The 72,089-nt window shown below is 37.8% G+C and overlaps 1 non-coding gene across 1 annotated transcript; it reads left to right on the forward strand.

Annotated features, from left to right (window-relative positions):
* Positions 1 to 12,774: 12,774 nt before the first annotated feature.
* LOC142443795 (U1 spliceosomal RNA) lies at positions 12,775 to 12,938 on the forward strand. The gene has a single exon (XR_012783546.1). It is a non-coding gene; the product is annotated as a U1 spliceosomal RNA (small nuclear RNA).
* Positions 12,939 to 72,089: the final 59,151 nt, after the last annotated feature.

Here is a 72,089-nt window from a genome sequence, read left to right on the forward strand (position 1 = left end):
CCTGTTGGCGTTTTCTTTCATAGCATAGCTGAGAAGACTCCCTTTGCTGCTATTCCTTGTTGTTCTTGTGGGTCCCATTTGTGACATTGACACTGTAGAAGTTTTCTTTACACATATTTTAGAAGTCACTCCTCTTTCAGTTTCTTTACTACTTCATGTCTTTCACCCTGTAATATACAACTTTCCTTTCTTTACAATCCTGTGCATTTTTTTTGCACATCCTAGCTGTCTACACCAACCGCTCTTTTTAATAGAGGGTCCTCAGTCCTGTCCTTGTCTGAGTGCAAAGCACGAAGGATTTACATGACAGTGCGTCAGTCATTGCAGCTGCATCTTGTCCCATGTGTAACTAACTCGGGTGGAGGTTTTTGTAGCTGGATCGGCTCTCTGTAGTAACAGCCATTCCGGAGGAGCAGTAGCCTTTTCCATGCTGGAGAAATTTAAAGCCATTCCAATTCTATCAATCCACACAAAGAGCTGAACTTACAGGCCATCAATATGTGCAATGTTGCATAATTATATGGACAAAATAGGATCTTAAAGAAGTAATTGGCTACAGAAATAAGCCAAAAGAGGCCAATACTTTATCAGTTTATTTCTGGAAATGTGGTTCAGCTTTTCCTTGCTTATTAAATACAAGGAAGGCGCTGGGGCAGCGACAGGCTCTGGTAGCAGGTGGTAGCTCATGCAAATCTTCCTCTTTAGCTGCCCTTCTAGTTGACAGGAGTCCTGAGAGCGCAGTGGCTAGGAGTTCAGCTGACAGTTGCCAGGCGGTGTTTGAAACCAGCTGTGCTCCCCAGGAGACAGGCGGGGCTTTCCATCACCGTGTACAGTCAATGGTCTCAGAAACTCCTCGGGGCTCTTCTCCCCTGTCCTGAGTGGTCACTCGGAGTCAGTATCGACTCTAATGCAGTGTGGGTTTTTTGTTTGTTTGGTTTGGTTTGGTTTTCAACTTTGCCAAGCATGATGTCTTTTTTCAGGGACTCTTTTCTCCTGAAAACATGTTGAAAGTATGCGAGACAAATGAATACCCACAAGTAACTATACAGGCAGCAAGGAATGGATGGGGCTGTTTGCCTGTTTCCAACTATACAACAAAAGATGGAGAATCCAACTCCTGAATTGCCCTGGGAGGCTTCCTAAGAAGCCGAGTTCAGACTTACCTTCAGCTTCCAGCCTTCCTTCACTGATTGTGAGCCCAGCCAGTCGCCTGGCTCTCCATCTGGATTTGATAATTCATCGCAACGGTCCTAAACAATTCATAAGCAATACTCATGAGTCTGAGTATTGCTGATCTGCTCATTTGTTGTTTTCTTCTAGTGTACATATGCTCAATACAGCTTGGGACCAACTGTAAGGCACATGACAACAAGAAGAAGTCTTGATAGTGATAATTGTCAGGAGAGGCCAGTCCTGGGGAAAGAAATCCTATTTGGTAAAATAGAGGATGGGGAAAAGAGGAAGACCCTATACCTGATGGATCGGCACAGTGGCAGCTACAATGGGCTCACTTGTGAGGAACAATTGTGAGTGTGCAGTGTTTCCCTCTGTTGTGCAGTGAAGCACTGTGGGTCAGTCGACTCGATGGCACCTCACAATGGCAACAACACTGCCAGAAACAGAGGAGGTCTCTGGGGAGATGATAATTGGCAAAGGGGAACTTCTGGAGTGCTGAAATAGTCTTTATGGGGGTTTAATTGGTGGTTACATGAAATCTACACATATAAAATTAATGTCACTGTTAATACAAATCTATCAATGGACTTGGGTACATGTCAGCATTGTTGTTAGCTGTTGTTGAATGGATCGAGCTAAGGGAAACCTTCACGAACACAACCAGGTATCGGCCAGCCTGGAATGATCGTCACAACTTTGGTCATGTGTGAAGACATGATGGCAGATAAAGAGCCGTCTCTGACATGGCGGCTTTACCTCTGTATAGTTGACTCTCCCAAGCATGGGGTCCTTCTCTAGTCATTGACTGTGTATCTACACTCCAAAAAGTAAAAACAGATTTATTTGAAGTGTCACTTCCTCATTTAAAAGTTTAAATTCCTGGAAATATTTTATTAGAAATCAAAATCGTGTGATATAATTAGCTAATCACTACAAAAAGGAATTTAGCAATATCTGTTATGCTTATTATGTACTCTAATCTATCATTATATAATTCAATGTGTTCCCATACGAAACAAAAAAAGTAAATGAATAAAAGCTAATGCAAACAAATGAATAGATAACTCCTAAATATGCAAAATGTGCAACCTCCCCCACATATGCAAATGCAAGCAAATAAATAAACAGAACCACCCAAAATGTGCAAAATGTCCAGTTAAATACCAGTTAATGAATTTTTGGGGGGGGGTTTTGACAGCTGAAAATGAATTTCAAGACAGATATGTGAATCATTGGTTTATTAAACTGCACACAGTTGGGAACATTGCCAAGCATAGAAGAAAAACTGTAGAAAAATGGAGCTAAAGGAAAACAAAGGCAGATTAAAAAGATAATAATAGCACACAATTATCAAGATTAGTAAATATCATTTGAATTATATCAAATTCTTGATTGGACCTACTTCTATTTTTTCTAGTAACTATATTAATAACCTTCCAAATTTTAAAAGCCAAGTTTTAATGCTAACATTAAACCAATATTTGACACTATAACCCCATATCTATGCTTGTTCACACTTATTTTCTTCAGAAATTCTGGATATGTACCATATGGTCCTGGTGATTTATTGGACTTGAATTATTCTCACTGCTATGTAAATTTCTTGTAGATGTCAATCGTTAGACCATCTGATGCTCCATAAAAACTGACTTAGGAATAAAAAAATTCCCCAAGCTCTCTAAATTATTTTGATATAGAAAGTATTCTCTTTCTTCTTCTTTTTACAAACTTTATAATTTATCCTGAAGGACAGAGATACATCATTACAGGTTTTATTTTCGTAATGTATATACTTTCCAGATATTGAGGGACTACTTAATTTTGTTTCCAATTGCAATTCACTCTAGTGGGTAACTGCCTGAACTTTTAATATATTTTTAAAAATCTGTACAATATTACAAGTAATTGTTTTCAAGTACCATCATGGCGGAGCTTGCTGGTTCCGGCTCAGAGTGACCCTGCGCCACAGATGGACATAGTTCCCAGTCCAGTGCCTGCTTCACAATCCTTCTAAGGCTTGAGTCCATTGCTGCAGCCAATGTGTTCATCCATCAAGTTGAGAACCTTTCTTATTTTACTGACCCTCTAATCCGCTAAACATGGTGACTTTCCCCAGAATGCATTCCTCTTGATAGCAGGTGCAAAACATGAGATGCAATCTCGTTAGCCTCGTTTCTAAGAAGCATATGGCTGCATTTCTTCCAAGACGGGTCTATTACTTTTATTGCTATTCTACAAGGCCTCGGTAGAGCCAGTATTCTAAACCAACACCAGAATTAAAGTCAATCAGCGATTGGTTTTCTGTATTTTACTTCCTATGACTATAAGGCAAATGAAAATAATAATTCTTGGGGGAGGAGTACCTTGGTACAGGAGACATTTTTGTTTTTTAACAATCTAAAGAGATCTTCTGCTGTAGCCTTGCCCAATGGGACATGGTGTTTGATTTCTTGACAGCTTCTTTCATGGACATGATTGTGCAAAATGAAACCCTTAAGGACTTTAATCTCACCTCCTCTCATAATGTTTCTTACTGGGCCCCTTGTGAACATTTTTTGTTTTATTTATTGAAGTATAATCCAGCCTTGTATCTCCACACATAATTGATTAAGGGTCTATTCACCTTCAGCAAGCAAGCTACTATCATCTGCTTTTTGGAAGTTGGTAATGCATCTTCCTCCAATTAAGAAATATTTAGGAAATGTTAAATATATTTCAAATGATCAATTCAGTAATTTTAAAATAAAACTAGGAAGTTGAAATCTTTAGTGAATATTTGCTAAGTTCTTAAATAATGTTATTTTCATGTTATTCACTGCAATGTTAAGATAATATCCTACGTACCAGAGCATATAAGCCAATGGAATAAAAATTAAAATGTGGCCCACTTACTTATTTTTATTTCAATAAGTATTTATACATCTTGTACATATGGACATTTGTACATATATTGAAATGTCTTCCATTTCTTTATAATAAAACATAATTTTGATTTATTCATTATCCATATGTTTACACGTGTCTTAGGTTCTTAATACTGCTATAGCATTAAAACTACAAGTAAATGGATTAGAAGAATTATATATAATATATATATAATTTTAATAATTTGAGAAACTGAAGATCCACATCAGATTCAACCTACTTCTAGATAGTCCCAGACATTAAATAATTTCTTGAAAATTCTTCATATGCCATGTATGGTATATTTTCCCTGCATGAAAGCCTATGTATCTAATTTGCTTTTATTGAAAGAACTTGTAAACAATTAGGTTTAATTTTTTCCTTATACTATATTAATATCAAACAATTGGTTGATTATATTATGTTATATTATATTCCATAATATAGAAAAATCTACTCTAAACATGGACGGTTTATTGAAACACATGACTAAAGTCTAAAGGCAAATGTCTAGGATTACAATACATATTTTGAGGGGACACAATTCAATCCATAACACGGGTATGATTTATTCATGCAGTTCACAGTTAAAATTATCCATTTAAAATTATTCATCATTGGCAAGGTTAGACTCCACCTCATCTCAAATTAGTTGCACATATTTCTTGTATCTTACAAAACTGAAAAAAAAATCACAATGTTGTTTTACTTTTCCCTAAGGGTGACTGTCAATTGTAAGTGGCATGGACCTGGTAAAAGGTATCACGGTTTGACTCCCATTTCATTCTGATGGCCTACTAAATTATTTCTTCTTAGCTCTTGTTCTCGTCTGGCTTCCGCCCACCTTCCCCACAATACTTGTACATCTTTAACATGGGCTACTAACCACAGGGCAAGCAGTTGGAACCCACCAGCTGTGCTGCAGGGGACAACTGGGACTTTCTGCTCCTGTGAACAGTGACAGCTTCTGAAACCCACAAGGGAAGGTCCGTCATGCCCTCCAACAGGATGCCTATGGAAGTGAGTTTTGCCAGGGAATTCTCAATATCCCCCGCCCTTTTTTTAGGCATCATCCTGAGAAGTAAACTAGGTTGTTAATGATGTTGCTTTTGAGAACCATTTTCAGCAATATATTGTTGACAGTAAAGAGCAATGTTTCCTTCTCAAAAAATTAATGAAACTTTTAAGCCATCTCCACTAGTTCAACTACTGTTTTTGCTTTAGTTTGTCTGACTTAGGTTCTGAGTGCCAGTCTTTAAGGAAGCACCGATGTGTGGCGATTGCGCTGTATTACCATTCCTTTCTTCCTAAGTTCAGGTGTGATGCCTTTGTAACAGAGACAGAGGTGGAATGAGCAGTACAAAGAGAATGAACATCTTTCTTCTCTTATGAACCATAAGTGAGTAATATCCATGGAAACACTGTATGTGGAATGTGTTATAAAGTCTGTTTCAACTATAGCAACCAATGCATAACAGAATTGATATTACCCAGACGGGTATCTACTTTGTGATGGATGGAAGTGAAGTGAGTCAAGTTACTTTTATGCCGACGGTCACTGGATTGAAAACAAGGACTGTGAGTGGAAACATCACCGGTCTTTGTTACTGGGAGCACAGTGATATTGACAATGAAAACATATATGTTTTACTATTATCATCAGAAAAGTAATTGCTTATTTACTTAGAACATTTCCTAAACTGTGAGATACAGGCACACCAAAAGCCTTTGGTATCCTTGTCAAGAATATGGCCTGTATAATCATTCTACCTAGTTTTAAATTCTGATTTATTTACTTGCTTTGCAATTTTGAGATAACTACCATATACAATCGAATATAAGCTGACCCAAATATCAGCCAAGGCACGCAATTTTACCACAGACAGTGAATTAAAAATGTGCTGACAGGGAATGGATAGGCTATCAGAAAGAGGGCAGGATACAAATACAGAGGAATCACAAATTGACAAGTGGGGTATACTGAAGATAAATCACCATGTACATCGAAATAATTCACCAAGAGAGTAATAAAGTTCACAGACTGGGAAAACATCTTTAGCAATTACACATCAGCCAAAGGTCTTGTTACTAAACTCTATAACACTTTGCAAGCTTCCAATAAGAGAAAAACTAACTGACCTCTAAGGAGGTTGGCAAAGGACCTTAACAGAAGTGTTACAGAGGCATAAATCCAAATGGCCAATAAACATATGAGAAATGTTCCTGAGCATTAGCCATGAAAGAAATGCAAATTAAAACAACTATGAGATGCCATTTAACAACCTCAAAGATAGCCCAATCAAAAAAATCAAAAAGTAACAAGTGTTGGCGGGGTGGTGGGGAGATAGATATGCTTGTCACTGCTGGTGGACCTGTAGGGATGTACAGCCATTATGGAAATCAATTTGGTGATATATAAAACAGATGGAAATTGAGCTACCATAAGACCAAGTAATCCCCTACTGGGCATATACACAGAAGAGGCAAGAAACAGACCACGGTCAGACATCTGTGCTCCGTTGTTCATCGTGGTACAGTTCACAATTGCAAGGAGTTGGAAACAACCCAAATTTCCATCAACAGATGAATGGATCAAAAACCTCTTATGTACGTATGTACAATGGAGTACTACACACCCCTAAAATGGAGCAATGAACACATAAAGCACAATGCCACATGAGAAGAACTGGAGGAATCATGCTAAGTGAAGTTATTCAAGCACAAAAGGACAAATAGAACATGAGTCCACTGAGGTAAGCTTAAAAATTATGGGGCATATGGGAAAAGATACTATGTACATACATCCCTGGGGTGAGGTCCAGCAACTATGGCAGTATGGCAGGGGCCAAAACCAATCCAGGGATACACATCTAGCAGCCAACTAAATAAGAGGGGGAAAGAAAGAGGAAGTAAAAAAAGAGAAAATGCATGGGTAGGCGGGGAGCAAAGCACTAATCCACCCAAGGGGAGCATATTGTTTATATCTCTACAGGAGAAAGAGAGAGACCAGGCTTCCACCTCATGCACCAAAACATGAATACAACACACTGGCATGTACCAGGGAACCAATAGAGAGGTCTCTGGGGCCCGTCCCAATCCTGCCTATGTGAACACCTCCACCCACTCACCCCTAAAAAGAATGTACTTCAGAGCACAGCACTGGAGCTACAGCTTGGGGGAGTGACGCATCAAAATAGAGCACATGGAAGAAACATAAAGGGATGGAGATGGAGGAGAAGACATCCTGGCCCACCAAGCCCCTAGGATGATGTTTCTGCTCAGAGCAGACAACACATGGAGAGGGCCATAGGGCTGGCCCCACCATGGGACGCTGCTTCCCTCACTTAACCATGGCACCGTGAGAGACAGCACTGGAGACACAGTGTGGGAATAGTGCACAGTCTGGCCCCATCACGCTGGGCTGAGGCACTGAGGGCATGCAGCACAGCAGCCAGAGAAGCAGACTGATAAAATCCCCAAGGAATACCAAAAATAGACTTGGGATAGAGAGTGTGGCGCCCCATCAGATTCTACTGGAAAACACTCCTAAAGGCCAACAAACAGACCTTGAACTATTTATAGGCTTTTCCATTTTTGTCAGTGGCTTTCTTTGTGTTATTTTGTGTTTGTTTTGTGCCGTTATTGTTTTGTTGGTTTTGAATTCCTTTGTTGCTTTAATTGACTTTGCTGTTTTTTTCACTTATAAATGTATCTGCATATCTATCTAGATAAGATAGGTGGGATAAATAATTCGGAGATGAAAAGAAAGGGACCAGTGGTTCTGTGGGGATATGGGAGAAGGGGAGGTGGGAAAAAGGAAGGGGAGTGGGGACCAACCCAGGGAGAAGGGAACAACAAGTGAATGAAAATCAATGGAAAGAAGGTCTTAGTCTGCCTAGTGAGGCTCAATCAAGGGCAATGATGCAGCGATGAATTACTAAAGCTGAATGAAGGCTGAAAATGATGGTGGGACAAGAGGGAAGTAAAAAGTAAATAGAGGAAAGAACCAGGAGGCAGAGAGCATTTATAGAGTTCTAAATACAGGCATGGATATATGTAAAAAATATATACCATATATACTCATGTTCGGCTTATCCACAGGTCAATGGTACCCCAGCAAGGTGTAACATCTTGCTGGGCCCCCCTACCCCCCAACCCACCGAGGTAACAGGACGAGGGCCAATTATCTCACAGTTGATTGACATTTCTCCGCTGTTCATTCAAAGCCCCACTGACACTGCAGTGCTTTGAATGTTTGTTTACTCACATCTAACCAATCAGAGCTGTCTATGACGTATACTTTTGAATAAGCCTTTAAAGACCATGTGCGAAGAATGTGGTATGAATGGATGTCATCTGGTCAAGCCTGACTAACAAAAAGAGGAAATCTCATGAAGCCTGACATAGAGTTAATAGCAAAGTGGGTTCAAGGTGCATGGGAAGACATTCCAGAAGACATGGTGTGACGTGACTTCCAGAAATGTAGTATTAGTAATGCTATGGATGGCAGTGAAGACTGAGCTTTGTATGAAAATGACAGCAGTGATGGTGATGACGGCAATCTCAGTGAGTACAGCATCTATGATGACCTGACACCAGCTGAAGCTCTGCATTGGGATACGGATGATGATGAGGAATCCAGTTTTGAAGGATTTAACTCTTTACATTTTATCTTGGTTGCTGATTAAGCGCAGGGAATAGTACTCTTGAGGTATCATTGTTGATAACTTATTATTTTTGTTGAACCTATTTTCCACTTACTGTGCTGGTTTACTAATGTTAAATGACTTGTCCTTTTTCTTATATTTTTTATTTAAAATAAATATTTAAATACATTACCCCACTGATGTCTCAATTTTTAGTAATTTTATTTTCATTTGTTTTGATTATTGAAACTCACCAATAGCTTCTGCATTTCCACCCTAGGCTTATACTCGCGAGTCAATCAGTTTTTCTGGTTTCCCAGGTAATAATTAGGTACCTTTGCTTATACTCGTGTTGGCTTATATTCGAGTATATATGGTATATATAATGAGAGGGAACTAGAACTATGTACTCATATCTCTATGTTCAGAATTAAGGTTATAGATGGACATTGGGCCTCAACTCAAGTACTCCCTTAACATAAAGGATCACAGGGAAGAGATGAGCCAGTCAGGGTGCAATATAGTACTGACGAAACACACAACTTTCCTCTAGCTCTTTGGTGCTTCCTTCACCCCACTATCATGGCCTCAATTCTACCTCAATATTTAATTACAGATCAGATTAGACCAGAACATGCACACTGCTACAGATAACCCAAAACACAGTGTATCCAGGATAGATAAACCCCTCAGGGCCAACAAGGAGAGTAGAGATACCAGGAGGATTAGGGCAGGGTGGGGAGTGAGAGAGGGGGAACCCTTCACACGAATCAACTAGAACCCTCTCCCAGGGGGACGAATAACACAAAAGTAGGTAAGGGGCAGTGGAGGACGATGTAAGATATGGAAAAAATATCTGTAACTTATCAAGTGTTCCTGAGGGAAGGTGGGCGAGGGAGGGAGGGGGAAGAAATGGGAAGCAGATATCAGGGGCTCAAGTGGAAAAAGAATGCTTTGAAATTGATGATGACAGCATATGTGAAAATGTGCTTGACACACTGGAGGAATGTATAGATTGTGATAAGAGATGTAAGAGCCTCAATAAAAATATATTTTTAAATGTGCTGAAAAACTCGGCTTATATACGAGTATATACTGTACTTAAATTCTGTGTATCTCAATTTCCTCATCTCTAAAATGGAAATAACTACAAAAACAGTTATAGTAATTTAAGTGAAGGGGTTGGAATATTGCTAATATTAAGTTATAGAATCCAATCAATACTATGATTATTGTTATTTAATACTGCTCTATTGAGTGTAATTAGTCAAACCTTGTATAATGGGTTCCTTGCTTGTGATTCTACCCACATTTTGTACATTGTGTTTTCTCTTTCCACTCAGATTTTCATGTATTTTCCAACCCACTCACTGTCTACTCTCCCAGTATCGCCCCTCACACCCCTGGTCCTGAAGGTATCATCCTCTCACAGGAAAAATAATACCACTGAACTTTTGTTTGGAAAATAAATGAAGTTCTGGCTATAAGTGACCATTCAGGGTCCTGTCACTTGGTTAGAAAGTGATTATTTTAACTATTAGAATTATAGCAAATATCAAATCAACTCCTAATAATGAAACAGTTCTGCTTTCTCACCAAACAAATAAATTAGAAAAATTAAGGAAGCTCAGTTTTAATAGTGGTAGAAATAATGATTTTTCCAGGAGAGGCAAAAAGAAAAGTCAAGAAATAATAATAGATTAAAAACAAGCAAACAAACAAAAAAACATAGATCCAGGAATGGGTTTTGAGCTGGCATTAAATCCTATCTCTAACTTAAGAACAATTGGTTCTTACATCATGGCTCTGCTCAATACTCACCCTCAAGAGGGAACACAGAAGAGGTGCTAGAACAAGAGGTGGTAGGCGCTACAGAAAAATGTGGCAAAGAAAGTAGATGGTGCCTGGCTATCAGATACTATAGCATCTGGGGCCCTCCAGGCTTGTCTCCAAACAAGCAGCCCTCTAAATGAGCTGTCAACTAAGTGAGATAAATCCCCAGGGAAAAAGTCCACATCATCAGCTGTCACGAAGGATTCTAAATGATATAATCCAAAGTCAAAGGAGATATAAGTATCAGAACCTTAATTATGAGAACATAGTTTGCAGAAGGCTAGAGATGACATAGCCCTGGGCTATGGGAGCCCAAGATTCATTGTGGGAACAAAGGAATTCCGCCTCCACAGAAATCCCTCTATCCACAATTGAGGGAGAGGTGGTTATTAAACACAGTGTATTGGATCAACTTTTGACAACGATTTCAGACTACACAAAGCCTATACAAGTTTAAGAAATGAATAAACAGATTAATTTTCACTGTTAGAAATATTTGGGTCTATGTGAATTATTTTAGGTAGCAGAAAACAAGTTAGTCTCTGATTTAAATAGTGAAGAGAAATTCAGATGTCTTCATCAGCAATTGTTTTAAATAAAAATTCAATTGTTTCATATTTAGAATTCCATTTATAAATAGATATTGTTGTGTTTTTTAAAAAATATATTATTAATTGGGAGGTTTTATATATATATATATATCATATCATTCCAAAGTTCAATTAAATCAGCAGTGTTATGCAATTGCTACCACAATCAGTTTTCAAACATTATTTTCCTTCCTGGACTCCTTGACATCATCTCCCTATAACCACCCCCCTCACTGTACCCCCCCCCTCCAAACCCTTATTCTACTTGCTGTCCCTATAGGTTCATAAATCCTGGATTTCATATACAAAAAATAAAAGCAAACATGTAACACAACTTCAAGATGATGTCTTACTAACATAACACCCACGAGATAAACCCTGATATGAACAACCAATGGGAAAGCTCTGGGTTGGGTCCAAGGAAAGCAGGTATATCTTCACATTATCTTTAAGGAAAATGAATATATATATATATATATATATATATATATATATATATAATGATACTCAGTGCTTTAATTATAAAACCATTCTTTATATTCTCTGGCAGATTTTATGTCAACTTGAGCTTGTGTGAACCTGTATAGGTGCAGTCCAGCCTGTCAATCAGGTCACAGCCTGATGATGCCTTGCTGGGGATGTGATTTCCTTAGAGGAAAAAACCTAGGAACTTCTTTCTCTTTTACACTTCACCTTCCTCTTCTCTGAGACTTCACTGGGACTCTTTGCCATTCTACAGATATGGTTCCATGGGGCCTCAGAGCTAGAGAGCTGTGGGCGACTTTGCCTGTTCCCACCAACCTTGGATTCACTGGACTCTGTTCACTGGCTTCAGTTTTCTGAGTCATTAGCCTGCAACTACATGAGTCTGAAGAAGACACAGGGACTTGAGTTAGATTGGACGGGTGTGCCTGCTTGAAATAAAAGTATTTCTTGGTATAAAGTCCCTTTTTACACATGAGGCAGTACCCCCCTCCCAAAAAAACAGAATTTTTTTTCAAAGCTATGCATTTAAATCTTTTCACTAAAAAACCTTATCACCTTAAAAGTACTGCCCATTATACTTAATACATTTGTCAAATCTGTAACTTCGTTCTTGGAAATATTTTTCAAACTCATCCTTCTGGATGGCTGACAGCACTTCCTTGCTTGTTTTCTTCATCTCTTCTGCTTTGTTAGATCATGTTCCTTTCATGTTCTTCTTCATTCACAGAAACAAAAGGAAGCCTCCAGGAGCCAGGCTAGGTGAGAAATGTGCATGGGGAAAGAGAGGCTTGCTGTTGTTGACAAAGCCTGGACACTGAGTTGGCTGTATGAACAGGTGCATTGCCATGGTGGCAAAAGCAGTCCCCCATCTGCCACAAATCAGGCCATTTTTGTCTCATACTGTTATGGAATATTTTAAGAAACTTTAACTAGAACACTTGAATAACAGTCTGACCTGGGGAAATGAACTCCAAATGCAGTATTACTCCACATCAAAAAATAAACAAACAAATAAAACCAAATGAGCATCATCTTGTTTGTTGATTTCGCTTGAGAGCATTTTGGTGGGTGAGGTGATGATAAGATCTTCCACTGGCTTGATTGATGTTTGCTTTCAGGGTCATAAGAATAGCACCATTATACTTACCTGGCAAGGGAGATACCATGATCACGAAGGTGGCTTTCCCAGGGCGAGGCTTATCCATTGCACTCCGGACGTGCTGACCTCTGTGATTTCCCCAAATGTGGGAAACTCCACTGCATAATGTGTGGTAGTGGGGGGCTGCGTTCGCTCTCTCCCCTAATTTAAAAAAAAGAAGACGAGAGAGAAAAAAAGAAGAATTGCACCATGTCTCTTACCAGTAATGACCTTGGGGGAATGGCTGGGTTGTTCGGGAGCTGTTCTTTCAAAACAGAACATGTTTTCAATCTTTTACTTGATCAGTCAGAACCAGCAGCACAAAATTCACAGTGACCCTTCGAATGCCCAAATCTTCCATCACAATTCACTGAACCAAGTTCCAAGATAATCCAGATAACTTCCCCATCTCTTCAATGGCCTATCGTTGGTCTTTGAGCACAAATACATGCATTTTGTCGACATTTTTGTCCATTCAGGAAGTTGATGGATGTCCAGAATGAGGTTTGTCATCAATCGACATTTCACCTTTTTGTTGAAACAAGAAAACCATTCATACACATGTGTTCTTTAAGTAGCATTCTTCTTGTAAGCTATGTACAACATCGTAACAGTTTCTGTAGCATTTTTCCAGGGCAGGAAACAATGGTCACAGCGACAATCTGTTTCCTTAAATCACACACACACAAAATGAGATTCAAGTGAAACTGCTTTTATGAAAACATTACTGTGACCAGAGAGGACTTTCCCCGGTGATGCCAGTGGGTGCACTAACTCAGAATGAGTTGCCGGACGCTTGCCTAGTGGGGCAAATGCTTACTATGAAGCTCTGCCCTCGAGAGTTTTTTCCAGTTTGGGGCATTACCCCTTCATATATGCGTGCCACTGTGTCATTGGTTTTGTTTCTCTAGACAAGCCAAACTTATACAGCCCCTAAATCATATCATAAGCTATCGACCAGGTTAGAATATCTGTGAATTGCTTGTGTTCTGCATATTTATTTGCTCACATGTCAACAGACTTGCTGAATTAGAAGGGATTTTATACAATGCAACTTATATATCCCTAAGTTTCCATGTAAAAATCCATGACACCATATAGAGTCATAGGAGCACACCCAGGGATGCTAGAACATTATTATTCCTTTGCCTAGTAGAATGGGATAGGCAGCACTATAGTGGTATTTCTGCACTGACCATTTTGACTTCACCACATGCTCATATTTTGAACTGATTGACACTACAGTTTGATCAGGAAACAGCATCTTTTAGGTTTATCCTGTTCCTACTTCACTTGATCACAACTTTTGATTCCTCAATTTTTAGCATAGCATTCAAATAAACTAGGCTATAGAGATTATTTTATGATTTCTTACAGCTGTATCAGGAACTAACATACATACCTCTCATGGATATATTCCACCATGCAAGGGTTCAGTATGTAGATGAAGGGAAAGGTCAGGGGAACCCCCGCCCCTATTTTTAGACAATTGAGACTGTGTCTAACATGGAAGCGAGTGTAGCATGGATGCAAACTGGTTTATTCATCAAACCGAAGCTTTTGATGAGAGCAGTAAATAAATCTATCATCCCTCACAGTTAGAAGAGCGCTGGGTGCACTCGGAAATGACTTCAATAATTGTATCCAGACTTTCTTGCTTCAACTAGCACATTGAATATTAGTCCCATGTGGAACTTCTTCAATTACTGTCATGAAAAAAATTTCATCATTCCATCTTGGGAGGAACAGAAGAAAATATAAATAGCTGACTCTTTTAAACTGACAATTGATAGACAGGTGAAAGTGAAATGATATTATGGGTTGAGATCTGATTATGGAATCTTTGGTTAGAGGAGGGGGGGTGTGGGTATGCAGAGCTTATACCATTTTTACTTCTTATTTTAACCCACATTGTTCATATAGGAAGAGGAGTCACCCCAAGCGCAGTGCATTTATCAGTGGTTATTTATTACTTCATTTGAAGCCAAAGGAATGACTGCTAAAAATAGCATTCTTAAATTCTTAGTTTTCCCCCCATACGGAAGGACGCATCATTTAGATTTATTTTTACTTTGCAAATCATGATATTTTTATTTCCTTGACTGTAATAAGCTGGATAGATTTTAATTGTATTATGAGAACAAAACTACAATGTGTAAGTTGGGCAATTTAGAATGTGCATAAAATAAAATCCCACTTCTTGCAATATAGATCAAAGCTATGTAAGTTTTAGCTAACAATTCCAACTTCCAATTGTTAGACATTGTGATTTTAGCCTGAGCCTTCTTTGTGTATTTCTCAGGTAATCCTGAAGGGTTGAGTTGCTCCACAACCCATGGTACAACAGTGATGTCCCCTCAAGACATAAAGGCTTGATAAAGTAACCCATGCTTTCAAAGTATAAAATCCACGATTAACAACAAGAAAATATTGGATAAGACATAGCATCTATATGTATATATGTGTATATACAATTAAAGGACTTAACATTTGTTGGAAATATAGAAATACATATGGGTAGATAATGAAATATCAAATACACTTTTAGCACCAAGTGAGTCACTTGCTATTCTGAACTTTAATGAATCACTTCATTTATTTAGGTCTCAGTTTTCTCTTTGTAATATACTGGACAGCAGGGTGTAATACTTAAGAATGTGAAGCCTGGATCCAACTGAGGTTGGTCCAGTCCTGTCCCCATCCTTTACTGAAAGCCTTATGCTTGCACAGGAGAGCAGGAGACTTGTAGGAGTAGGACTTGTAGGACTTGTAGTACTTATCATTTACAACCTCAGGGAAGTGGGTAGCTCTGAAACTGTTGACTATTATGGTAAAATTATTTAAATCCTCGACCAGTTCTAATATCCATCAAACCAAATTTAAAGTTTGAGGCCCCCTGTGCGTAATACCAAGTTGCACACCATTTCATTCTCTCTCTGGTAATGAGGGCATTTTAAAAATTAGGTTGAAACCATTTTTGATCGTTATCGTAGGTAAGTACCAAAATATTTTTTTTAAATATATTTGAAAAGGCTTTTATTTGTTTACAAATGACACTCTTGAAGAACTCTGTAAAATTCGCCTTCCTGCAGCAGCATCCCCTCGTGTCCATATTTTCCTCATAAGGAGCATCACACTCAGGTCCACTGCTCTCCAGTTGATCCCTCCTCCTCACTGCCCTGTGGCTTTCGGGGCTTTTAGGGAGTAGGAGAGATAGCTTCGTCTTTTCCTGAGCTGGTGGTTCAAACTGCCGCCCAACTCATAAGGGTGTAGGCCACCAGCGAGCCTCAGACCAAACATTTCTATCACTAAGGAACGCAGAGTATATTTTGTTGAGAGGCAGGTAAACTTAGTGAGGAAACACAGTTTGTTTTTTTTCATGCGAAGAAGTAAGGAATTGGATTGAATAAGAAGAGTCAGCTCAACAGACGGGAATGCAGTAGGGAACCAGTAGAGAGGCCTGAGGGACCGGCCCCATTACCAAGTGGACAGCCCTCTTCCCCTGAGAAGAATCATCTCAGAGGACAGCACCGAAGCCATAGCTCAAGGAGAGGGATGTGTCTGATCAGAGCTCATAGGAGCCAACACGGGGCGGGGGAAGAGGAAAAAAGAGTGAAGCACATCCTCGCCAAAGTCCTGAGAAGGGTATTTCTGTTCAGAGCAATCAATGCACAGAGAGGAACACAGGGCTAGTTCCTCACTGGCCCATAGCACCACTGGGACAACACTGGAGACACCAGGTGGGAATTGTGCCCGCCCTGACCCCACCACGACCAGGTGAGAGGCTAGGGGCAGCCAAAGAGCAGCAAGGGGAGTAGAGCAACGAAGTCCCCAGGAACACCAGAAATAGACTGTGAGGTCCGGATGTGGCACCCCATCAGATAACAAATAGACCTTGAGCTATTTATACACTTTTTTTTGGTCATTGGCTTTTTGTTGTTGGAGCTATGTTTTTTGTTCTATTGTTGCTTTGTTTTGCTCAGTGTTGTGTTTGTGCATCTGTAGGCAACTGGATGTCCCCTTTACAGAAGGGCCATGGGGAGGAGATGAGCCAGTCAGGGTACACCAGAGCCGTTGAAACATACAAATACAACTTTTCTCTATTGTTTAATGCTTTCTACCCACCCCCACCCCCACTATCATGACCCCAATTCTACCTTAAAAATCTAGCTAGACCAGAGCATGTACACAGGTACAGATAATAGGTGAAAAACACAAAGAATACAGAACAGATAAACTCCTCGGGACCAATATTGAGAGTAGCCATACCAGAAGGGTAAGGAGAATGTGGGGGAAGAAAGGGGGAACCGATCACTATGACCTACCCATAACCCCCTCCTAGAGGGATGGACAACAGACAAGGGGGTAAAGGGAGACATCAAACAGTGCAAGACATGAAAAAAATAACAATAATTTATAAATTATCAAGGATTCATGAGGGTGGAGAGAGGGAGAGGGAGGGGGGAAATGACGAGCTGATACCAAGGGTTTAAGTAGAAAGAAAATGCTTTGAAAATGATGGCAACATATGTACAAATGTGCTTGACGTAATGGATGGATGCATGGATTGTAATAAGAGTTGTATGAGCCCACAATAAAATGATTTATTAAAAAAAGAATCAATTGAAATTTTAAATACAAGGAATCACATTTCATTCTGATAATTTTATCTTGCCTTTAATTAATTGAAAATAGTATGAGTGATATTGTTCATTGTATTTGATCAGCAAACTGTTGGAATTTGGGATAGTACTAATTGTACACAATAAGGAACATAAAGGAAATTTCTGTGTCCACTGTAATTTTTTTCTCAAGTCTTAACTTATCTTTTTTTAAAGTTAAACTTTAGAAATCTGATGGACATCCACTCCAAAAATTTATCATGTATATATTTTTAAATATTAGGTTTGTAGAATTACATGTGCTTTAATGATAAGTCCGCATGCATATTGTTATTAAATTCACAAAAGTCTCACAGAATACGTTGAAGCATACAATGAAAGAGACTGTCCATACAGCATATATTAGGTGAGATTTATGGTGAAGTAGAGATTAATAGTCCTCAAAGAGTTTCTCTTTATCGTTGACTTGTTTATCATAAATTAATACTTCTTCAATTACATTTTTTAAAAGTGCATTTTATTTTTAAATATGAAATTTGTAGTATGAATCCAAATACATAGTGTGCTTATCTTTTGTGCAGAAAAAATAAAAATTAAATTAAAAATAAAAAGAAATCAATTTGTCCTAACCTGCTGCTATGAAGTTATATAAGACTTCTCCCAAGTTTTATTTGATTTTGCACTTTTCTCTACTTGCTAAGGTTGAAATAAAACATACATTTTGTGATTTTATGGTTCATTGTTGCAGTCCAAATAATAGAAACTATTAGAAATAAAGTATTTTGAGAAGTTTAAATACAGTTGTAAATTGCTTAAAAACCATAATACAATCTGTGAAATAGGATATTATGCAATTTAGACATTTTAAACCAGTGGTTCTCAACCTCCATAATGTCACAACTCTTTCATACAGTTCCTCACGTGGAGACTCCCAACCATAAGATTATTTCCATTGCTACTTCATCACTGTTATTTTGCTTCTGTTATGAATTGTAATGTAAATATCTGATATGCAGGATGTATTTTCATTGTTACAAATTGCACATAATTTAAGCAGCGTGATTAATTACAAAACAATATATAATTACATATTGTGAAATATTTATGTGTTTTCCAATGGTTTTAGGGGGATGTGATAGGGTCATTTGACTCCCAAAGGGGTCGCGACCCACAGATTGAGAATCAGTGTAACTACATTCAAATCTAACAAGAGTCCCCTTGTAGTGGGTCATCCTTGTAATTCGCTGCAGCCACAGCTCTTCATAGAGCTATTTGGGGTTGGAAGCTAAAGGGTGACTGAGAGACAGCAGGAGAGCCGAGGAAATGAGCTAGGAGGACACAGAATATCCTTCAATTCTAGCTGTTCCCCACTGCCACCTGCCTGCCTGACAAATCCTAGAACTGGCCTCAGAGGCATGCCATTCATCTCATTGGCCTATGTTCCACCCATAATCTCGTGCTGCAAAAATCTGGTTTAAGCATCTTTAAAACTATTAAGGGAAACAGAAATAAAAGTAAACCCGCTTTCTCTTTAGCAAACATACATAAGTAAAAACCAAACCAAAACAAACAAAGATGAAAATTAAACCACCAAAACCAAAATGCACTGCCATCGAGTTGCTGCCAACTCATAGTGACCCTAGAGGGCAGACGAGAGCTGCCCCGTGAGTTCCCGAGACTATCATTCGTGGTGGAAGTAGAAAGCCCCCTCATTCTCTGTTTTGAACTTCGAGCCTTGCAGTTATCAGTCCAATGAGTAAACACTACACCATCAGGGCTCCTTAATGGGACTACAGATGTACGTGTATGCAATTAAACCATTCACATCTCTATATTTATGTGCATTTTAAGTACAGTTTAAAATTCATATTCATTGTTGGATAGCTAAGGAGGCCTGGCGGTGTAGTGAGTTACACAGTAGGCTGATAACCTCAAGTTCAATTGTTTGAACTCACCAGTATGTCTACAGGAGAAAGGGAAGTCTGTCTACTTCATAAAGATTTAAAGCCTCGGACACTCTTAGGGCAGTTCTACTATGTCCCCTAGAGTGGCTAAGAATTAAAATCCACATAAGGGCAGTGCCTTTGGTTGACTGGTTGGTTCATGACCCTGAGGGCTGGATATTGGGCTACTTAACACAAAGCCATGGTTCAAGCTCACATAATGTCCACAGAAGGAAGATGAGGCTTTTTGATCCCTCAGAGACTTACTTACAGCTCCAGAAACCCTGCACAGGGTCGCAGTGAATTAGAATTGACTCTGTGAAATGTTTCTCTTTTCTCTTTTGTTTGATTTTGTTTTGGGTGTTTTAGTTTAATCTAGTATGCAATTATCTTAATTACATTAACTCCATGGTTAATTAATTGTTATAGACTAACTGTTATATCAAATTATCTATCTACTTATGAAAAGGAAAGAGGAACCCACAACAACTATAATCCCTAGCACTCTTGTCACATTAAGCTCTCAATGTGAATTATAATCATTTTAGATGAAATAATCCTATTTTTATAATGATAGAATTAAGTAAACAGATTTAATAGATGACTAAAATTAGATAGTTGTTATAAAGCGCCGTCAAGTTGGTTTTGACTCATAGCCATGCCTCCCAACCTCACAATCGTTTGGATGTGGGAGCCCACTGTTGGAGCCACAGTGTCCATGCATGTCATTGAGGGCCTTCCCCTTCTACTTTACCTAGGATGATGTTCTTCTTCAGGGACTAGTCTCTGCTGATAACATGTCCCATGTAGGTGAGACAGTCCTGACCTGCTTGCCTTTAAGGAGCATTCTGGTTGTACTTCTAAGACAGATTTAATTCTACTTTTGGCATTCTGCGATACTTTCAATATTCTTCTTCAAAACTATAATTCAAATGCATCATCAGTTTTCATTATTCAATGTTCAACTTTTACATGCGTATAAGGCAATTGAAAATACTATGGCTTGGATCAAGCAGACTTTAGTCCTCAAAGTAACATCTTTGTTTTTCAACATTTTAAAGAGGCTTTACGCATAAGATTTACTTAATGCAACACGTTTTCCAATCTCGGGACCATTGCTTCCATGAGCATTAATTGTGGAGCCAAACAAGACTGAATCATCCACAACTTCAATCTATCCTTCACTTTTTATGATGTTATCCATTGTCGTAGCTTTGAGGACTTTAATCTTCTTTACATTGAGTTGTGATCCCCACTGAAGATGACAATTCTTGATTTTCATCAGCACAGACTGATGGAGGAGCAATAAATAAGTGATATTCGTTTAAGTTTTACAGACTTACACTTTTACATAATAAATATATAAGTTTAATAATTTTTAAGCATGTCTCCCATCATAGTAACAAATGTGTGAGACTTTAAAATATATAATTGGAAAAAATTTGTGCAAAATATTTATAATAAATAGCTTAAAAAGATACTCAATATCCACTAGGTACTTTTTCTAATGTACTTATTTCACTACTTATACTTACTCTCCCTGCAAATAATAGCTATCTTTAGATTTTATTCTATGATGCACTTGTTGGGTCCTTACAGTTCTTTAAAAACACTGTTTTTTAAAAAAAATATTCATATTTAGTTTATATTATTTTACTCAAATATTATTACATTATTATGTAATATCATTACACATAATTAATATTTATAATTTAATATATTTAATTATTCATACATTTATTTTTGTATCATGTAATAGTTTTATAGTATATTATATGTGTTATAGTCATTTATATTTCTGAACTTTTTGTTTGTCTGATCTCTTTGTGGTTGATTTGTATTCCTTATATTTTCCCCATCTGCTTCTCTTACTTTTGTTTCAAGTGTTATTTCAGTGCTAGGATATTTCAACATATGATGACAAGTTAATATAAAGCATATTTATTTTTATACCACAATGATAATAAACTATTGTTCATATCTAATTATATACTACAGATTAGGTATACATGTATTTGCATACACCTCAAGCATAATTTATTTCCAATTAAGTAGTTATTCAACAAAAAGAAATTAGGTATGTAATTTTAAGAAATGGAGTTTTAATACATTTTTAATGCAAATGAATTTCATCTCCTGTTTTTATAATTGTATATATCATAACACTAGTAAAAAGTATGATCAACATTATTGATAATTTTATGTTCTGCTTAAAAGTGCATATTATATTTAGAGAGTTTATAGACTGTTCAATAAATAATTCAAATCATTAAGTGGACTGAATTATTATATTTTGATTTTCATTCATTGATCCTAAACTGTGACAGTATTCTGAACTAATATGTCTAGCTATGGAAGTTTTGTTACTTTTTAAGTAATCAGAACCATAATTGTTTTTATTATATACAAAACCAAATAGTTTATCTGTTAACTTGGTACTTTTCTTATTTTTATTTGCATTCATGCAAATCATTTTTCTAAGTAACCAAAAGTCCTTGATTGTCACCTACTGCAATTCTTAATATGAATCCTTCCTAGACGATATAAGAGTATTGTTAAAATAAAAAAAGAAAATCCATTGAAGTTCTAAAGAGTAAGGGATTTTGTTTTGAGGTGATAATTGAAAATGTTATTGTTTGTAGGATCCTTCAAGTCAGTAATGATTCATAGCAACCCTATGTACAAAAGAACAAAACACTGCCTGATCCTGTGCCATCTTCACAATTCTTTTTACGCTTGAACTGGTTGCTGCAATCGCTGTGTGAATCAATCTTGTCAAAGGCCTCCTCTTTTTTGCAGCCCTGGCTACTTAGTGGTTCCAGACGTATCGGGCTGTAACCACAAGGTCAACAATTTACAATCATGAGCCTCTATGTGGAAGAAGTATGAGGCTTTTCACTCCTGAAAGAACTACAGATTACAGTTTACCATTTCAGAATCTCTCAGGTATTCTACCCTGATTTATACAGTCACCACGAGTTGGGAGCAACTTGAGGGAAGTGAGGTTTTTTGTTTGTGATTTTCTACTTTCTCAAACATATTGTCCTTCTCCAGGGTCTGGTTTCTCCTGATAACACATCCTAAGTATGTGAGATTCAGTCTCCCAACCCTACCTTCTATGGAGCCTTCTAGGTGTACTTCTGCCAAGAAAGATTTGTTTATTATTTTGGCAGTCCACAGTACTTTCAATTATCTTCACCAGCACCAAAATTGAAATGCATTATTTGTTCCTTGGTATTCCTTATTCAATCTTTAATTTTCACTTGCATCTCGGTCTTCAATGTAACAACCTTACTTTGCAATGCTTTAAAGCGGTCTTGTGCAGCAGTTTTACCCAATGCAATGGGTCACTTGACGTCTTGACAGCTGTTTCCAGGAGCATTGAATGTGGAATCAAGCAAAATGAAATGCTTGAGAACTTCAATCTTTTTTCCTTATCATGATGCTGCCTATTAGTGCAGTTTTCAGTGGATCAGTTTTCTTTGCATAGTCAATGAAACACAGGTAAACATCTTTCCAGTGTTCTCTGCTTTCAGCCAAGATTCATCAAACTTCGGCAATGGTATCCCTTGGTCTATCTCCTCTTTTGAATCTGACCTGAATTTCTGGCAGCTGTCTGTTATTGTATTGTACCACTACTGTGTTAGTGTGATATTGGTTTGTTGATTTTGGGGGAATATTTGGACATTTTTTGCTTCATCTTGATTATGGGGTGCCACTGGCATCTAGTGAGCCCAGATAAGTAGGAGTGGCAAGAACCTGCTTAAAACAGCTCTATACATCAAATAACTATCCAGTCCAAATGCCAACAGAATTCCTGTTAAATGACAGAGATTAAATAATCATATTAAAAAGCGATATTTTTATCTGTGTTATTGGAAAATTATGTGGGAACTTGATATTGGTTCTTCGCAGAGATAAAGCTTTTCTTTTCTTTCTAACTTTGTGTATACTTGAGAGAGAGTACAGGGAAAAATCAGGAAAATATGTGCTGTTTTATAAATCTTATGCTTCTTAGGTATGATCGGCTCTAGTCATGCGTGGGCACCAGTCATGAACTCTGTGTGGCTTTCCACTGACACACACTAGGACATTGATAGTCATTGATTCTGTCTCCATTTGTTTTATTCTCTTTCCAGTTGATTTGGAAACTTTTTACAGAGTTTCACACAAGACTTTAATCCATGTTTCACTCAGGTAGGATTTCTTGGTTGAAAAGCTTTGTCCCGCAAACATTGAATATTGCCTGATAGAAAGCTTGAAAAGCACATGAGGGATTGGGAGAAGCCTTTAAGTGTAGTAAGTAGCCCAGAGAGAAAACGAATACTTGAATTATGTGTCACAAAGAGTGTGTTAAGTGCTCCAATGATAGATCCCAATATTCCTCATTGTGCCACCTCAGAAATGCTAGCTTCTCCCATTTAGATAGATTAATTACGTACTTGGGGAGGAAATGCACATGGAAATGCTAGCTTGTAAATAACTCAAGTCAGAGACGATGGCATAACGTCAAGTTAGTTGCTTAGGAATATCTCCTGTCCAAGTTTTGACTGTCAAAATTAAATTCCAGTATCACTTTCTACTAGTGCTCGATCCTGAAAGTAGCTTATAGTTTCTGGAATAAATTGTATTAATTTCAACCATTTAAGGAAATAAATTAGCAGCATCATATTACCATATTCATATAATAACATAATAAAAAAGAAAATGGTAGTAATGTATAGAATTGCTGTATATCGAGTATTTTCAAGAAAAAGCCTTTTCAATATTTTATATCATCAACTGTATTTGAGAGCCCATGTGTGTTTATTTTTGTGTATATTGGAACAAGAATACGCTAAAAATTTACAAATACATTATGTTCTCCATATGCTTATCCATACTTAAAATGTTTTTCTACATTTTATTTGGAATTAAGAAAAATCCAGCTAGACCATTATACTATGGATATCCATGGCAGGAATCCTACTTTCTCATACCTACCTTTTGAAAATCCAGTTTCTAGAGAGTTTAGTGAGTAAGAAATTTAGGATTTAAATATCTAATGTTATAATTCTATATCATTTTTACTGAGACATGTCATATTTCTAGACCCGCTGCCATACTAGTAGCACTTGACCATGGAGTATAGAAGCAGGCTGTTAAATTCTGATCTCCTTTCTCACCCACTCCCACAAAACATGATACTGCCTCTCAAGAAATGGTCCTCTGGCAACTATAATCCAATTATGAGATGTGCTGATTCACTATAAAAGTTGAGGAGCAAGTATTTCCTTAACTTATAGCTTATGGGTGTGCATATTAATGTAGAAATGAAAACAATAGAAAAGACAGAAGTTCCTTTAGAAACTTTTCTGTAAGTAAACATCAGCTTCAATGCCATCCAACAAGCAAACTGTCAGTCAGGGTGATGAGGAAGCCACAGATAGGGTGATTAGGAAGCAGCAGATAGCTCTCCTTCAGACACATCAGAATCTCAGCTTCTCATTTTGCTGACACTCGCAACCAATTTTTAAGAATTGTGTTCCTTCAGGCAGCTCTGTAGCAGACAAATTTACAGGAATGATATACCAGTGCCCTATGTCAAGACCATCATTTCAAATTCTGCCTTCTGTGAGCCTTTTTCTTTTTGATCCCTGTGCTCCTCTTAACCTGACTTCCTGGTAGCTGAGACATGTTATATTTCTAGACATGCTCACATGTTAGTAGCACTTGACCACAAAGCATTGAGGGAGGTGGCTAAATTTCTATCTACTCTCTAGCCCCAACACCCCACATCCCAGGCAGACTTTCCTGGGATACAAAAGCTGATACTGCTTCTCAAGAGCTGGTCCTTTGACATCTATAATCCAAGGATGAGGTGTGCTAATTAGTATCATATTTATTCGTCCTCCTGCCCTACTTGACTCATAATTTCTCTCAACTTAGCTTACCTAGAATTATTCTCTCTAATAATGCAGAATCATTCTCTGATAATTATTTAATAATAATGATAGTGTAATAATTATTCTCTAATAATGTAGAAACATAGGGCCTTTGTTTACAGGATCTGCTTTATAGTAAATAAAGTTAAGTTAAGGTGATGGCAAGAAATGTGGTTCAGGGATAATAATTAAACTTCTCTTTACATTATATGAGATCAGAACAAAATAAAGGAAATTCTAAAGAAAAAATAAAATCTTGATGGAAAGGAGAATGATAAAGCTTTAAATCCAAGAAAGGGGTATATGGATTGAGGAAGCGTTTACTTTCTCTTCAATGGAGGGCGTTATTTGCACCATCACTAATTCCTAAAGAAGGGCAACAGTATGAATGGATATTCAACAGTATGAAGAGTTAAAAACAGAAACACAATTTTGGTAGTAATTAATAGTCTCTCTGAGCCTAGTAGCAATGCCACCTAAAACAAAGCATTTTACCACCCATACATTGGAAATTGTATAGTCTAGTATTAAGTCTCAAGAAAATTCAAACAATGATATCTAGTGAATAGACAAAAAATATAAACATTTCTAAAATGAAATGCCGCTACCAGAGAAACTATGCGAAGTTAGTTGAACATTCACATGCAAAATGCGGAAATACATAACACTTATGAGGTAATTGTCTTATTTTTTGCAAAAATGTTAAAAAAAACAAGGAAAAATAAAAGAGGGAAAAATGTATTTTGAGAGCTTATTGTATTTTTATACATCTCATTTTTATCAAAGAAGCAAGTCAAATCCACAAGGCTTACAGAGAAACAGAAAATAGTGGTTAATTAAGAAGAATAAAATACAGCAAAATAAAAAGAATTCCTAATAAAATTTGGCGTGGTAAGACGTTTTTTAAAAGATGGTCTTAAATATATTCAAAGAACTAAGAAAAACATAGAAAAAGAATGAATCAATATATTATTTTAGGAAATTATTTAAAAATATTGAAAGCAGAAGTATTTGAGGTAATAGAGCTAAAGACATCTAATATTTGATGAAATATGTGATTGTAGACATCCAAGATTAAGAAACTTCAAGTAGGATCAACCTAAAGAGCCATACCAAGCCATTGCATGTTCAAACTTTCACAAAGCCAATGAAAGGAGAAAATTTGGAACACAAGACAGACCTTCAAAATGGATAATCACTATGTTTAATTGTTGACTTCTCTGAAACCACGGAAGCTAAAATAAAGTGATATGATATGTTTAAAATACTCGTATAAAACAAAACAAAATCAACAGACGAATACTATAAAGCAAAATTAAACTAAAGTCCTGTTAACCAATAATCTTGCATAAGACAAAAATATTCTGAAAATAAAAAGGGAGTGAAATGAAACTTTATCATGCAAAGAAAGGCTGAGGCCGTTTGTTAGTGCAATATCCACCCTTCAAGAAATGCTGAAGTAAGGAAGTTCACATTAGTAGTAAAATGAAATGGTAGCAATAAATAAACATCTCTAGTAACGGTAACTTCATGGCTAACTTGGTCCAAGAACGACCCCATATTACTGCATTTTGGGTTTATAAATCCATTTGTTATATGAAGTAAAAGACAACTTTTTCTTATAGCTTATCTATCCAGTTAGACATGACAACCAGGGGATGGCACCCGTGCCTCCAGGCCCCATCGACGGCAGCTGCTCTCACCAAGGATGCTCTCAAGTTGGCTTTAGGAGAGCCTAGCCAAACGTTATCTGCTCACAGGTTACAGGACCTTCTCTCACAATGCACCCTTCCTTTATCTCTCCCGGCCGCAAGCAAGAAATCCATCTTTTGTTTATTGACAAGTCTGACATATATCTGCGTCAGTCTCCCTCCTTAAACCCAGCAACTTTCCTGCCTCCGGAAAGGTCAGTGCCCGACACTCACTCCTGCCCACAAGTAGTTGAAGAATTAACGCTGCCTCATCCCGGACATTCAGATCAACCCTATCCCAAGCCTGATCTAACTTTATTTGTTGATGGCAGCTCTGTTATTGACACTCAAGGACAGAGGCAGCTGCCTAAGCTGTAGTCTCACCCGACAGGGTCTGGGGAGCCCAGCGCCTCCCAGATGGCACTACCTCTCAAAAATCAGAGTTCATGGCTCTAAATCAGTTGCTCCATTTGACTAAGGGAAAGACAGGTAATATTTTTACGGATTCCAAATATTCTTTCCTTATGGCCCACTGTCACACCAGTGTCTGGAAGGAAAGGGGATTCCGTACCACTAAAGGATCTCCCATTATAAATGGCAAATTAATAGCTAATCTCTTACAGGGCCTCCAGGGGCTAGCTAATGTGGCTATCATTCACTGCAGGGGACACCAGACTGATCACTCTTTTGTCACATAGGGCAACAACAAAGCAGACACTACTGCCAGAAGCCTGACTACCAACCTTGCTGGGCCAGCTCCGGTACTCTACTGCACCATCCCTGAAGGACAGCCCTCTTATACACCAGGAAGAAGCCGCCCTAACCCCAACGGGAGGGGAAAGCCCCCTGAGGGGTGGATAATTTTTCATAACAAAATAGCATTACCAACACAGCAAGCCGAGGACCTCATATACCAAATCACATCACTCTTTACACACAGTGCCCCGTGCCCTATCCCAGTACTTGCAGCCGATCTTTGACCACTGGACACTGGCCCAGCTCCTTCAGACTGTTGGTTCCTCTTGTTCCACGGGCAAAAGCCATCAGTGCTCAGGGAGCCCTCAAGCCAAAAGTATCCACACACCAGCTGCGTGGCTATCTACCCGAGCAAGACTGGCAAATTGACTTCACTCATATGCCTCCACAAAGCGCTTAAGTTTCTCCTCACATTGGTAGAGATGTTACGGGAGGGGTTACAGCAGATACAGTCACGAACATCCTGTTTGTCCAAATCATCCCCACGTTTGGACTCCCCAGCTTGATTCAGTCTGATAAAGGCCCATGCTTTGTGTTCCAAATCACGCAGCAGTTTTCGTCTGCTCTGGACATCAAGTGGTGCCTACATATTCCGTACAGACCTCAGTCCTCAGGAAAGGTTGAAAGAATGAATGGGGTTATCAAAAATCATTTGTCAAAACTGTCCCTAGGGCTCCGTCACTCATGGGTAGGACTACTGCCTCTCACCGTAACTCGAAGTCATGCCAACCTCCCCTCACCCCCCTCCCCCGCATCCTTCTTAAGTCCCTTTGAGTTAATGTATGGCAGGCCCTTTCTTATCAACCATAATCTGCTGGTCCAACCACCACCATTAGCAAACTATTTACTTTTCCTTTCCTTTTTAAGGAAGCTGCTCCAGGAGCAGACAGAAAGATGTCTGTCCACCTCAGACCCTACGCAACCTGACCTGCTGGCTGTCAGTCCTGGAGACTCGTTCTCCTGAAGGAACTACAACCACAGGCAAAGTGGAGACCACCTTACACCGTAATTCTCACTACTCCTACAGTGGTTTGGGCACTTGGGGACCCTAATCAGCGTCGTCTCAGCTGAGCCAAGCAAACAACCCCAAGCCATGGACACCTATATTCCACCCAAGTCCTGGGGCCCACTCGTCTTCGCTTTACTAGGATGCCTCCTGCAGGCAAGGTGACGCTCCAAAGCCAAGAGTAAACCCCTTTGTGTGGGAATCTGTTGTCCATGGAACCTATTTGGCTATCAATGCTGCGCAAACACAAGTGGCTGGACAAGGATACCGTGCCATGGCAGGGTGCCAGTCACACGTTTCGATGTACTTCCCCCCTGACACCCTAAAATCAATAGCTACCGGGGCCTCCATGCAGGCCCTGTGTTTCCGTTTGGACCAAACAGAAGAGTACTGTCAACGGTGGCCGGACACCTATGTGGATGCCCACACTCCTCCTTCAAAGTACACGGAGCGCTGGGTTGGGGCGCAGAGCGCATCATAAAGAGAGCAGGCGTTTTTGTCAGGTTGGACGCGGGAACTTTCGCCTTCATATCGCAGGCCCCTGGGACGACAGATGGCTGTCAGGAGTAGAGGGCAAACGATATCCTTGGCGGCGCAGCTGCAAGCCATGCAGCACCCTTAGGCTACACTGGCTACACTCCCCGGGATTTTTGATAACTTAGAATAGGTGGCACAGGAAATCCAGGACAGTGAACCATCCTTAGTCAACCAGCTACAGGCAATGGAGGGCTCCGCACAGACAACATCTCCTGACAACGCATTCACCTGGGTGAAAGTAATGCAGGAGACCGCTCCGCTCCACTCCCGAATGCCTCGGGACTTGACAACGCTGCCTGTGACCTCCGGGCCTCCCTACAGCGTCCAGTGCTGGCTGCTGTACCCCTGCTGACTTTCTCCCTCTCCAGCAAGAGTATGCGCTGCTCAGCTCCTCTTTAATGCCCCCCGTATATCCTGAAGGGAAGTTAAGGCTTACTTATCCTATGTGCTATACGCCACCCCGGATTCCTGGCATCCCAGCGTGTAACTCTACTCACGATGTCACAGGGACCCTCAGAGCCTCCCCAGGTATGGTTTTTGTTTTTTTGTTTTTTGGTGTAACGGGACCCTCACTAAATGCATCAATAGTTCTGCACCACACCCTGCCTCCTGGTTAACATAGTACTGCAACTTACCATGGATGGACAAGCAGAGTCCACATGGCTGTCGAATTTATAAACTAGTCCTGTTCCCCGCGACCGCAGGGCCATGATCTAACCTGTCCTGGTAGGCCTCCGTTTTGCCTCTTCCCTGGCAGCGGCAGGGATTTCTAGTGGGGCATTGGGACACAGCAATCTCCAAACACAAAACTTTGATGAAAGACCCCAGCTGGCCATGGACTCCACCTGGGAGTCTCTCACCTCCTTGCAGCACCAGCTCACATCCCTGAATATGACCGCCAAGGGCGGTCCGTGCGTGTTTTCGGGGGAGGAATGCTGTTATTATGCGTATGAGTCTGGGGTGGTAGAGCAAATTGTAAGAGTTTTAAACAAGATGGCTGATGAAATGAGGAACCGACACTGGGAAAACCCGTCAACAGTATCTTGGTTCCAGAACCCTCTGTCTTCATTTGGGTTTCAATAATTCCTCTTGGTTATATTGCCCTTGATTACGCCCTACCAGGTCTCCTACACTCTCCTAACCACCGATTTGGATCACTTATTGTTCCCTTGCCCCTGGGTTTGTTAACACCACTTCCTTTCTCCCCACCCTCCTCTCCCATGTCACTCCGGAACTGTCGGTCCCATTGTTTTCTCCTCCAGATTGTACATCCAGCCTATTTAGACAGATCTGTGGAGATAATAACATGCACACAAAAAAAAGACCGAGAAAAACCAAGCAACAATATAAAACAAAACATCATCAACAACAAACCAATGACAACAAAACAAAACAAACTACAAGAAAGAAAATATTTTTACTTTTTCCATTTTGTTGTAATTATTAGTTTATATGTCAATTGAGGTGTTTATTACATCATGTGCTAGCAAAAGAATTGCTTTATTCTTTTTTCTTTTAATTCCTAGATAAGTTTTCCATTCCCATGGAATTCTTTTGTTCTCACACTTAAATCATAATCATTAATTCCACTTAAGATATGTTATGTTGAACATGATTATTCAATCTCCCAGAATAATTTTAAATGAATAGAGAGAGAGAGAGAGAGAGAGAGAGAGAGAGAGAGAGAGAGAGAGAGAGAGAGAGAGAGATAGATAGATAGATGTCTAAGGAATAAATGTTTAATATATACAAGCAAAAAAATATCATTAAAACTCTCGGAGTATACAGATGTTTTTTTAGATGAACGTGTTAGTTATTAAAGACTCCAAGTCATTTCAATTTTACTTCCTTTCTTTGTTTGTTTTAATCACTGTTTATGTTTGAGGAATAAGGAATCTGGAGACATGTTTGTTTGTTAAAGAAACTTACTACCTATGTTAAGACAGCCCACCTCAAGTAATGCAATCAACAACAATATCATATTAAGCCCTCTATGTATGTATTTTGTTTTTTGTTTAAATACAATTTTGCAAATGAAAATATGGTTAGGGAAGAAAAGGTACAAGATTTGATCGAGAAATAGTTCAACATTTAGAATTCAAATACAAAAGATACGGCCTCAGGAACTCATATTTGTATAACTTGAAGCATTCAAATGTATTTTCAAATAATTAGCATGAACAATTTTATGAATCAAAATACAAATTAAGAAAATCATACAAAATTATGAAAAACAAAAACCAGCATCAACCCTACAACACAGAAAAACCGCATTCCACAAGCAAGCAGAAAGTAAGAAAAACCCCAGGAGACTAAATGAAGCATAGGTGGGCCTACTGCACAGGGACTAGATGCCTGCTTCTTGGAGATGTACCAGAGCAGGGTAGTGGGCCAGGAGGCACTAATATCGAAATAGTCACAAATTGATTATGGTAATGATCATACAACTATTTTTTATATAACAGAACCATTGATTATTTAATGACATATAAATTTGATGTCAATAAAATGGCTTTAAAAGAAATAAATGTCCAATAAAATAGTTTTACTTAATTTTTAGAGGTTTTCAGAGATACTACATGAGTAAAACCTAAACCTATCTTCATGTAATTCACGTGATTAGTGAAACCAAGGTTTCCCTTTATAGATGATGTGCAGTTCATAAATCTAAAGGCTATTAAAAGTACCTCACATTGTCATTATATAGGCTATGGTATTCTGTCAGGAATAATGGCATGATGACAATATAGGTTACCAATCTGTTTTTATTTCACCTTGTAAAGTGACTTAAGAATGCTTCTAAACTATCAGTTGATTAGAGCAAAGAACATTTAAGCATTGAGCTTCAATCTTCACCCATAACTCAATCCGTGCAAACATTGAAACCATAGACATCACTTAACCTTTCTGTGCCTCATTTGACCTGTGTGTTGAATGCATATAAAATGATGCTGACTTCAAAAAGGCGCTGGGAAGAATGGAGTAATAGACTGCCTCAGAAGAAATGCCGGTAGGAAAAAACAACACAAAAGCCCAGCTAGGATACAATATCTACAGTGAATATTTAAATGGATATGTGGAGACATTTAGAATAAGTCTAAATTAAACTGCACCTTAAAATAAAAACTTAACCTGTAAAGAGCTATAAAATAGTGTAAATAAAAGACAAAATTCAGACAGCCTTTAATATTGAATATTAACCCGGACTTCTTCTCTGGAGTATAGAAATAAGGATAGAGATAGAGACACAGAAAGCGAAACATATAGATTGTTTGTATCATTTGTGTACTGCCAAATTACTTTATGGAAATTGATATTGTTATTTCTAGCTTCATGCAGTTTGCTGTTTCTTAAGGTTGACTTAACTGATCTTTGGTATTTCAGCAACATTATTCCAGAGAACATGTATTTTGAACAAGTCACTGCTTGTTCAATGTACTGTATCGCTTCACTCTAAACTAGTTTTCACAAGGTAAATCCTTCTGCTGTATTGCTAAAATTTATTCATCCAATGGAACTGAAAATTTAATATACTTAGCAAAAAATATCTGGATCATGTGGATTTTATATGTTCTTAAATCCTTATCTAGATTTTTCCTCATAGACAATTACAATGGAAAACAGTTTGCTAAATGAGGAAATAATTTTCCCTGAATTTGAATCCTTCTGGCCCTTACATAACCAGTGCAAAACAATAAAATCCTTTCTCTTTTGATTTACTGTGTATTTCTAGTTTTGTAATCAGGAGCTTTCATAAAACAATGTCATGAGCCAATTTAAAACCTAAATCACTTTATAGACCAGGACATTCAGTCATGAATTCCAATAATAGTGGTCTAATGTATAATTAAGGGTTAAAAAAACCAAACCAAACTCACTACGTCAAGTAGCTTCTCTTGAGGATGGGGTCCCTGTGGGTTTTTCTGACTAACCTTTTTCAAGAGTAGAAAGCCTCCTCATAGTGACTGGTAGCTTTGAACTGCCGACCTTACAGTTCTCAGCCTAACACATTGCCCACTATGCCACCAAGGTTCCTTATTCAAGGGCTCAGCGCTCCTTAATACTCAAAATGACATCATTGGATTTATTCTCAGTTCATTTGTTTAACTCTTTAAAGAGATCTATTGGCTACATATTTCCTGGACCAGCATATATTTTAATATCTTAAATGTTAAACTTGTTTCTGGATGTATTTGACGTGCTGGTTCCAAAAGTGACACCAGTTTTCCTCTGTCAACTATAGTTTTTGAGATACAGGACATAAGCCATATACCAATCTTCACTGTACTCAGTCATGAAAAATCAGGATATTTTAATGTAATGTTAGTGAGCTAAGATAAAGAAAGTGCATGCTAGCTTTATTTATAGTAATTTGTATTGTACCAAATCTTTATGTCAAGTTATGTCTCACATGGTGTCCTTTGATCCAAAGATAAATTTGAACAATGCATACTACATGAACTTGGAATTTCCCCAAGTACCACTATACCTTTATTAGGAACTGACTACCAGGCAGGCCTTTTAAAAAATATTTATTTTATTGGGGGCTCTTACAGCTCTTTTCACCCTACATACGTATGTCAAACACATTTTACATATGCTGTCATCATCTTTTTCAAAATATTTTCTTTCTACTTGAGCCCCTGGCATCAGCTCCTCATTTTCTCCCTCCTTCCCCCATGCCCCATTGATATTTTATAAAAAAAAAAAATTCCCGTCTTAAACCAACTGCTGCCTCATTCCACCCACTTCTGTTGTCTGTCCCCCTGAGATGGAGGCTATATGTCGATCATTGTGGTTAGTTCCCCCTTACCATTCCTGCCCCCCCCCCTTACCCTCCTAGTATCTCTGCTTCCCTTATTGGTCCTGAGGGGTTTATCTGTCCCAGATTCCCTGTGTGAATGGCTCTTATTTGTAACAGTATACATGTTCTGGGCTCGCCAGATTTGTAAGGTAGAATTGGGGTCATGGCAATGGGTAGGGGTAAAGCATTAAAGAACTAGAGTTAGGTTGTGTGCTTTATTGGTGCAGTTATTTGTTATCTTAAAAAGGGACTAGAAATCAGGCGCTCTAATATCATAGTGGATTATGTGTTTGACTGTAATCTACAAGGTCAGCTGTTCAGGCCCACCAACCACTGTGCAAAATAAAGGCGAGGCTTTCTGCTCACAGAAAGAGAAACAACCTCAGAAACCCACAGGAGAAGTAGCCATATGTTGCACAGCCTCACTTGCCAAAATGAAAAACATGATTAGAATCTTTCATAGATTCTAACTCATAGCAACTCTAGAGGTTAGAGAAAAACTGACCTTTTAGGCTTCCAAAACTTTACATCTTTTAAGGGCTGTAGTGAGGGTGTGTACCACTAACCTTAGGACTGGCAGTTCTATGTGTATCCAACCAGCCAAGCAGGGTTCCATCTACAGTTTCCCTTGGTATTCTCTTAGTATCTAATAATGTTTCAAATGTATCTTACCTCTTTTGTCTTAACCTGTAATTTTGGGGTCTTAATTCTTCATGTATTCAATACTAAGAAGAAATTGTGGGATATCAAATCTAAGAAACTAGAGATGATACAATCAACCCAATGACATTTGTTGAACCAGTGGCCCCAAACCCAAGAATAGGCCTAAAACCAAGACACCAAGAATTGATTGATTGATTGATTGATTGGCAGGGCCTGTGTTATTTTTTAAAAGCCATCATTCTTCTTTTACTCCTTTACCTGTAGTATCCATATCCACCAGCAACAGGTAGAGTCCATTTTTATACCATGACTTGACCATGTTACTTACTTGGATAATAGAATGCTAGTCAAAAGAAGATTATTAAAAATTGCTTGCTTGCTGAATTTTGCTCTTTTGATGCAGTTGAATAAAACTTTCTAAATTAACCCACTATCTGAAATAACCTCAATTAATCTGCTGGATAATGAGAGGTCACATGGAAAAGAACTGATAAAGCCCAGATGATACTCAACCAACAATCAGAAATGCATAGGAGTCCATTTAAGTCAGCACTCTACCTCCATCTGCTAGTGTCCACACCAGCAAACACAATACTCTTTTAAAATGTTTATTGGGTTAATGAAAGAATTCCTTCCACTCAAGAGAGTCTTCATCCTTCCATATCTTTTGAAATCTTAGGATTTCAAAAAAAAACAACCTTGAAATCTTAGGATTTCAAATAATCCTTGTATACTAATTTTGATATAGATTATACACATACTCTGAAGAAACAGGTATTTTTATTTAAATGTGTTTAATACTTTTACTTTTTATTAAACATTTATAAGGTCACTGTAAATCATAAACAACTGAATCACAGTGAGTTGTTTGTTTTTATCTTTTTTGATATGCCCACCATCATTTAGGAGCCCTGGTGATATTGTGGTTCCACAGCGGGCTGTGATCCTCAAGGTCTGCAGCTCAACCATCAGCCTCTGCTGGGATGAGCAGACATTAAGGCAAGACATCTCTGAATCAGACATAGAATCTAGATCCAGTAGAAGTGACAAGATTTTTAATAGAGACTGCTTAAAAAGGAGGAGAGCATAACTGAGGAGATTTCTTGCCAATTGTACCAGTGCTGTGAACAGACCAAGAGGGCTCTCCACCATAACTGCTGGCAACTCACATTAATCCACTGTCTTCCTTACATAATAGGTACCTTTCACAATTTTGGAAGTAATTAAAAATACAAGGCTTGGTCACATGCATCTTAGTTCTCAAAGTAATATCATTGATTTTCAATACTTTAAAGGAGTTTTGTGCAACAGATTTAGACAATGTAATGGGTCATTTGGTCTCCGACTGTTGCTTCTTCAGCATGATTGTGGATCCAGCCTGACAACTTCAATACATTCTCAGTTCATATCATAATACCACCTAATGGACAATTTCTGAGTATTTTTGTTTTCTTTAATTTGAGTTTAATCCATCCTTAAGGCTGTAATCCTTGATCTTCATCAGCAAGTATTTCGCATCCTCTTCATTTTCAGAAAGTCAGTTTGCCACATCCACCTATGGAAGTTTGTTAATATGATGCTATATTCTTCTTCCTATAAGGCAGCTTCTCTAATTATTTTCTCAGCATACAGATGGAACAAGTATGATGAGATTATACAACACCGCTTTGCACCTTTACTGATTATACACTATGCAGTATTCCCTTGTCCTGTTCTCACATCTTCCCTTGATCCATGTTAAATTTCCACAGGAGCACAATGGAGTGTTCCAGAATTCCTATTCTTCTCAAGTATATCCAGAGTTTATTATGGCCCACAGAGTCAAATGCCTTTCCATAGCCAACGAAGCACAAGTAAACAGTTTTCTGGTATTCTCTGCTTTGAACCAACATTCATTTGACATCTACAGTGATGTCCCGCTGTTCACGTCCTCTCTGAATCCAGCCTAAGCTGGCGGCAGTTCCCTCTCAATATGCTGCTGTAATTGTTGCTAGATAACCGTCAGCAAAATCGTACTTGATGTGATATAAATGATATTGTTCTTCAGTTTGAGAATTCGGTTGGGTCACTTTTCTTTGGAATGTGCCCAAATATAGATCTCTTCAGTTAATTGGCCAAGTAGCTGTCTTCCACGTGTCCTGACATAGGGGAGTGAGTGCCTCCTCAGATTGTTGAAACATTTCACTTTTTTCTATGTTTTTTTCAGCTGAGCATCAAATAATGGGTTAACTAAGGAGATTTGGAGAAGAGAAAGTCATATTGGAAAAGAGACACATTTGAATCGAATATTTAAAATATAAAATTTTTGTTATAGTCTAGTAAAATTTTGGTAACATTGAAAGTAGAAAAAGTAATTAACACAAAAATAATAAATATGTTTTTAGAAACCTTACTGTTGTATAAAATCCAGAAGTCATGTTGTTGAAGTCTAAATTAATTTTGCTGGTTCAGGAAAAAAATAATTATATTATCTTTGCCTTATGAATCATTTTTTCTCCATTGAATGTGTATATTGATCATGTGTTTTACAATAAGTTAATGTACAAGTAATTTATCAAAATCTTGAACAAAAAAGTTCTGTTTCAAGAGAATTTACATTATAGCAATTGCAACAGAAAATTTAATATTTGAAATAAGTAATGTATGTCTTATAGCAGAAAATATTAACCCAATTGAGGGATAATAGACAGTCATCTAATTGAAGCAATATGAAAGAGAATATGGGTATTGAGGTGGGAATAATCATGAACAAGAAGCAATCAGAAGGTGAAGTGGAGTGAAATGTTTAATATAACTCTTCTCATCTTTGTAACTGCAATCAAGTGACTGGCGAGCGGCGCGACACAGGTGTGTGAAGCAGTCGTAGAAGGATTAGTCAGCATTGTCACTCCACTAGTTTTAAACATGATCCATGTGAGAAGTAGGAAGGGAGACAGGCCCATGGCTGTCGCGAGAGAAGAGCCACCGGCATGGAAGATCCCTCTCTGAAGTGGCGGAGACAGCACAGGCCACAGCTCAGAAATCATTCAACAGCAGAGGGGCAGGACCAAGATTACGAGATGGAGTGGCAGCCTTCTTACATAGATAATTTAACTCTTTCACCTCGAATGGTTGAACGAGTGTAAGAAGAGCTAAACTGCAGCAGAGGGCGTAAAGCTGCTTCTGATTGGTGATGTCAGGCGCTATCAAGTTGATTCTAACTGATGGCGAGCCTCCCTACAACAGGACAAAATACTGCCTGGTCTTGCACCATCGTCACAATGATTCTTTCTGAGACCATTGTTGTAGCCACTGTATCGACTCATCTCATTGAAGGCTTTCCTTTTGTGTGTTTTTCTGCCCCTCCGCTTTTCCAAGCATCATGTTTTCTACAGTGAATGGTCTCTCCTGACGATGTGTCCAAAGACTGTGCGGCAAAGTCTGGACGTCCTTTCCTCGACGGAGCATTTTGGTTGTACTTCTCCCAGAATAGATCTGGCTTTTGTTTTTATTTTTTGCAGTCCTGACACGCACCTTTCCTTATTTCAAACCATGCAGTATCCCCTTGTTCTTTTGGCAAAATTCCCTCTTGATCTACATCTAGGTTCCACGTGAGCACAATGAAATATTCTGGAATTCACATTTTTCCGAGGTTCTCCACAATTGGTTGGAACGCACACAGTTGAATGTCTCTGCATAGTCCATGAAACACAAGTAAATATCTTGCTGATATTCTCCTCCTTGAGCCAAGGTCCATTTCACATCAGAAATGACATTTGTCCCTTGTTCCATCTCCTCCTCTGAATCTACCCTGAACCTCTGGTAGCTCCCTGTTAGTGCACTACTTTGGAGTGGCCTCTGGCAAAAGCCAGAGGGGTTATGCAAGACGGTTGGTTGATACAGAGCCAATGCTTGATTGAAAAGTACTGCTTGTGGTCCAGAGTCATTTAGCATCATGGAATAGACCAGGATACAGGAGAGAACACTCCATTTGAATATTATGTGTTCAGGGTTATGTGTTTTATTATCTGACTCTTCAATGGATATTGGTTTCCCCTATGTAATGTTAAAAGATGATACAAATATATACCACAACTGAATACTGTGGATTATTAGAGAGAGCTTAGCAGTTCCTATTCAGAATATACATTTGATGAGGTTTGCTGAAAGGGGAGTTAAGAAAATACTTGAAGAAATAGATTTTAATAAAATATTTTTCAAATGTACATTGTAGAAATTTTCAGCTATGCCCAGAATTTTCAGAATCAGGATATTTCCATTTGAAAATACTTGCTGTTGACCAAGGATTGCTGAGCCAGTAAAATTTACAGAGAAAAATATCAGTTTGGCTTTTTGTATTTAAGCAAAAGAGTTGCCTTTGAATGCACCAGTCTCAGTCTCATTGCCATAAAGTAGATTATGACTCACAGTGATTCCATAGGATAATGTAGAAAACACCTATGAGTTTCAGAGAATATAAATTTTATGGGCGTCAATAGCCTCCTCTATATGCTCCAGAGCAGCTGGTGGTTTTGAACTTCTGACCAGATGGTCAGAAACCCAATGTGTGGTCCACTATGTCACTAGGGCTCATTTTGATACACAAAGGTTGGAAAAAGTTGTGTCCATGTGAGAATTGTTAAAAGAAGCCAGTATTCTCCCTGTGGTGGCCACCTGTGTGCATCAGACAAAAAAGCTATATACTTACTGTTTTATAAGCTTCCCTAATAAAACCCATAAACTTGAGTATTGCCTGTGAGTTCTGCATGGTCATTGCGATCAATTTCTGAACCAGTGAAGTCAAGTACTATGGGAGAGACGATTGAGGTCTAAAGTGGGAACCTAAAGTTTGAAGATGGAGGCGTGTCTGGCGTTTATGTTAGGACAATCAGCCCTGGGATGTTGTGGAGATGGGATTTTCTTTGTATTTTGTGTAGCTAGAACCAAAGCTCTAAAGTGAAGCTAGGTCAGACACTGTCTCCATTCCCTTTCCTTGGGATGTAGTTATGCATTTCAAACTTGAACTTGGTAAAATGATATGGGCATTACAGGATTATTCACAGGACACAAATATATTAGAAAAACTAATCCTAACAGAGGTATCAATAAAAGATTTTTTGCAAAAATTCAAATAGAAGAATATGGCGATGATTTGCTTTAAAAAGTTACAGATACTGCTGGAAACAGTAAATTAACTAAAAAACATTTGAGAGTTACTTTGTTGTCTTTATTGATTTATTCTTGAGCGAGACCAGGGGGATTTTGGAAATAATGATTATCAGAATTATGATCTAAACCTTCAGTAAACCCCTATAATAAAGGAAGTTTTGTTAGGACACAGCAGCCACGTGTCAGTCAAAATATGTGGTAATTTTCTCTTATAAAGATTAAAGACCACAATCTTGAAAACTTCCATTGGGCCATTCCACCATGCCCTCTGTGAGTTGAATCGCACCATGCCCTCTGTGAGTTGAATCCCACCATGCCCTCTGTAGTTGAATCCCACCATGCCCTCTGTGAGTTGAATCGCACCATGCCCTCTGTGAGTTGAATCCCACCATGCCCTCTGCAGTTGAATCCCACCATGCCCTCTGCAGTTGAATCCCACCATGCCCTCTGTAGTTGAATCCCACCATGCCCTCTGCAGTTGAATCCCACCATGCCCTCTGTAGTTGAATCCCACCATACCCTCTGTGGGGTGAATCCCACCATGCCCTCTGTGAGTTGAATCCCACCATGCCCTCTGTGGTTTGAATCCCACCATGCCCTCTGTAGTTGAATCCCACCATGCCTTCTGTTGCCTGAATCCCACCATGCCCTCTGTGAGTTGAATTCCACCTACCAAGTAGTAGGTGGAAATGTTTTGGTAGGCCAACTATTTTCTGGGATGAAATTTACTCTTTCACCTACTTTTGCAAGTAAGCTAGTTTTTTTTCCACTCATAAATACTGGCAGAGGGAAAGATGTGCATTTTTGACCATGTATCCTGAAGCTTTAGTTACAAGGAGCCCCAGTGTGGATCACTAGTGGTAAACACTAGATTGATAATAAAACATGATTTGTAACTTGAACCTAGGAGCCAGCACAAAAAGAAAGGTTTGATTGCCCACTTGCAAAGATTATCATTAATAGAACTCTTTGGTTTGTTCTGCCCTGTCACATGAAGCAGCTATGAATCCAATATGAGTTTATAGCAAACAGTTACAGCAAACCCTTTAGAGAAAAGTTGGCTCTTCTTGGATTAAGCAAAATAATATCTTTCAATCATCTCTAGCACATCGGCATCCGTAACACACGGACTCCTCATAGTGGAGAATTGACTTGATAGCCATGAATAAAGGTAAATCGTGTCACTATTCTCACAGAATCCTTGGTGGCATAGTGGTTATGCACTGGCTGTGATTGTCAACACCATCAGTTCAAAAATCACTAGATGATCCACAAGAGGAGGAAGCTCATAAAGAGTTACAGTCTCAGAAACCCTAAGGGGCAACCCTATAGGGCCACTATGAATCACCATCGACTTACCAGTACTGATTTTTGAGCTGTTATGTTCAAATGAGGAAAGCATGGGTTGGATTTGGGAATAGAACAATAAACCAATTTTTATGCATATGGGATAAAGCCATGAAAACATATGATAACAGGTATGTACTCTTTACCATGGGAAAGTATAATTACATATTCAGAGCACTTCACCTATATTGATTCTTTCGCTTCTTACCTTAAAACTGTGAGGTAGATATTATTTATTATATTACAAATTAGATAGCTGAGGCAAAAGTGAAGTTATTTTTCAGTCAACTATTACTGTCTAATTACTACTAGAGTTACTATGGGTCAGGATTGACTCACCTGCAGAGTTTACTTATGTAGTTATTTACTATGGGCCATGTCATATATAGTTACAATGCAGCATTATGATGGGAAAAACAAACAAACAAACAAACAAAAACAACTCTTTACCAACCACTGGTATGCACGTGGCACCACTCTGCTTGCTGGAAGCAAAGAGGACTTAGAAACATTTACTGATGAAGATCAAAGATTATAGTCCTCATTAGGAGTTAAAGTTCATCATAAAATAAAAATCCTTATAACTATGCCAATGAAACACCATCACAATAAAAATAGAAAAGATTGCAACTGTTAGAAATTCCATCCTACTTCCATCAACAATCAATGCTCCTGAAAGCAGCAGTCCAGAGATCCAAGGAAGGACTGCATCAGGCACATTTAGCACAGAGCCTTCTGCACGTGGAAACAGGCCAGGGGGCCGCTCTGGGCAGCAAGGCTGTTCTGACACAGTGTTCTCAGGTGTCATCTAAATGCGAAAGCCACACTATGGGGAAAGGAGACCACAGAATTTCTCTTTGATTCATGGTTTTGGTGAATAATATTTTATATACTGTAGATACTCGAGTATAAGCAAGGGCACCTAATTTTACCACAAAAAACTGGGAGGCCTTTTCTGCATAAAAAATGTGCTGAACAATTGGACACCCCTTGCAGAAGTGCTGCTGGGAGGAGACGAGCCAGTCAGGGTGCAGCGTAGCAATGATGAAACATACAACTTTCCTCTGGTTACTGTATGCTTCCCCCGCCCCAACCTCCCCCCCTTCTTCCCCCATCATGATCCCAATTCTACCTTACAAATCGGGCTAGACCAGAGGATGTGCACTGGTACAGATAAGAGCTGGAAACACAGGGAGTCCAGTGCAGATGAACCCCTCAGGACCAGTGGTGAGTGTGGCAATACTGGGAGGGTGGTGGGAAGGTGAGAGAGAAAGGGGGAACCAATTACAAGGATCTACATATAACCTCCTCCCTGGGGGACGGACAGCAGAGAAGTGGGTGGGGGGAGAATCAGACAGTGTAAGAATAAGATATGACAAAATAGCATTAATTTATAAATTATCAAGGGCCCATGAGGGAGGGGGGAGCAGGGAGGGAGAGGGATAATAAGGAGCTGATACCAAGGGCTCAAGTAGAAAGCAAATGTTTTGGGAATGATGAGGGAAACAAATGTACAAAAGTGCTTGACACAATGGATGTATGTGTGGATTGTAATAAGAGTTGCACAAGCCCCAATACAATGATTTACTTATAAAAAAACTATGCTGAAAAAACGTGGCTTATATGTAAGTATACAAGATACCATGGACTTCTTCAGAATGACGCAAATTGTATTGAAAGAAATACATTCAGGATGCTCCCTAGTATCGATGAAAGTATGCTTTGAACATGTTATAGAGAGGTACCAATCCCTGGTGAATGACACCAAACTTGTTGGAGTAGAGGGCCGGTGAAAAAGTAGAAGGCCCTCCATGAGACAGATTGGGACACTGTGTGCACTGGTGGGCTCCATCATAGGAATGATTCTGAAGCTGGCACGGAGCTGGGCTCTTTTGTTCTGCTGATTTTACAGGGTTGCTCTGAAGCAGAACTGACTCAGTGACTGTGTTAGTCTGGGTAGACTAGAGAAACTAATACATAGACATACTCATATGTGTATAGAGAAGAGCTTTATCAATAAGAGCAATTCAATATTGAGAAAACATCTCAGCCGAGTCCAGATCAAGTGCATAAGTCCAATATTAGCCCATACGCCTAATACCAATCTGAAAATTCCTCTTCAGACTCACAAAACACATGCAAGATGGCAAATTCAGGAAGATCACAGTCCAGTGGGTGTGAACTCTTGTGGATCCAGTGGCATTGTAAGCATCTAAGTACTGGTAGGGGTCTCCACATGGCATCTTCAGCTCCCAGTGCTCTGGCTGCGTCAGGGTGTGCCCATGTGTCTTCTCAGAGATGTCTCACAGGGAGTGAGCACAGACTGAGAGAGTCTCCTGCCTCCAAGGAGGAAAAGAGGAGTTCCCAGAATCCTCAGGAGAAGGCCAGGCCCACACAGAGGCCTCATTGGCTCTGACCTGATTGACAGGCTAGACTCCACACCTTCATTCTTAATCCTCTCAAGTCCCAAATTGACACCATATTATGTCACTACCACAATGACATCTAACAAGAACTTGTTGGGCTTCAATTTGCATCGTTGGCAGTTCGAAATCAGCAGCAACTTCATGTGAGAGACGGCTTCCAGTTACAGTAAACAGTTACAATCTCAGAAACCCACAGGGGATCGTTATGAGTCAGTATGGACAGAATGGCAGTGAGTTTGTTTTTGCTTGTTTTTTAGTGTTTCTTTTAATTACCTCATCTTAGTGTGGCTGAGGGACTAAGCACTGTCCCTTCCAGATATTTAAAGGGAATTTAAATAGCTCTGCAGGATATTCCCCCTGTCCATCATGATATACTTGTGATATGTCATTTACATAGGTTAGAGTAGTAAGAGATATTCAAGCTGTCGTCTTCCTAGGAACCTCCACTGTCACTGATCTCTAGAGTCCTTAAGTGCTGTCGGGTTGACTCCAACTAACAGTGATCCTGGGTACAAAAGAATGACACACTGTCTGGTCCTGCACTATCCCCACAATTGTTGTTATGTTTGACGATGCAATACAGCCACTGTGTCAATGGATCTCTTTGATGGTGTGTTCTTTGAAGGTAACCCTCTTGTTTAATGATGACAATGTCTTTTTATAGGTACAGCCATTCATAAACTCCAGAGTAGAATTGTCCAATGACAATAAAATGTTTAAAAATATGTAAATTTATATTGCATAAATAGTCGCAGAAGAATCTTTGGTGATGAAATGATTAAGTAATTGATTGTTAACAGAAAGTTTGGTTATTCCAAACCACCAGATGAAACCTGAATGAAAAGATTTGGTGAACTGCTCATGTAACTGTGATATGGAATAAAAACCTGTAGGGTAGATCCATTCTGTCATGCAGTATTATTGTGAATCCAAAGTGATGCAAAGGTATATAACAAAGAAACGTAGCTGCATAAAAAGTAAAACCAGGTAAAATCAATATTAACCATATTTTATTTTAATCCATTATCACAATTATTATAATTTCAAAGTATCAATATTATAATAAAATTAATGAACTATATCACATCTATTTGAATAGTGGGTCTTTAAAATTCAGTGGATAATTTATACCACATCTCAATTCTTATGCTAAAGTACTGATTTGTCTGGTATTTAGGTTAGCTAAACATTACAGTAGAAAAAGTAGGTTTATTTTCCCTAGTTGTTCTAAAGTTTCTTATAACTGATTATTAATATTTAATTTTGAAATTAATATAATTAAAATTATGCACATTTCAGTACCTTGATCCACTAGCTACAGATTAAGTATTCAATAGCAACGTGTGGCTACCATCCTAAATATACAACTTTAGCCGAAATATTCTTATAACACAGCTGGCTAGTTAGATTTTAGGGCCAGAAAATTAATTGGCCAAGGTAAATCCTTATTACATGGTTTCCAGTTTCTATTCCTTCTTCCCCTTATCCTCTTATTCCTTTTTTCCTTATTTCATTATGTCTTTGCTGTCAACACATATGTGTTAAAGAGCATTGTTTTGATAATCTAATGGTTAGTAATGGAAAAAAATATGCCCTCTGATGAGCATTACAATCTTCCAGACCAGTACAGTGATTAACACCCTTCATTGCTATTTGAAAATTTAGAGGTTCAAGTTCACCGGAGGTGTTTTGGAAGAAGGGTCTATCAATCTACTTCTGAAACATCAGCCATTAGAAATTCTCTGCCACAAAATTTAATATAAACCACATGGGAGTCTCCATGAAAGATTGTTAGTCTGGGCTGACTAGAGAAACAAATTTATAGACACTCACATATGTATAAGAAAGATATTTATAAAAAAGAGAAATTGTATATAGAGAAAACATCCCAGCCCAGTCCACATCAAGTCCTTAAGTCTGATATTAGCCCCTATGTTCGATACCAATTTATACATTCCTCTTCAGACTCACGCAAAACATGCAATAACACCTAATGCAGTAAGATCACAGGTCACTGGTTGGAACGTGTTGTGGATTTAGTGGTGGTGTAAGCATCTCAGTGCTGGCAGGAGTCTCCACGTGGCACCTCCAGCTCCAGTGCTCTAGCAAAGATCCACGTGTCTCATCAGCAAGATCATGCAGAGAGAGAGTTCATCTGGACTCCAGTGAGCTATTTATTTCTGCTGCATCTCCAGATGAGGTCATCAAGCTGTGACCTGATTGACAGGCTAGACTCCACCCCTTTGCAAGTTGATAGGAGATTATGAAACTGCCACAGAAGTCGTAGACTTAAGAGCTATTTGATTTGCTCTTAAAGGATATACAATAGAAAAGTGCTAGGGATATATGAGTGGTACCTAAAGTAAAACAGATTTTTTTAAAACTTTGTATTAACTTATTTTTACAAAACAATCTAATCACCTTCAAAGTACCCCCCATTACACATAATACATTTGTCAATCTGTGATTCCATTCTTGGAAACATTTTTCAAACTCATCTGTTTGGATCGCTGACAGCATCTCCCTCATTTTTTATTTGCCCTTTCTACATACTCAAATTGCTGTCTTTTCGTGTCCTTCTTCATCACAGAAACAAAAAGAAGTCTTGGGGAGCAAGAACAGGTGAGTAAGGAGCACGGGGTAGGAGAGACATGCTGTTTTTTGACCCCAAACTGGCACACTGAGGTGGCTGTGGGATTAGGTTATTGTCATGGTGCAAAACCAGTCGCTTGTCCGCCACAGATCAGCCTTTTTAGTTGCACACTGTTACACAATCTTTTTAGAGCCTCTAAATAGAAAGCTTGATTAACAGTCTGACCTGGTGGAACAAACTCCAAATGCACTATCCCCCCTCACATCAAAAAGAAATGAGCATCACCTTGATTTTTTATATCACTTGAGGAGCTATTGGGGTGCAGAGTGATAATGACACCTCCCCCTGATTTGATTGATGTTTACTTTCAGGGTCTTAAGAATAGTGCTATGAGTCCTCGCCAGTACTGACCTTGGGAAAGAAAATCTATGTCGCTCTTGAATTGTTCTTTCATAGCTCGGCATGTTTCCACTCAACACTCATTTTACTGCTCAAGCAGAACCTGAGGCATAAATTTTAGAAACCCTTCTCATTCCCAAATCTCCTGTTAAAATTTGCTGAGCGGAGCTCCAAGATAGTTCAGCTAATTTCCCCCGATCTTCACTGGCCTGTCATCAGTCTTTGAGCAAAAGTGCATGAATTTTTTTGAGATTTTCATCCATTTGGGAAGTTGACAGACATCCAAAATGAGGTTTGTCATCAATGGACATTTCACCTTTTGTGAAATGTGAAAAAACTCATACATCTGATTCCCCCCACCCCTCCCAAAGTGCTGTCCTTGTAAGCTGTGTTCAATATAACAACAGTTTCTGTGGCATTTTTTCTGAGCATGAAATAAAATATCACAGCCACATGCAGTTCTCTTAAATTTGCAATCACAAAAAGTGAGGTTTAAGGGAAACTGCTTTTATAGAAAAATTCACTGTGATCAGGTGACACCTATGGGTGCAGTAACTCAGAGCCAGTTGCGTAATGCTTGCCTACCAGGAAACATCCATATTATGAAAGCTTCATCCAATGGAGTTTTTCCATTTTGGGGGGATATGCCTTTGAATATATTACAACATATAATTAAATACAATTAATATAATCCATTACGATATTGAAAAGAAAAATACTAAAAATGTTTAGCTGTGTACATAATAGCATAGAGTTCCTTCATCGTAAATAAATGCTGCACAGTTAGTACAACTACCTAAGCAGAATTGCTTTATGAACATCAATAAAGTTTGGAGGGAAGGAGAAAATATCCACCCTTGTCAAATCAATAGAGTTATGTTCCTTTGTAAATAAAAAGAAAAATAATCACTTAATTTTCTTATTTAAGCAAGATTATAGTTTTCTATGCTGTTATATTAGGTTGGAGTGGACAAAGGAAATTTTAATAACAACTAATAATTCTTCAGTTTTTGCAAAATACCAAGTGTTCTTGAATTAATGAATCCTCAAAGGAATTGGCCCTATAATTAGTTTGTTGTAATAGCTTGGGGATTCTACTGGCCACCTGCTTGCTTACACAGTGTACACTGTAAAGGTAGGATTTGAGTGCATGCTCCTGTTCACTACACTATGGTTCTCCATAGGGCTCCATTGTTAACACAGGTGCTAATTATTTTCTTCTCAATGCTAGGATAAGATGCACACTTCATAGCTGGCATATGGAAGTAAAGCCAAAACAAATCTAAATCCCTTCTGTGATAATACTAAGAAGGGAGGATGGCAGCAAACACCCTATATCATTTTATTAGTAAGAGATTTGGGAGTTCTTTGCTGAATCTCATAGTGCAGAATGGGGCTCCAGGATTGGGTTGTTGACCATCTTGTCTTTGGTTTTTCCACAAGGTAAGTGAGGCTTTACTTCCAGAATGACATAGAATATTTTTCCCACTGACCTTTAGTCTATTGTCACTAGTTGATTGCTGAACCACTTGGTTCAGTTTTGAAGGAGGCAGTCATGAGAACATTCCAAGAAAGGAAATAAATATCAACCTTCTAAATAGCTAGGCTTATAAAGGGAATAATCTCCTCTTTACAATCGACAAAATTATAAAAATCACAGGCACAGAATGACTCTTCTATCTTATTATTTATATTGTATAATTGTCAGATATTCTTTTTTCATGATATTTAACATTTTAAATGCTACACTGAATTAAAATAGAGAAGTAACAGTAATGTTTAAAGAAGAATAATGATATATAATAGTCTAAATAAAATGCTGTGAGAGATGGAAACACATGTTTTATTTCAAACTAGAACACATTCATTCATCCAGATAAATAACCTATAAATTTAGTTATAAAATTCTTAATAATTATATTTAAATAATTATCTTTAAGTATTTTGAAATTTATAAATTATTTCCTGAGGATCTGTAAACAAAATAATCTTAAATATATTTATAAATATAATTTCTATTCATATCAGTAGGCCTAGTCTTTTTATTGGGTACATGTTTGACTGCTAATCACTAGGTCAGCAGTTCAAAACTACCAACAACTCCAAAAAGAAAGACAAGCTTACAACTACTGTAAAGAGTTACAGTAACAGAAATCCATAGGGGCAGTTCTACCATAACATATAGAGTAACTATATGTCAGAATTAGCTCAATGCCAGTTAGTTTGGGGTTTTTCTATTCATAATTAGATATTTCAGGTCAGTTTACAGAAATCAATAATTTAGACATATATTATCTTCCAAAGTCTAGGTTATATTAATATTCTTAAAAAGTAATATTAGATACCGAGCAAAAGAATAAAATAATAACAATGCTAACAATGCCCATCATACTTTGATCACATTATCCTTGAAATATCAAGGACCTAAGACAATTACTCTTAGGTTGTATGATCTATAATTATTCAAGAATATGATCAGCATTATATAAAATGTGGTTCTAGTTTCTGACCTCAAAATAGGCCAGTCTTAATTCCATTATGACACTGTTTCAGAAGTTTGCTCGTATATAGATATTTATATTACAGATATTATAGGATCAGTGAATTGTTTAACATACTTCTTTAGCCAAAGACTCTAACTCCCACCAAATGACCTTTGCCTGAATGAATATGGAAAGAAAATGGGAAAAGATAGGATTGAAAGGACTCACCTGTGAGTAAATTTGAAAACAATTAATTGGCGTGCTCTGCTGCTAAAATAAATGCGCTCTGGGAGAAACAGAAGAGGGGATACAGTATCAGCAAGAGCCAGGCATGGAGGACAGACTCTGGACCACAAGATCCCTGCCCAGTGAACCTCCTTGAATCCAAAAGGAACTGAAACATCAGAGAAGCACCAGCAGAACCAAGTGCCAGAACATCCAGTAGAGTTGTAGCCCTGGCCTGCCCATAGAGCACATTACACTCAGACTTGTGGAGTGGGGTGAGTGGCTCTCAGCACTAGAGGGAGCTGGTTTCGCTGACCCACAGCATGTGAGCTGAATGCCTTCAGGTTAGAGATACCTTGGAGTGCCATGCCTTTGGGGCATTTATTGTTAGCCCTGAAAGAACTTTGTGACATGTGTTGATGCACTGTTTCCTGAGCATTTGTCACTTGCTTTACAACATGTAAACTTCCTTAATAAAACCTATATTCATTAATATTTTCTGTGATTTCTGTGTAGTGATGAACATAATGGAATATTAGAACATAATGAAAAAATTGTGTCATTTTTGACAACTCAGATAGTTGTAGTTATTGCGTGCCTTTGTGTTGATTTTGACTCAGAGAAACTCTATTGGTTAGAGAGGAAATTTATTCCATAGCGTTTCCAAGGCTGTCAGATTTATGAGACTAAATCTCCGGATCTTTTCTCCTATTGCGTGACTGGTGGGTTTGATCCATTTATCTCTGGGCTAGCAGCTAAGTGCTTAACCCTTGGGGAACCCAAGATCCTTATTATGGGCATATGTATAGGTACAAATGTAGACAGACATATGTTTTAATCATGGCCTCTTAAGAATAGAAGATCAGTATGATTTTGTGTCGCATGTCAATAACTTACACGGATAGCTTTAGAGAGGTTCACCCCGAAGATAAAATTATGCCCCCTTAGATAATTTTATTAAAAAGTTTGAAGACAGGTGTGGTGGATTTGCTTTGCATCAAGCTCTATATTTAGAGGAGAATGCAAACTCTTCAGGCATACCTGTAAATAAAGGTATTTCAGACGAACGCATGCTTGGGGACCAATTTGAAGTGTCATTGCTGAAATGTTTCTTCCCTTATCATTAGATGTTAACTGTAAACATTTGATAAGAATGTTTTACAAAGTGAAATTATCATTTGTTTCTCAGTTTACAAAAGAAAGAAGGATAACCTATTTTTTCTTTATATAACCTTTCTAAATGTTTATTTTATGCTACTCCCCAAAGAATTGTACACTGAATACATAATAAATCATCTGCATTATAAATCCCTCTATTTCATACTTAAAATCACATCTACAGATAATTATTTGTATACTATAGGAAGGTTTAGGAGATGCTTTGCATTTTTTCCATTTTATAATCTTAAAATGTTTATAACTAGAGAGGAAAATATAGATGCAAGATGTCTTTATTTCTCAATTAAGAAATTAAAGAAATTTGTGGGCACAAGTATTCCATATACTTGTTATTCAGATATGGATGGATTAATCACCAATGACTAATATATATTTGGTGTAGTTTGAATTTTATTAATTTGCATAATGAAAGGAACTTCAGGGTGTTGTAATCCATGGGAAATCAATCATTAGATGCAGTGTTCACTTCCCAGCTTTGGAACTATATTGCCTGGAAATGATAAAGTAGTTCCCAGAATTACAGTGTTAATTATAGTGTAGTACATCACTGGGGCCCACATTTTTGGAGGGGGTGATTTTTCAGCATGTTTTGTTACATTATCATCAAATTTAAGTACTATCTGATAGTACAAGAAACACATTCTTTGTCCCATTTTAATTTTAAATCCAAGAGATCTTCTAGAAGTTCATGGGGAAAATTTTTTTTCTTTCAATTACATCTTTTATGAAAATTTTGAGGCTCCCATGTGCTATAGCAGACATTTTATATGTAGTATAGACATATTTTGCATGTATGAAAATCATGTTATATATTAATATAATACATTTTTAATATTCTTTTGAATTATGGGTATTTTGTCCAGATTCCCACTTCGGTTTCTCTAAGGCCCTCATTTCCCATCCCATGAAGGTCAAGGCTGTATCTCTCAACTTGGAATTGTTCTCAAGCACAGGAAACTGAAATGCTCAAAATGATGTGCCGATGGGTTTCTGAGATTCTAAGACTTTATGGTGGTAGAAAGCCTCATCTTTCCTCCCTTGGAGACTCTGGTAGTTTCCAACTGCTGATCTTGCCATTAGCAATCCAACACAAAACAGCCTGCACCACCTGGACTCCTCCAGGGTTCTTAATCCTAGTCTATAAAGAGAGCTCAGTTGTCGGGACCCTCTAAATACACACCCAATGTTGCAAGTAACAATTTGCATAAAGTCTTTCTCTAGCGTGCAAAAAAAAAAGTCATCAATGATCAAAATTGGGCTGAATCACCAACCGGTGAATCTTTTAGTGGTAGACACAAAGAGATGAAAAATTCTTAAGGTTGTCTAGTCTTTTGGGAATAGGGTTTCTCCCCTTCCCCCTCCTCTCTTCCAAATTCGCCATGACAGCTCTTTCTAACTCAAAAATAACTCCCAGTCTTGATATAACTTTGTTATCATCATCTATTACAGAATAATTCCCCTGCTAAAATTTTGCCTCATGGGATAAAAATGATTCATTATGCCATGAAAGTTATCATTAGGTAAGGCTGTATTAAGGAAGGCTTGTGCTCCTATTTAAGTCAGTTCACTGAAGACACCTGTCACTGGAGGTTTAGTTCCAAGATGACTTGAGCACATGATTGATGGAAGCTGGTGGCTAAGCCATGACTGTAACTCAAGTGCCTTAATTCTTTAGCAAATGGCAGTGTTGACGGGACTTCCGATGCTTCCCACGCCCCAGTACTGGATCTGAAAAGCAAGTCTTCTAGAAGAGAGAAATGTAAGATGTCAAATCTCTCCTCAATGTCTGCAATGAGAAATGGGAACAGTGTAAGTTATACCTTATTCTGTTGGTCAGAAATCACTTAGATTTCCAAGAGGTTAAAGATGAGAATGCAGACCAAATTTCTTTGTTTTTTTTTCCTAATAATGTAATTGGCATATCAGTCACATATCAAACAATGATTAAGTCATATTAAGAGTTGTGCAAATATTACCACAGTTTTAGAACATGTTCTTCTTTCTTGTACTCTTTGTTTTCAGTCTCCCACTTCCCCAATTTCCCTGCCATACCCCTAGACCGGATTTCTTACTGTGACAATGATAAACATTTTGCCTAAATTTGAAAACACAGTAAGAAATCTGGAAGCTCAATTCAAAACCTTCTGAAATTTAGTTTTCCATATAAAGAAAGATTGCAATGGGAACGTTATTAATGAGGTTAGGAGTGGCAAATGACATTTATTAGAATGGCATAAAATTTAAATACTAAATTGAAATTTAATATCCTTGTAGAATATACATATATTCCTTATTGCACCAAAGCCCTCTACTTTCAAATATAAATCTGGCCTCCTGTTACAATTATGTCATCTAGGTTAGCCCCGAATGTATTTGAGTTTGTTATTTTTATCATCATACGATAATGGAGAAAAGGTGGCTAGTAATAAAAGGTGCATGACATGGCATATGTCAATGGGACGTGGATAATTTAATGTAACTCTTCTACCTAAACTATCTAACTCCTACTAAATGACCTTTTCTTGCATGGGTGGTTTAAGAAGGTGGGGGAAATACTGATAGGATTCACGTGTGAGTGATTGTGAATAGGGTTAGCTAAAGGTTAACACAGCTTTCCTGCTGTGTATAAAATAAACAGGAAATGGGATGTCATTACTAGCAAGAGTCAGGAGTGGAGCATGTCCTCTGGACCAGAGATCCTAGTGCAATGAACTTCCTGGATCTGGAAGACGCCTGTAGCATCAGAGGAGCAGCAGCAGAACCAGGAGCCAAAGCATGAAAGAGACTGGTGTAATTCCCAAACTACAGGGAAGTAAAGCTGTTTATTTTGGTCTGGAGGCTGATTTGTGGAGTAGGGTGCCTCTGGGCACTTTAATTGGGGAAGTTGGAAGTGCTGAACCAAGGAATTTCAGCTGAGTTCCATGGGCTGGGGCCTACTAGCATTAGGTGCCTCCGGGCATTGAATTCAGGGAGCTGGGTTTGCTCACCCACAGAGCTTAAGCTGAATGCCTTTGAGTTGAGACTTAGAGCATAGTGGTATGACTTTTGGGTGTTTATTAGCAGATTGGACGTGACTTTGTATTTGTCAAACCTGAGAATTTCTTAGTGGAATCACAACATGTTAACTTTCTTAAAAAAAGCCTTTATCATGAATTTTGTCTGAGTTGTGTGTCGGCATTGCAATAGATATTAGAAAATAGAGAATATGATGACACTAACCACTGTAAACTTGAAGAATTTGGAGGACTATTCCTGGGAATGTCCTTATTGTAAGTTATTCAGTAATGACACCCAAGGCTTCCAGGTATTTCATCACTTGTGATGATTCCATAAATGCACATGTCCAACTAATAACTATTAAGAAAATATAAATAATAGTTTCCAGACAAGATTCCATTTCAGGGGTTAGGTAAATGAGATTTTCTAAATAAGTCCAGATATCCACTTATAATTACTTTATTAAAACCAATACAATAGATTTCAACAGATTGAATCAGATGTTTTGATTTTATAGGTGATAAAGTTCAGTTCCACAGAAAGGACATGGTTTGTTTAATAACATAATTTATGTTAGAAGCAGGATATAAATTAATGAGCCTATTAAATTATGTAGCTGAACATTTTAATATTCCAGTAAAAAGACATGTGAACAATATACTAGACAATATTCTTCCAAGTGTATAATGTGTTGTATGGGTATTTTTCTTCTCTATAGAGACATAGTATAAGCAATCCTTATTTTATGGAATCATGAATATACTTTTATTTGGTTTATTATTTCAGGAGAGTAAGAATTTAAGACACTTATCATATCCTAAAACTAAAGTAAATCTGAAAGGTAAGGATTTGTGTACATTTACTTTACCTTCCTTTTCTCATATTTTCATGATATCTGCACAGCAGCTTTATACAATGCCCCTGATTTCTAAGTACATTGATTGGGAGAGGACATCCAGAAGCAAAATTAAAATTTATTTTATGAGAAGATGGAAAATGTCATGCACGGACTTCAATATTTTGTAAAGTTGGTTTAAACCCCAAGTAACTCTGGCTATTTTTCCTTATGCTCCTCAGTTTCTCAGCTAACTACCACAGTGCTTGGATATTTGTAGTAATATGTACGATTCACCTGAAACATTATAAGCCTTTAAGGCGGTAACAATGCTTTATTATTACTTCTAAGTAGATTTAATTTACGTGAAAACATTAAGTGAACACTATAGTAAATGTAAAAATAAATACTACTCATTATAAGATTAAAGATGAATTGATCTCTTTGAATTCTGATGATGACAAGGAATATTAAATATCGCATGAACTATAAGAAAAACCAATCTGTCTTGGAAAAAATGCAGCCAATATTATCCTTAGATGTTTAGACGTTGAGACATATTCTCATGTACTTTGGTCATGTTATGAAGAGGATGATGTCCAGTCCCTAGAGAGGGACATCATGCGTGGTAAAGTGGAGGGTTAATGAAAAAAGGAACACTCTGAACTAGACTGTTTAACAAAGTTGCTACAAATCCTGGGTCGTATTTCCTTCTGTTGTCTGTAGGGTCTGTGTGAGTTGGAGGCAACTCAACAGCTCCTAACCAAACAGAAATAAAGCCACATCCATATATGTAATCCTACTCTAGTTATTCCCACCTGCAGTTAGTGTGGATGGGTACATTGTAATGCTTACCTACATGATAACCCATATATCCCGTAAGACTTAGATAATGTTGTGCCATCAATTCTTACTGCACCACGTATTCTCCTTATGTATATGAGCTCTAGTCAATTCTTCATTCATATTCCTTTCTAAAGGAAGCTATCCACTAGTGGCCTAATGGTTACACATCGGACTGCTAACCACAAGGTCCACAGTTCGCAACTGCCTGCTGCTCTGCACGAGAAATATGATGCTTTCTACTCCTGTTAAGAGCAACGGTCTCAGAAACCCTCCGGAGTTCTTCTTCCCTGGCCTACAGGTTCACTATGAGTTGGACATGACTTGTAGGCACTACATTTGCTTGCTTGTTTGTTTTTAATCTACTAGCATTAAGAACAGAAAATGAAAATGTTATGATTTTCTCAGTAGGTTGCATGAAATGATCCAGAAACAAAATTAGGTATCACAATAATTACATCAAAATTCTAAGTTCCAATAAAAATTGCTTACCCAATTATGCTGCAAACCTCTTGCCTCTGACAATGTAGCCAATTCCTGGAGTGGATAAAGGGAATGATTGGCCGGTTTCCTTTGAACACTTTTTGAATTCAAATAATCACATTTTATTCTAAATAGCTAAACACAGTTACTAGAATTTTGTTGTTTTGGCTTTCAAAGTCATTGTAATGGAGCTTATCCCATTAAAATTAAAGAGAGAGTATGTTTTAATCTCTTAGGAAACATTTTATCTGAAATTTTATGATTAATTTATTCAAACAATCACCAACTGACTTACATAGTATGCCCAGAAGTTTTCAGAACTAGGCTGAAAACACTGAATTATTTTAGACAATTTACAATATATCCTCTGATTTTTTTTCTTTCTCTTTTTCTTTAGTTTGCTTATTTGCTCTTTAGGTGCTAGAAAAATGGAATGTTCCTAAAGTTAATTATTGCCATGTAAACTTACTCGGTGCTGAACACTCTCCAGAGCAGTGGTTCTCCACCTTCTGAATGCATACAGTTTCTCATGTTGTGATGACCCCCAGCCATAAAATTATTTTCATTTATAACTGTCATTTTGCTACTGCTATGAATTGTAATGTAAATATATGCTATGAAGGATGTATTTTCATTGTTATAAATTGAACATAATTAGAGCAGAGTGATTAATCACAAAACAATATGTCAAATATTTATGTGTTTTATGATGGTCTAAGGTGACCCCTGTTAAAGGGTCTTTTGACCCCCAAAGGGGTCACGATCTACAAGTTGAGAATCATTGCAGCAGATGCTCCCTTAATAACTGGTCGACATTTCTTGTCTCTTGTGGTATTCTGAGTAAAAAGGAATGTTTTTCTCCCCCTCATTCCTTTTCTTGCCCTCTCTCCTTACCATTATGTCAATGAGAATCTACAGACTAGTATTTGAGAGACATTGTATAATGTTGGATATACTTTTCATTTATCTTCTATAAATCAGTGGAGAGCATGTCACACTGACAGCTGACAAAGCTTTGCGTGTCCTCGGTCCCATGGCGCAGTAGTCACAGATGCAGTTTTCCCAGATGTGTATGGATGCTGACTGTGCTACTTGACATGCTGTTCTGAGCAAAATTCAATGTGTCCAATCAAGTTGGTAAAGAAAAGTCCATAAACGGATCATGTAAATGTTACTGGTATGAAGTCTTCTGAAGTGATGCTTATATACAAGGACCCAGATTTGGGTCCTGTTTGAAACTCAACAGTTCTTTCACAAGCACAATTGACCTCAGATTATGAGAGTGGTCTGGGGAAGCTTCTCACAATCACTCAAAATACTGCCAACATTTCATTCCCTGAAAGGCATTACAATGAAACACTGTCTGGATTTCTTTTAGAAAAATTAGTGTAAAGCTGTTCTCAATGAAGTGAAAGTTGAAGATGGCCTAAAATGTCGGACTTGTCAAAATCTGAAACCAATCCATTAACCCTGGTATTAACTCCTCTCCCCAGTTTTATGCCTCAGTTCTCAAGGTTCCACGTTTTACAGCAAGGCCTCATGGGGCATCCGAATCATTCAGACGAAATGGTTCATGCCCACGAGGGGCTTTTGTTGTACTTAGTTGCTGTTCAGTAGCTTCCAAGTCAAGGCAACCCTAGCTACATCAACATGAAACTTCACACCCACATCCTGGTCACCCTGCTAATTGTTATGCTTGAGACCAGGTTGTAGCCACTGGGTAAATCCATTTTGTTGAGGGTTTTTTCCAAATTTTTGGTGACCCTCTATTTCACCAAGCATGTTATCTCGTCCCATCTTGTAACATATCCACAATATATGAAATTAAGTCTCACCATCTTTCTTCTAACATTCTGGCCGTACTTCTTCAAAGAAAGATTTATTTATTCATCAATCAGATTCAGAATTTAGAGTAAGAGAATTAACATTTACAATATTGTTTAGAGCAAGGCAAAGTGTATGCACAAGACAGGTCTGTGCCTATCCAAGGGAGACAACTGGTGCCTGATTAGTGATTATCCAATTCTTATCTAAATATTCTTCTTAGTTCCAACAACCTTAGAATTTTCATATACATTGAGCCTAACCTTAAGTCTCTGCAATATTTTAATGACAGGTTTTAAAATGATAATATGCTGAGTGTGGTATATTTTTGAATGCACCTAAGTTATAGTTGCAGGAGTCTTAGCAAATTTCTTTCCCTCTTTGAGACCATTTGACCTACACATGTACCTCTGACCCTGTAGTCCCCTGCTGGGTACTAGATTAGAAACCTTGACCCCTCATCAATTTTTAATTTGTTCAATAACTTTTTAACTAAATATCTACCCCAAATGTTCTCAGGTGGGGATTCCCATCTTAAAAATATATCCTTTGGCAAAGTTGATGTGTTTAAAACACCTTAATATTAAAAAAAAGAAACAGCAGAAAATTTCTGAGCCCCACCTAACTTCCTGTACTGTATTCGAGTCTCTGTATCAACTTCATGAATGGCAGTGAAATTCATCATATGTTTTTCTGTAACTGTCTAAAAATATATCTCCCACTGTGATAAATCCTTTCCCAGGAGTCTCTTTCAATTACTCTATGAATGATCCTTATATTTCTTGCATCTGTAGAACCCGTGCTGAAAAGCTGTGCTCATAAATCCAATACAACGTCTGGATTATTGGTTTGTTTCATGGCAGTAAGTTTACATGGATGCCCTGGTAGAAGGGGCTCCCTTGGTTACTAGATCTCTCATGGGCTGTGTAATTGGCATGCTGATTGGGTGAATAGCCTGCTCATGGTAAAACCATTCCAGCACTGTTTCCATGAACACCTTACCATGTGCTTCCTCTGGGGAGTCCCATAGGATATTTAAAAAGGGGAAGGAGTAATTTTCCTTTTCCAGTAGACAAACCTCACTGCACATTTTATGCAGTCTACCAGGGTGGCTGTGCCCTCTGAGTCGACCTTCTTCTAATTAGATTTAGATGGCCACCCATGACGGTCCCTAATGAGTTGTGGGGTTCTTACGTCACCCTAAGCTTTCCCTCCCAGGCGGCAGCATTCAAAACTAAGGTCACTGTCTCAAAATCACTCACTGTTATGATCAATTTTAGTAATGTCTCCTCAGGAAGTTGATGATACCAATCTACAAATGGAAGCAAATCCTTCACACTATACCAATCACATTCAATAGTTGCTTGATTTCGCCTGTTTGACTCCTGGACTGCTCTCTTGGGGATTTGGGCCATAGGAGTAAGTCCTGTTATTATGACACAGTTTTTTCCTTTGTTGGTCAGTCCTGAGACTATGGGTCATAGCTCTGATCAAATCATATCTGGGATTATCTCAGAGCTACAGTTTACCCCATATATATTTTTCCCTGCCATGGCAGCTACTAATGATAATAAAAATATAAGGATTTATGTCTCAAACTTTATTATGCTGTATTTTCATAGACATCTAGCTAATTCATCATAAGTTAGCTCAATATCCTTAAATTCTATGTTTCATGAATAACTTTAATTTAGGTTAATCATTTGCAATATAAACAACTCCTTTAATCACATGGGTTTTTAAAAATTTTAAATCACATCTATGTATCAAAGATTTCTTATTCCCTTGTTTATTCCTTTTTGCCTAAAATCACATAACCCAGAAAGTGTGAGCCATTGCAGGGAGCCCTACATTTTTTATACTAGCTGTAAAATGAATTTTTTTCCCCAGAAAGATTTATATAAGGCCTTCCCAATAAGGTGGAAGTTAAAGATATCCCAGAAGTCTGGCTTTTCCAAAATGGTGTAGCATCTGTCATCCTGCTATCAGCCACTGCTCACCTCAGACGTCCCTCCCATCACTGGTTCCTCCACTCACAGAGCCCAGAAGTGTCAAGGAAATGCCTCACTTGGTTATGGAAGCGGGCAAATCTTAACTCCAAAATTTACACTTTTCTCTGAAGGATTCACCTCATCCTCACCATCCTGAGATGTATCACAAATGCGAATATGCTGCTTAATCAGTTCAGATGCACGTTGCTGGCTCAAGTTCCAAGAACTGGAGATAAGGAGACAGAAAACCATACATAGGCTGCAAGGTAAGAAAGTAAACATTCTCACAGTTGTTCAATGCAGCTCAAATAGCTCCTTAATTCCTGCACCATTGGTTTTCTGGGGGTGGAAAGCTGGGTCGGATTAGCGATGGTAACTGTGTTACTCAACACCAGCAATTGTGCATGTTCAATTAGAAAACAAGGCCTCTTTCCAATGCCTGAGTCTTTGAGGTAAATGTGTTTTTACCTTCTGATGTAAAAAATATATATGTACTATATTAAATAGAGGATATGCTGGTGACCTTTGTACATCTTAGGAAGGTCAAGTTTAAACTAGTCTGTGCACCCAGCCTCCTGCTTTTGTCCAGTAAGCAAGCGCTGGTTGAATGCCTACTGAGAAGACAATTTAAAACAGGATGTTCCGTCTTGTTTTAACAAAGGTATCCATGCTGGTGACTAATCTAAAGACAATCCCACCCAAACTGAAGGGCTGTGACTGGAATGGCTTTTAGAAATATGGGGGCTCAAAAGAGATTTCACTATAAACCCGGCTCATTAGAGAAAGATATTACTAACCCAAATCAGTTCAGCCTGTGGTGGTAGTTCTCTGTCTCAGGCCCCCGTGGATTGCTATGGAAAGCATCGATGTTGAGTCCCACTGGTCATCAGGGCACAGTCTGGAGATGCTTCCCTGGGGGTGTGGCCTTTTATGAGACCCTGGGAATGCCCCTTCTCCCTATCCATTTGTCTTACTCCCTTCTGGAACTTCACCTGCCCTGAACGGGTGACCTGACTCTGAGAGCTGTGGTGGCATGCCAAGGTTCCTCTCTATTTGGCTCCACACCCAAGCATCCCTTCACACTGCTTGCCTCCCACTGCAGTGTTCTTCATCAGGCTGTGCAGAGAAGGGTCAAATTAAATAAGTGAGTATATGGTATTTTCCATTTACAAAATAAGCAAAAACACACATAAGCATTTTAAAATATATCACATACACTGCTACATTGCTAGAGAATATATTAAGAAGTACTAGGGAATATATGTGTCTATGTGTATAAGGTACCCAGTCTTACAGTGTTATAAGAATGTTTCAACATGAGTTTATATAGGGAGAGCTTCCCAGATCTTTCCACTTGGAAATTGGAGAAGCTTGAGCACACCACTCAACAACATTAACATTTTAAATCTGGCAAAAGCCTCAGTCTCAGGGAGAAACAGCTGCTTTGCTAAACATTTTAAAAAATCATTAAAAATTCTTAAATAGCTTAAAATGCTATTCTGGATGATCATTCTTAATTTTGTAACATATTCATGATTGTGGAAAACAGTGCTCCCACCTCATTATATAATATGGTTACAGCAGATGTGATATCTGAAGATTTAAAACATTTTGTGAGCATTATATTAAAATAAAACTTTATAAAATATAATAATTCCTATCACTCTTTTCCTCCTGAACCTCAGTTTGAATATGAAAATTCACCCTTGAGGGAATCTGGAAAAGAAGCTTCTTCCTCTTATTTGGTGCAATATTTTCCTTTTCACCACCAGTCATATTTGTCTTCTTATTTACGGCCCTTATTTGAGAGGTTTATTTTTTTAATGCCTTTCCTCAAGTAGAAAATAATTATTTGCTAGTATTATATGATTTGCATCGAAGGCAATGAAGTACTGCTTTTCCTTTTAGTAACTTGTTTTCCTTTCATCTTTTAATTGTTTTTTCTTCCCTTCTTTTCATGCTTCTGTCTTTTCTTTGTACAATTCTGTTTTTCTTCTTTACTGCATTGTCTTTCCTTCTATTTAAATGTAGTTGAATTCAATTGAATTACTTGAGCAGAATAGCACAGAAGTGTCCTCTCTATAATAAACATATAATTAAGAAGCAATAGCTGAAATCATTGGAAATACAACATCGGCAGGATTTAACGACAATGATGTGCACTTGATGGTTGAACTGGTAGAGCTGATAATCTCAAGTTGGTTTCAAAAAATGTGCACTTTGAAAATAATGTTCTTATATATATTTGATAGATTCATTTATCTCTATAATTAGATTTTTTGGATGGTACATATTATGTGGTATCTTATTTTAGGTGAATACACATCAATGTTAAGATATTTAGCCCTCAGTAAATTCTTTTTTTTTGTGGGATAGGAGTTTATTGCACAACAGCCAACTTTGCTGAAATTACGTCAGTCAATGTGCATGTGTATAAATAAGAATACATATGTTTATATGGATTATATATTTTCCAGGCTTCATTTATCTAAAACTCTAGAATTCAAGCACAGTAAATGACAATACTCATTAATGTGTGGTAATCTATGTTTATCTCTCTCAGAATGCCTGTGTATCTTGTCATTAGATCATACAAACTTTAATATCCAGTAGATGTTTGCAAAAATACATTAGTCTTAAATGAGCAAACGCTGATGAAATTATACATGGAATACCTAACTAAGTATATACATCTATGTTGGGAATTATTTTTATTACTTTTTATTTTAGTATACCATGGTTAGTGATTTAAAATAGTGTTTATATGTTAGATAAATAGTTAATATCCTACAAATTTCTATTCAAAGACCTAGAGTTAGAAAACCAAAATGTAAGGGTATGTTCAGAAATCTTAAACTGAAAGATACAAGGGAAACTTAAAGTCTTGAGCTGCCATCTTAAAAGATTGTATGGGCAAAATACTGAATAATGCAGGAAGTAGCAAAATAAGATGGAAAGAATTCACAGAGTCGCTGTACGGAAAAGAACGAGTCAATATTCCATTATTTCAGGAGGTAGCATATGAGCAAGAATGAATGGCACTGAAGGAATAATTAAGTCTGAAGTGAAAGCATAAGCTGTAAACCGAGTTTCAGGACTTGATGGAATGTCAATTGAAATGTTTCAAAAAGTTGACAAAGGCCTGAAAGCATACACCCATCTAGGCCATAAAATTTGGAAGCCAGCTACTTGCCGCCTGACTGGAAAAGACCCAGTTTTTTGCCCATTCCAAATAAAGGTGACCCAATATTATTAATATCACATACAAGTACGATTTTTGAGGAGGATCACCAGCCATGATTACAGCAACATATTGACAGAGAACTGCCAGAATTTCAGGCAAGATTCATAAAAAGACATGGAACATGGGATACTACTGCTGATGTCAGATGGATCTCAACTCAACGTCGAGAATATTAGAAAGATGTTTATCTGTGTTTTATTGACCATACCAAGACATTCAATTGTGTGTATCTAACAAACTATGGACTCTCTTGAGAAGAATAAGAATTCCAAAACAATTATGCTTATGTGAAACTTGTATATGGATCAAGAGGCAGTTATACAAAGAGGAGTTAATATTAATAATATAAAATCACAAAATGTGTTAGGGTTTTTATCTCGCATCATACTTATATACACATCACACTCAATCTATATGCCAAGCAAATAATCAAGAGAGAGAAGTATATGAAGAAAGCAGCATCAGGATGGCAGGAAGGCTCACTAATCGTCTGCAACGTGCAGATGGCACAACCGTGCTTGCTGAAAGTGAGGAGGACTTGAAGCATTTGCTGACCAAGATCGAGGAATGTAACCTTCAGTATAAATTTTAAGTCAATGTTAAAAAGGCCAGAATCCTCAGAACTGGAGCAATAGGTAACATCGTGATAAAAGCAAAAAAAGATTTAATTTTTTAAGGGTTTCCTCTTGCTTGGCTCTACAATCAAGCTTCATGAAAGAAGCAGTCGATGGATCCAACAGTGCATTACAGTGGGTACATTTCCTGTGCAAGAACTCTTGAAAGTGTAGGAAAGCAAGGATTACTATGAGAGGTAAGGTATCTGTGGACCACGCCAGGTAATTTTCTGTCACTTCAGAAGTATGTGAATGTTGGGTATTGAATAAGGGAGAATAAAGAAGAATCTATGCATTTGAAGTGTATTGTTGGTGAATATTGAAATTACCATTAACTGCCAAAAGAATAAACAAAACTTTTGGAAGAAGTATGACCAGGATGCTCCTTAGAGATAACTGTTGTGAGCCTTGCCTCCAGTACTTTGGGCAGGTGTTCAGGAGACAGCAGTGCCTGGAGAAGAACATCATGCTCGGTGAATTAGAGGGATCGGGAGAGAGAGGAAGGCTTTCAGCGAGGTGGATCGACACACGGCTGCAACAGTGGGCTCCGGAATAAGGGTTTGGAGGTTGGTGCAGGACTAGGCAGTGTTTATTTCTGTTATATCTAATGCTCTGATGGCACTCGACTAACTATATTTGGGTTGACTTATGTTTGTTGTTGACATGTTTGTTAATCTCAGGTTTTACCTACTATTGTTAGTTCTTTGTTCAAAGAACTCCCCTTAGTATTTCTATTAAGGTTGTATTTCTTCTGATTCTTATTAACGCCTTTATTTTCTGTTTATCTGGAAGTTCCTTAATTCACAATTGTATTTGATTATGTTTGATTATATTTTGCTGTGTGTATGATTCTTACAGTTCATAATATTTTTTCCTTTCAGTGTGTTATTGATCTCATCCTATTGCCTGACAGCAGATTTGCTGCTGAGAAATCTGAGCCTAGTTTTATTTGTTCACTTTTGTAGAGAACTTTAATTTTCTGGACCTACTCTCGATTGTGTCACCGTTTTTCCTATGGAAAGCATAATTTGTTGTGATAATATTCTTTAATTTATCCTGTTTAAAGCCTCTTTGGCTTTGTTGAATGCATTCCTCCTCATCTTTCAGAGAGAGTATTTTTTACCAATAATTATGAAGATTTTATCTCCTCTGTTCTGAAATTCTGATCTACCTAACCTATTCCTCTTGATGATATTCCACATACATCTTAAGCTTGCCTCGATTTTGTTTTATTCTATTTTTAATTTTCTCTGACAGTTCAGTATTAAGTAATCCGTTTCCCTGCTCACCAATTTGCCCTTCCATTGATTCAATTCTACGTTTTTTTTCTCCCTCAATGTATTATATATCTTTGAAACCTTAGTTTTAATATTCTGGATTTCTATTAGCTTTATGGATTTCTAATGTTAAAATTTATTTTGTCAGTTTGTTCTTCAGTGTTGTGTGTGTGTGTGTGTGTGTGAATTCTTCTAGTTTCCCCTTGTGATTTCCTTGCTTTAGCTGGAAATAATTTATTTTTAACTACATTGAAGGAAAGTTACACAATTCTTTTGAATTCTTTCAGTAATTAACTATTCTGTTTATATCTGAGAAGTATTCTGGCCCTGAATGTTTGTCACTTGTTTGAACTACTTTGTGTTGTTTCACTGTGTGAAAGGAAATCATATTTTTTCACTATGAGTAATTATGATATTCTATTTAATCATTAATTTCAATATTGCAGGATCCTAGGCACTCACCACATCCACTTTGGTGCTTGTGATAAAGGATATTCATGTATGTGCAGTTTTCTGTTGATTAAACAATTCAGGTGAATTTAGGTGGTGTGGCTATTATCTATTGATGAGAAAATAGTGGACTTTTCTCAGTTTCAGGAGGTACAGATGCGGCTTAAAAGTGTGGGCACAGATTTCATCTCCCATTTTGTGAGATAAAATAAACCTTGCCCTTGATTAATCCCCACTAGGCATCCTACACTTTTCTCTCCATTGATTTTAGTTCACTTGTTGTTTCCTTGTCTATGGGTTGGGTTCCCACCCCCTTCCTTACTCCCACATCCCTTTCTCTCGTATCCCACTGGGAATCATTTGTCCTGTTCTTTTCATCTCCAAATTATTTATCCTACCTATCTTATCCAGATAGATATGCAGATACATTAATAAGCCCCCAAACCTAGAAAAGTCAAATAAAACAACAAAGGAAATCAAGACCAAAAAACCAATAAAAACAACAATAACAAAAAGAAAGCCACTGACAAAATTTGTTCTTGATATTGAGGTGTTGTAGAAATTCAGGTGTGATTGCCCCCAGGTTATATTTTGGCTGTTATGGACTTGTTTTAATTTTCTTCAGCTTCTACCTGAAGTTACATATGAACAACTGATTGTCTATTTCACAGTCAGCTCCTTACATGGCTTTACCTACTAATATTGAGGTTTTTATCAAGTATTCTTCAGTCTTCCTTCATCAATGTCCAACTTACACATGCAACTGAATATACCATGACCCTTGGGTCAGGTGCATAGACTTCTCAAGTTCACATCCAGTCCACTGGAATAAATCCATATTTGTAATCATTCCTAAGAAAGGTAAAGCAAAATAATGCTTAAAAGTATAGAACAATATCACGTGTATGTAAAATTTTGCTGAATGTTATTGAGCAAAGTTTTCAGTAGAACATTGACTGATAGCTGTAAGAACCTCAAGAAAGAGTCAGAAAAGTATGCACACAAAGGGATATCATTGTTGAAGGCAGATGGATGTAGGCTGAAAGCAGAGACTACCAAGAGGATGATGTGTATTTCGTTTACGATAGAAAGGCATTTGTCTGTGTGGGTCATACAAAACTATGGGTAACCTTGAGTAAAATGGGAATTCCAGAGCATTTGATTGTGCTCATGTGGAACTTAAACCTGGATCAACTGGCAGTTGTGGGAAAAGGACAAGGGAATGTTGTATGATGTAATATCAGGAAAGGTTTGTATCAGGGTTGTTGCTTCTCACTATATTTATTCAATATGTATGTATGAAAAACTATAATAGAACCTGGATTATATGAAGACAAATTTGGCACAGGGATGGAAAGTGTTTGTCTGCTTGGATTCTCAATTAAAGCTCATGGAAACAGCAGTGAAGAGATCAAATGGCACGTCACTATGAGTACTTTTTGCTTCGCAAGACCTATTTACTGTGTTTAAAAACAGAACAAAAACAAAATAAGGATGTTACCTTGAGTACTAGTCTATGCATGAGGTGACTTAAAATAACATACTCAACTCTATGCTGGAATCTCCTGGAGCATACAAGGGATTGTTGGAAACTGACTAGGCCGGGGCAATTTGAAGGACGTTTCCTCAGATGTATGGCCTAGTTCCTCTACAAGTTAACACTGTAGGGAATATAGCTTGTTGCTGGATTTGGATCCTGCACCTAACTCATTGACCTTTAGTTCTTTGAACTTGAGCCAATGGCTGCCATTTTGACTGCTAACCCTGGGGACCATATACAACCATTCATTACCCAGCAACCTTGGATTCACAAGACTCTGAAGCCACCAGCTTGGAGTGCTGACCTCAAATTCATCTGCTTCTAGAACAACTAGCCAGCTGTTTTCCCACCTGAGCTTCCTTTATACTTGGTTGGTCTTCTTGCTTCCTGATTCATCCATCAACTTCTGCAGGTACATGAGTCAGGAGAGGTCTCCAGCTTAATATTTGACCTACAAACTTGAACTAAACTAGTCTCACCACTTCTCCAATTGTGTTAGTCACTTATAGATCATCACTGGTCATAAATTCACCATTTACTTTTCTAGAGAACCTAGCTTAGCACAATTGCAATACTCCTGAAACCTATGTCATCCACACAATTATTGTTACACTTGAGCCCGTAGTTGCCACTGCCGTGTCAATTCATTTGTGTATATTCCTCTTTGTCACTGAATTTCTACTTTTCTCATCATCATGTCCTTTCCCAAGGACAAGTCTTTCTTAATAACATATTCAAATTAAGTGAATCAAAGTACTTATTTATTCATTATTTTGCCTATAAAATCCTTCAATATTGTAAATCAAGGCATGTATATTTACTGCACTTATCACAGCTGTTGATGTACTGGGCATGTGGTAATCGTTCACTTTTCTAAGTCTTTTCACAATTAATTATAACTGTTTTCTCAAATATCTCTAAATTTGAACACTTTGACTAAAAGGATATCTAAAGAGTTATCATATGTATAAAATAATCCTCATAGGAATAGATCCATCTCTATATTATGAGATTTTCCCATTTAGATAATTTCTGAGAACACATAAAATACCCTAATTTTGCTACAAAATTGCTATAAATTAATAATATAAAATATATATTATGATATCAGATTTAATATTGATTCATCTTGTAAAATAAATTACTTTTACTGTATGAAACAATTAATTTCTCTTCACAGATATTTATGTGTGAAATGAAATATTACATACATTCATTAAATGTATCATTCAAAAACTAGCCAGTGTGAGTTGCACTAATCAACTTTTCCATTTGTGTAAAAGTTAATTCTTTAATGGGCAATAACAATTTTCTCTGCCTAATGAGTCATAATGCATGTCCTGAATATTGAATACTTAAAAGAGTCTTTTTATTTCCATTTTCCTCAATATTTGACTGTGTTTCATCATAAAATATGATCTTGAAATATGCCTCATTATTTTAACTACATTGTTAAATGTTAACATTATTTTGTCTTTTGAAACACCAGCCATCTTTTCATATATTCAAATTATTCTGAAAATTTCTGTTAGTTATACACTGTTATTAAAATACATCTCAATAAATTTTTATAGCATTTGAAATATCTTAATGAAAATTAATATATGGCTGACAAGGACATAGATTGTAAATATTTCTCTCTACACTTGCAATTTTCATCACGTTTTGGAGAGAGTTCTATGTTCTTGTCATGGATAGGATTGAGGTGGGAATTTTCAATCCAACCCCTACTACAGTGTATAACTCAAGTGAGCACCCTTTGTCTCCTATGAGATACGATCTACAGAGGCAAGAACCACACCTCCAGCAGAGCGGTTCACTGTTTGACCTCTCACTGCTTATTGAACATGTCTATAAGCAAGGAAATCTACTTTGACTTTCAGACATTTGGGTTTTTGGCTCTGTACCCTGCATCTGGTTTAGTTCTGCCTGACCCCTTTAATTGTGACCCCTAACCTGACCTAATTTCCCCAATTTTTGAAGCCTTGTGCATGAGGAAAATCATCCAGAGGGATTTCTGTACTTTGGATTTGGTTTTTAGTAGCATCCAGAATCACATGAGGCGTTTTCTTAATATTCGGTGAGTTTGGTATGACAGTGCAAGGAATGGCAGAGCCCTCTGTGTGAAGCACTGTAGGAAGGAGAGAAGTAGTGGTTGATATCAGATATAGTGTATTTTGTCAATTTAGTGTTTTGAAAGAAGAAAGGGCATTTGAAACATCGTTAATCACTATTTCTTTGGGACTATTAAGTCTTGTTTTAATTTTTCTAAATGAAATTATTTTTTACAGATGCAAGTGAAAATTGACACTTTAAAAAAATCATTTTATTGGCACCTCTTACAGCTATAAAAACAATCTATAGTTCAAGCACATCAGGCAGCATTGCACAATTGCTACCACAATCAGTTTGAAAGCATTTTCTTTCTTCTTGAATACCTTGATATCAGATCCTCTTTATGTTCCCTCCTTCCCCCATTCCACTCATCAGGAAACCTTTTATTATTTTTCACCTAAAGTAGGTGTTTTGGTTTTGGTTTTTGCCATAGTTTGCACAATCCAACATATCCCTTCACATACTATTCTGTTGCTTGATCCCACTGAGTGGAGTCACACAGTCATCTTTGCTGTCCATTCACTATTCCCCCCTCCTCCCCATGCCGTCTTCTAGCTTCCCCATTACTCCTGTTCCTGTTTTTGAAGGATTATTTATCTTGGTTTTCACGGAGTGAACCAAGAAGTGAGCACACCAGATCAGCAGCTGGAGCAAGGCAGAGATACAAAGCCCCTGAGGAGCCCCAAGGGGGCGCTCCAGGCCGGGAGGGGCAGCTCCTGTCCTCTTGAAGGCCAGCGAACAACCCCTAGATTTTTGTATATTCTCTCCTTTTATTTTCTATTTTCTCTTATTCATTTGCTATTTTATTTTTTCAATCAGTTTTAGCTAAAGAAATCTTAAATACGTAGTGAACATATGCAAATTTAACATGATTAATGAGGTAGAACAAATAAAAACCATAATAGTAAGGGGAGGAAATACTAAAGAACTAGAGGATAGTCATGGGGTTCATCAGCGCCGCACCACACACTGGATTTTTCATCCCTCCCTTGTGGCCGTTCTGAGAGGGCACAGTCCAGTTGTCTTAGAGGTGGGTATCTGGTCGCCACTACATCCATGCCCCTTCATATCAATGTGGTTGCTTGTTTTTGAACTTCTGATACCTATTTCCATTGAGACTTCAGATCATACAGGCTGGTGTGCTTTTTTCATGTGGGCTTTGTTGCTTCTCTGCTAGATGGCTGCTTATTAAGACCCCAGATGCTATATTGTTTAATAGCTGGACCCCATCATTTTCTTCCCCACATTGGTTTATGCAACCTGTTGTCTTCAGTGATAGTGTCAGGAAGATGAGTATCATGTATTGCCACATAACTAGAACAAGCCATTCTTGAATTGAGGTAAGATTTAAGTAGAGGCCCAAAGTCCATTTGCTTCTTGAGTGATTTGCATAGATCTACATACATAAACAAATACACACATATCTGTATATTCTTTCTTTCATTATATCCAACTATTATGTTTGCTCATCATTCTTAATGACACTTGTAGTTGGTGCAATAAAACCAGATTAACCAATTCCAGATATTAAGCATAATGCAATTATTAGTTTTGAAACTATGAGTTTTGTATTTTTATAAAGAAACATATGAGAGATGAAATCATTGTTTTTTTACATGGAAAAATTGTGTCACAAAGCTCTACAAAAATAAGTTGTTTGTATTTTAAAACTTTAGCACAACTCACATGATGCATTGATTCATACTATCTTCTGGTCATCTTCTTTGTAATTCCTACTACAGACTGAGTGGGACCATGACAAATGGATGAATTTCTTCTTTTCCTGATGGTTCTGAGAAGAGAAGGTGGGGGCAGATGTTTATATGGTTATTGAATTTGTGAGTTATTGCTAATTGGGGAAATTATGATTGTTAAGACTTGAAATCCCCAGGTGAGAATTAGCCAACTTTGCTATGCTATTGGATTTTAAATTAGCTATCTCAGAGGCAGGCAGGGGCTATCTCACTTCCATCAAGAAAGGACAGCTCTGGGTGGAATGTGTCCTTTGGAACCCATGGTCCCTCTACATTGAGTCAGAAGACTACTTGGAACCAGAGAAAGCAACATTATTGTAATATTGGGTGATGCTGAGTTGGTTTCTGCTAATAGAAATCCTACTTATAAAAGATCAAGACATTGCCCAGATTCACCATCTCATCTTCCCCAGACAGTTTGATAGCTGCGTATTCCAACTATTAGTCAAATTCATGCACTAACCACAAAAGCTAATGGTGAAGAAATTGAAGAAGTCTACCAAGGACTTCAGTCTGAATTTGAATAAACTAGAAATCAAGATGCATAGATAGTTACTGATGATTGAAATGCATAATTTGATATTTTTGTAAATGAAGACTAAGGAACAGAAGTTGGAAAATATGGTCAGGCTGATAAAAATGAAGCTGGAGATTGCCTGATAGAGTTTTGCAAGCCCAATGATATATTCACAGTAAATACTTTAAAAAATATTACTACACAAATGGACTTTTACTTGTTGATTTCTAACTTGTTTTATTTTACTACATATGCTTTCTAGTTTGCATGCTCTTTTAGTAGCAACTGCTTCCAGCACGGGTTTAACAGAAGCTCTTTGGGTTCCGCTTGGCCAGTACACTCTCTAGAAATCCTCTTCATATTAGAGATTCCTCTTTGCCATACTTTCTGAATCTGGTATAGAAAAAAGTCTTTATAGACTTTTACATAAAAACTAAGTCAAAGACTTTGCATAGTCCATGAAATACAAGTTAACATCCTTCTAGTTTTTGTTGCTTTCAACTATTATTCATCTGACAGTTCCAGTCTTTTCTCTATCCCCTTTCCTTCCCAGTGCCATGGCGGAGACTATTCTGTATCTCCAGTGCTTCACCCATTTGTTGAAACCTCCCATTGGCATTTCATCAATTCAAGGATGCTTGATTGTTGGCAATGTCCTCAGTGCAGCTTGAACTATTGCCTACAATACTATTTGTTTTGACCACATGTTACATTGAAAAGTATTTGAGCGACAACCAGTTGTTTGGGGCAGAGTCCCTGGGTGTCTTCTCCACCTTCTTTTGATGCTTGTTGCCTAGTCAACGTTTGCCCATAGAGTTCTTCATTATTTCAGCTTGAGTCTTGACTTTCCTTTTTTTTTTTCATGCCTTTCAACTTGAGGTATGCTGAGTGTGTCTGTCTCTTTTAGCTTTCTAACTCTAGGTCTTTTCACATTCACTAGAATATTTTTCTCTATCATATCAAAGTGCCCAAACAAAATGCTGACTGATATTAAAATTAAGATTTTATTAATTTTTAATTAGTTTCTAAATGCTTAGGGTTTCACCAACATACAATTCACATATAGATTTCAAGAGTTCCATCACA

The sequence above is a fragment of the Tenrec ecaudatus genome, chromosome 3 (assembly GCF_050624435.1).
Source record: "Tenrec ecaudatus isolate mTenEca1 chromosome 3, mTenEca1.hap1, whole genome shotgun sequence".
Lineage (NCBI taxonomy): Eukaryota > Metazoa > Chordata > Mammalia > Afrosoricida > Tenrecidae > Tenrec > Tenrec ecaudatus.